The sequence below is a fragment of the Schistocerca gregaria genome, chromosome 2, assembly GCF_023897955.1.
Source record: "Schistocerca gregaria isolate iqSchGreg1 chromosome 2, iqSchGreg1.2, whole genome shotgun sequence".
Classification (NCBI taxonomy): domain Eukaryota; kingdom Metazoa; phylum Arthropoda; class Insecta; order Orthoptera; family Acrididae; genus Schistocerca; species Schistocerca gregaria.
The window spans coordinates 889,293,938-889,366,026 of NC_064921.1; positions in this window are offsets into that span (position 1 = coordinate 889,293,938).

Consider the following 72,089-nt stretch of genomic DNA (forward strand, 5'->3'; position numbering starts at 1 on the left):
CTGATACACATTCATTCGGCGTGGTTTTAACAGCCAAAGGCGCAAAGCAGAACATATCTCTAAGCACAGAAGCTTCCCGCCATCCATTCCTCCAAAGAAGAAAGAAGGAGAGGATCACATTGCGGTCAAGCTGTCGGTCGATGTTATGGGGAGACCACGGGCGATGATTTCTCACACACGTTGTCCGCGCCACTTTGTTCGCAATCGCAAGGTCGAAATGATGTGTGTTGAGGAGTTTATAGTGGGGGAAGAGTTGCTTTATTTAATATTAAGACGCACAACTTTTACAGTTCCATTGCTTCTTTTTTTTCTATTAAAGTTGTTTTAGTGCTTTTGAATTCCTGTCACCTCTCAGTACGTCTAAACATACACTCCTGGAAATGGAAAAAAGAACACATTGACACCGGTGTGTCAGACCCACCATACTTGCTCCGGACACTGCGAGAGGGCTGTACAAGCAATGATCACACGCACGGCACAGCGGACACACCAGGAACCGCGGTGTTGGCCGTCGAATGGCGCTAGCTGCGCAGCATTTGTGCACCGCCGCCGTCAGTGTCAGCCAGTTTGCCGTGGCATACGGAGCTCCATCGCAGTCTTTAACACTGGTAGCATGCCGCGACAGCGTGGACGTGAACCGTATGTGCAGTTGACGGACTTTGAGCGAGGGCGTATAGTGGGCATGCGGGAGGCCGGGTGGACGTACCGCCGAATTGCTCAACACGTGGGGCGTGAGGTCTCCACAGTACATCGATGTTGTCGCCAGTGGTCGGCGGAAGGTGCACGTGCCCGTCGACCTGGGACCGGATCGCAGCGACGCATGGATGCACGCCAAGACCGTAGGATCCTACGCAGTGCCGTAGGGGACCGCACGGCCACTTCCCAGCAAATTAGGGACACTGTTGCTCCTGGGGTATCGGCGAGGACCATTCGCAACCGTCTCCATGAAGCTGGGCTACGGTCCCGCACACCGTTAGGCCGTCTTCCGCTCACGCCCCAACATCGTGCAGCCCGCCTCCAGTGGTGTCGCGACAGGCTTGAATGGAGGGACGAATGGAGACGTGTCGTCTTCAGCGATGAGAGTCGCTTCTGCCTTGGTACCAATGATGGTCGTATGCGTGTTTGGCGCCGTGCAGGTGAGCGCCACAATCAGGACTGCATACGACCGAGGCACACAGCGCCAACACCCGGCATCATGGTGTGGGGAGCGGTCTCCTACACTGGCCGTACACCTCTGGTGATCGTCGAGGGGACACTGAATAGTACACGGTACATCCAAACCGTCATCCAACCATCGTTCTACCATTCCTAGACCGGCAAGGAACTTGCTGTTCCAACAGGACAATGCACGTCCGCATGTATCCCGTGCCACCCAACGTGCTCTAGAAGGTGTAAGTCAACTACCCTGGCCAGCAAGATCTCCGGATCTGTCCCCCATTGAGCATGTTTGGGACTGGATGAAGCGTCGTCTCACGCGGTCTGCACGTCCAGCACGAACGCTGGTCCAACTGAGGCGCCAGGTGGAAATGGCATGGCAAGCCGTTCCACAGGACTACATCCAGCATCTCTACGATCGTCTCCATGGGAGAATAGCATCCTGCATTGCTGCGAAAGGTGGATATACACTGTACTAGTGCCGACATTGTGCATGCTCTGTTGCCTGTGTCTATGTGCCTGTGGTTCTGTCAGTGTGATCATGTGATGTATCTGACCCCAGGAATGTGTCAATAAAGTTTCCCCTTCCTGGAACAATGATTTCACGGTGTTCTTATTTCAATTTCCGGGAGTGTAGTAATAGTTGCTCGTTAATAACACTATGGTATCAGAGTAACAAATTCTGTTGTTACCTGGCCACATTGCATGATCTGCTACTGCCGATTTATCAGAGTTTCCCACACAACTGCTTTTGTGTCATTTAAGCCGTATTTTAACGCTTATTTTAGTATTTACCATGTTCAGAATATGCAAAGGACTTTGTGTACTCCTGCTGTGGCGAGCTGCAGGCGTAGGTCTGTTGCATTGTTTAAATAAAGAGACACACTTTTCTCTGTTAAAGAATTGTGACAATACTGTGTCCTCTTAGCATCCAACTGATGCAATTTGTGAGAAAGGAAAACTTTCCCTTTAACATGTCTGATAACGGCAAAACTCGAGCTGTTTGCTGATCTTGGTTTTGAAGCGACGAAGTCTTTATAGCCCCTCATAATGTACTCATCATTAAGAGACGAAACAAGGAAGGAAATACATGTGTTGTAAGGCCACGCTGTGCGAAAAATCTCACCTGTAACGGAACGGTATTAACATTATTGTATTGCATATGACATTTTTTATCTCTGTGTATAATAAATATTTACATAATTCAAAAGGATGTACCTTTAACATCAAGCTACATATGATACTTGTATTCCAGTACCAACTGTCAGTTAACCGCTCTAACGGTCTCCACCACCTGGCTAAATTAGCCACTTGGGTGCCATCTACTTGAAGACAGCTGTAACTAGTTGCAAGTGTCCATGTGAATGTTCTCTGTGCAAGAACAGTACAGCACATCAAAGACAGACAATTAGCAGGGGAACAGGACGAGGGCAGAGAACTGCATTGCGAGACAATCTGTGCTCAGAGAGGCTTGGCTGTGAGCAGACTAAAATGAGCTCCTTTACCAATGAGAATTCAGAAGTGTGTTGCATTTGAATTACAACCATAATAGTCATATAACTGATTTGTATTAGCGGATAAATAAATATCAAACATTTGCTTAATGTTATGAGAATTGGTTAGAAGGAAGCTCTCGAAGTTTCAGTTACTTTGTTTTCGATGGTGTACTCGCAACCCAAAGCTAAGGAATTTAGTGTTTTGTACAGACTCTCTCGTGTCTTGCATTTAGTTAGAACAATAGAAAATTATCTAAAACTATTTTTGCGAATTTTTATCCCAGGACCACTCCCGTGGTAGATTACTTTTTATCATAGTGCAAAATTCGTATAGTACATAATTGCCAGTTAACACTTACTACAATAAATCTGGAGTGACAATAACATAGCATATATCACCTGGAAGTAATTAACTTTCCACAAATTGAAGCACAGTGTAATGTGTAATTTTGTGATAATGCTACACCGACCGTGTAGTGAAATGATTCAGTGGAGCCACGTGCTTTCAGTGTTAATAATCGAACCAGTTTAATTATAGTCTTTGCTCGTGATGACTGGTATAATATTACTTAAATGATCAGTGAGTTTCATTGTTATATGAGTGATTGCTTTCTCAGAAGTCACTAACAACCCACAAAAGTGAGCTAATGTACAGTAGAAGACCATATTACTGAACTATTATTTTGTTGTTATTATTAAACAGTGCATTGTAGTTTGTGGTATATTATCCGTGAGAGTATGAGTGTAGTATCATTTTGGGTCCCATTATTCTGCTAGGACCCTCGTAGACACACATGTCGTAATTGCTTCAGTGACGACACGTATCAACTCTCCTTTTTATCGTGGGCAAGCTAGGGCATTAATTAATAGTCCCGCAAATTATATTCAATAATGTAGTAGCCGGTAGATCACTTTTTCCCGTTCGGAGAGTCATTAACGCATCCTCTGCGCTTCTGGCTACTGTGCGTAACGATGCTCGTGAATGTCCGATAGTCGCGCTCAATTAAAACTTAATTCCTAAGTGGGATATAAAACGAGCAGTTCATTACAAACCATTCACTAAACTTTAATTCTTAATTACGACGCGTTTCGGATGCTGTGCGGCAGTTTGTAAGCATTCAGTGTGTAACGATGAACGCATAGATACGGTACAGCAGAAATTCCGATGCTGTTGCTTTCCTGGGAGGAATATAATGGCGGTAAAAATCAAAAGTGTCACTTTATGATGGATCAAGGTCTTCAGAATTCATAGTAATGAGGGTTAAAGTTTAGTGACATTATGTTGCGTTAATTTTTTTACGGTTCAAAAGAACAGTCACAGAACCGCCTCACAAAACAAAGTTTTTTGGCCAAATTATCAAGTACAGTGGACCCTTGGTTTTCGCGCTCTCATTAATTCGGTTTACAGCTTCAAATCAAGATCGTGACATTTTGTTTGTACAGTAACGCTCACTGCATTTGATAGTCCGGACGTAATGGCCGCAGCAAACTGTGACGAGAATCATTAAACTAAAGAGGCACCCGGCATACACAGATCCTGTCGATGTGTCAGTGGTTAAACTGACATGCAGCGTATTGTATTTGCCCCATTTGTTGAGAGTGTAAAGTGACGTCAAAGAGAATGAAGGCCCATGGACAAAAAGTTAGACTCACTGCGTAATATGGGCAACCGAGAAATGCTGAAAAAATATTGTTATTGTATTTTGTGGTGAAGGATTTGCAAGAATTATACGATATTCAGACGTATTCGTTGCAGACGAAAATGACGCTGCAAAATGACAATGACGTTGGATTCGATATGATTTAAAGAAATTTACTTCGTTTGTTTGGCTGTAAAAATTGGAAAGAGTGAGGATAGTTTAGCTGCCGAAATTGGCGCTCAGTTTGAAGGTATTATGATGCATACAGAGGCAACATTGTAGCTGGACAAAATAACGGTTTATGTGAAATGCCAGGCAGAACCGACCTCGACCAAACTGTTGCTGATGAAACGCATACTTAATCGTTCTACACACGAACGAAATGCAGATCTGGGTCAATAGAAACATAATGCTTATTTCAAATTAAAAAATCATTTTTTTTAATATCTAGTCAACGTTATATGAAAAAATGTATAATTTGTGTCTTTACTTGAAAATAAATTGAATAGAACGTGTTTGTTTACAACATTTAACCCACACCAGTTTTGTTTCAAACTTTCCGGATTTTCCGGATTGTCGATTATACAGATGATCTACGGTCCGAACTAGTCAGGATAAACGAGGTTCCGCCGTACATTCCAAATATAAATCCGTTATATGCGTCTCATACGTAGTATCTACAGATTCACCTAGAGTGACATTCCGAGAGAATCGAACCGGTCTGGACCACAAATATATATTAAAGATTCATTTTAATTTCCACCTTTAACTAATTTAATGTAAAGAAAACTTAAGGTGTGAAATTTTTATAGTCTTGATCGCATGTATGTACAGTGGATTACTAGCTTTGGCAGGGCTAAGCTACCATCTTCAGGTCTTCAGTGCACGGGTTATGAAGTCATACCGTGCCATAAACAGCACTTTTTTTTTAACATCGTAACGGACCCGTGATGAAAACAAAGTAAAACATTAACAAAATGTAACTGTGGTCTCATAACACAGAGCCACACAGGTGAGGTCAATCAAGAAGTGCCTCATGTGTCTGAGTTGACCTCAGAATGTAGTCAGCCGTGCGCAGTAGCCACCCGGTCTCGGAGCCTTGCCATGGTTCGCGCGTCTCCCCCCTTCGGAGGTTCGAGTCCTCCCTTGGGCATGGGTGTGTGTATTGTCCTTAGCATAAGTCAGTTTAAGTTATCTTAAGTGGTATGTAAGCCTAGGGATCGATTAGCTAAGCTGTTTGGTCCCATAGGAACTTACCGCAAAGTCCCCCAAAAAAATCCCAGTATGTAGCCCTGTCGAAACTAGTAATCCAAAGGACCTACGTGTGATCAACACAATAAAATATTCATATCTGAAGCTTTCTTAACAGTGAATTCATGATCTCTCTCCGGCTGAGAATGTCAGGTATTTATAATTTTCAACTTATTTAATTTCAGTTATAGTTTCCTCCAGCATACAACCAGCATCATACACAAACTGGAGACACTCATCAACATAATAAGAGAGGACAATGCAATTGCTCATCCACACCCTTTGAAATATGCAGTCAGCATAGTCTTCAATTTGTACAAGGTGATGGCTGTAAACTGGAAGATGCTACGTAAACAACTTAAAGTTTCGATCTACGCGCAAATTGAATAAGCTATATAACAATGGCCACAGACTGCTGTGAGTAATATATTTCCTTTATTGTTGTTTAAATACACCGTTGGTGTCATAGAAATCAAGTAACAAATCACAGAAATAACATAGTTTCCAATCTTGTGGTAATTATACATCTCTGCTTAATCCTCTATAACCTGTTTTGCATGTTCTCATTTGCCCCTGCCATTTTCCTCTCTACTAATCTAGCACTAGTTTTACTCTTCCTAAATGCCACAGCATGGATTCCATTAACACTATCCCTTCTTTTCGTAAATGTTTCCTGTTTCATGGGCTTCTTCTGTTTACTACCGTACTTCTTCCTTTCGCACGTTCTCTGGGGACAAATAGCATGTTTGAAATGTACAAAATGGACAAAGAAACCTATGTACAGGGCTAAGAACTTTATTTAATTGGAAGAACTTTAACAAATGAAATTCACCCTTGAAAGAAGTGGCCTAAAATTTTATAAAAGTGATACTTGGGCATTTCTAATTAGTCATAGCCGTTAACAGTCTGGAGCAATAGAAGAGACAGGGGATATGCAACGATCCTTTAGCGCAAGTGAAAGAGAGTCATGGAGCGTGGAAGTGCTCAACAAACTCTAATACCAGATGCTAGGAGAGAGGGGTCGTGTATCACACGAAACGCACGTTTAAGGAAGAATCAGACAAGATATTACTTCCTCCCACATCGGCCTTGCGAAATGATCGTGACAAGAATATCAAAGGTCATGCGGACGTTTATCGACAGTCATTCTTCCAAAGAAGCATTCGCAAATGGAACAGGGAAAGGGGAAATGAGAATGGATGCAAAAGTACCCCCTCTCACATACCGTAGGTTGGCATGTGGAGTGTGGATCTATATGTAGAATACAGTCTTCGATTACTCCCAGAAGTGAAGCTGATTCCAGAATGAGGGAGAGGGGTCAGGGTAAGAGTGACAGCAAATTATTTCAAGACAACCAATAATTCCCTCAGATCTACGAAATGGGTCGCTACATAAGTTTTAAATTATTTGTTGCTGAAGAAATTAATTCAGGACACGATTCCCGAGTGGTCGAAAATTGTGGTGTGTATACTTAAACCATTGATTACCCAAGGCCCATACTTTCTCGTTCAAAATTTTTCTTCACACTGATCGTTGACAGATGATGACGAACAAGAATCGTTGTCAAGTCTCACCTTGCAAGCTTAAGTGTACTTATTCACACTCCACGCCATTTCATACACGCATAGTTTCACCAATCTTTCCGTGCACAGTAGCCGGTTATGTCACTCCTCCGACGCTACAGCAAGGACAGAGCTCACAAGTAACTTTGATCTACAACCATCGGATGATCGTGGGAGAACTTCCAGTGCAAAGAATCGTTTCTTTATTGACACATTCCACCACTTTATCTATGTTTAGGCAGCGGTCTGATCTTGGCCTCTATTCCGTCTGCCAATGAACATCCATTAGTTGAGCTATAAACATGCACAACGTTCGGTTCATTGTCATTTCTTACCCCGATTTTTCATGCACGGCAGAGGTTCGAGTCCTCCCTCAGGCATGGGTGTGTGTGTTTGTCCTTAGGGCAATTTAGGTTAAGTAGTGTGTAAGCTTAGGGACTGATGACCTTAGCAGTTAAGTCCCATAAGATTTCACACACATTTCAACATTTTTCTTACCCGGATTTTAGTTCATTTTCTTATAATTTACGGAAATAGTGTAGTTCGTCAGAGGAAGATGATAGCAGGCCTGTTGCATGTAGACTTGAAAAGCACTATCAGAAAACAGATCGAAGATTTATATGAGTATAATTTGAACTGTGATATGGAAACCGGATACCGAAGATAAAAAAAAATTACTGCAAAATAGCATTTCAAAATAGTACGCGTAGCGGCAGAGTAGATTTGATTTACCTTAGGTTTTAAGTAGATAACAATAAATGATAATAAATTTCACCATTCATTGAGTAGGAAGCAAATAACCCAAAAACAAAGAACCACAGCAAAAAAGGTCACTATGAAAAATCTGGTGAAATTACAGCCATAATTAATGCGCAATAGTTATGGGAGCGACAAGTTTTTTGATTAGTGTACAATGGAAACGTCTTTTTAAGAGCACAAAGGCATCAGGCCTCAAGCGCGTGTCATGTAAAGTTTTACATAAAAACAGAAAAGAAACATATTCAGCATGCCTCATTTTTTTATTTTTGCAACGGCAGATCGAGTCTGTACAACGCCAGCTGCCATGTTGGCTTGGGTCGCCTCGCTTTAAGAGATCGATGAATGAAAACTTAAGTAGGTGGATGGCGTAATATTCGTGATTAAAGTGTTTAAAATGTTTCGGGCGACCGGTGTTGTTCTTGGAAAAAAATTGTGTAGTTTCCCGGCTTTGAACTGCAGCTCGCGTTTAGAGACGTGTTCATTGTCTTATAATTTACGGAAATAGTGTAGTTCGTCAGAGGAAGATGATAGCAGGCCTGTTGCATGTAGACTTGAAAAGCACTATTAGAAAACAGATCGAATATTTAAATGAGTATAATTTGAACTGTGATATGGAAACCGGATACCGAGGGTAAAAAATCAAAATTACTGCAAAATAGTATTTCAAAATAGTACGCGTAGCGGCAGAGTAGATTTGATTTACCTTAGGTTTTAAGTAGATTACAATAAATGATAATAAATAAGTCCTTGGACTTTGCAAATTTATCCACAACCGATTGTTTGTTGTTCAAATTTCAACAGCAACGTAGTGAGCCGAAGGTAATGTTTTCTTAATTGAGCTCACTGATTTGTCTTTTCAGTAAAGCTATTAAGCAAGAGTTCAATAAAACATTTTAATTACTGAACAGTACGCAGCTTGTGTTAATGGTCATTTATTCATTTTGCCAGCCGTGATTGTGTTTGCAAGTTTATCAAGTTACATGAAGTTAACAGAACAATGAGAGAGCAATGTGATGGATGCGTGGCAGTTCCCTAGACCCTTAAGCAACCAACAACCTTTGAAAAAAAAGGTCAATCACTTGCTTAAGATCTTTCACAAGAAGGGAGAGCGTGCAGAAAGAGTCTAATACACACTAGAGTGTCCATAATTAATGTTCCAGTTACAAGGCGCTATAGAAAGATAACCACTGCTGAGAATGGCGTCAAATTTGAGCAGCACTTTATTGCCACAGGAGGAAAATTGACAAAAGTTTAACCAAAAGATGACGCTGTAAGCGTCAGAATATACACACCAGCGGAAGCACAGCATACAGCTTGGCTCAGTTTGCGTCCGGGATGCCAAACATGATTGTCTCCATAAAGGATCGAGCACTGCTGCTAAAAGCTTTTTACAAGAATGATGACTGTGCGCCAGTAGCCCCACAGAAGTCCCGGAAACTCAAGAGTATGCTAAAGGGCATTGGTCCGATTTGTGCTAAGGGCCTGGGGGCAACCTTTATCAAAGCCGGAAACGTGATGGTACGCATTTCTCCTCCTTACACGAGGCATCATAACAACGTTTCACCAGGCAACGCCGGTCAACTGCTGTTTGTGTATGAGAAATCGGTTGGAAACTTTCCCCATCTCACCACGTTATAGGTGTGAATGCTTTGAAAAGCTCATCATTTGAATATCACAGCATCTTCTTCCTGTCGGTTAAATTTCGGGTCTGTAGCATATCATCTTCGTGGTGCAGCAATTTTAATGACCAGTAATGCCACAACTGTTGGCTGGCGAACTTGTGCAGTCATGCACGTTGAACACTGCATATCGTGTAAAATTGAACTCATACATTAGCTGTCGTTGACCTTCTTTTCTTCTGTGACATACCCCACAATGTCAACAATACTGTGATAAAATTTGACGTAATTTTGAGAAGTGGTCCTCTTTCTACAGCATTTTGAAACTGGAGCTCTGATTATGGACACCTTGTATAACACGAGAATTTCTATAAAGAAACTACAACAGAAAGTCGTCAAATTTGCCTTAGTAATATTGCATAACAGAAATAAACAGGAATCTTTTGAGAGGGGATTTTGGCACTCCGCCACCATCTCTGGGGACAGCGGGACTCGGTAATTACTGCTGAGACTGCGGCGGGGCTTTGAGAGGCCACGTCAGCCTGTGTGGCGGACACAGAAGGCCCGCAGGAGAGAGCCCAGGGGGCGACGCAGACGTCCGCCGCTAATGGAGACGGATGGAGGCGCGCCGGAGGTCCAGCACTGCAGACCGTCGCCAGGCAAGGCGGTCGCCTCGCCTTCTTCTGAGTTTGCGCCATTCCTGCTGCCATCTTAACGACCTGCAGTCCGTGAAATTTTCCGAAGAGTCTCGTGATTACTCGGAGAACTGTCGTACGCAGTTATCACTGTCTTCCTGACGAAGCGTGAGTGCACGACGGCAGAGCGGGAATTTATTGATTGGCACCAAGACGACACACGCTAAAGGCAATTGAAACCACAGTACCAGCAAGGATAGTAAACTGCATTACACTTATCGGGCGTATACAGTATAGCAGGAACAATCCATGACAAAACGTCAAAACATTGTTACAGAAACAACGAAACGAACATGCCAAATTTGAACTGACGCAAAATTCCCAAAGTTGGCGATGTTTTACAGAAGCTCGAAATTTAGGGCGGACTTCAATGCGAGATGCTTAAATACCAGTTTCCACAAAGAAACTTTGTCCCGAAACCTGGCAGAAAGTCCAAAGAGATTCTGGTCGTATGTGAAGTATGTTAGCGGCAAGAAACAATCAATGCCTTCCCTGCGCGATAGCAATGGAGACACTATCGAAGACAGTACTGCCAAAGCAGAGTTACTAAACACACCCTTCCGAAATTCCGTCACAAAAGAAGAAGAAAGTAAATATTCCAGAATTCGAATCGGGAACAGCTGCCCCCATGAGTAACGTAGATTAAATGTCCTCGGAGTAGTGATGTAACTTAAATCACTTAATAAAAGCAAGTCTTCTGATCCAGAGTGTATACCGTTTAGGTTCCTTTCGCAGTATGCTGGTGCATTAGCTCCATACTTAACAATCATATACAGCCGTTCGCTCGACGAAAGATCCGTACCCAAAGACTGGAAATTTGTACAGGTCACACCAATATTCAAAAAGGTAGCAGGAGTAATCCACTAAATTACAGACCCATATCGTTGTCGTCGATATGCAGCAGGATTTTGGAACATGTATTGTGTTCAAACATAATGAATTACCTCGAAAAAACTGTCTATTGACTAACAGTCAACATGGGTTTAGAAAACATCGTTCTTGTGAAACACAACTAGCTCTTTACTCACATGAAGTGTTAAGTGCTATTGACAAGGGATTTCAGATTGATTCCGTATTTCTGGATTTCCGGAAGGCTTTTGACACTATACCACACAAGCGACTTGTGGTGAAATTGCGTGCTTATGGAATACCGTCTCAGTTATGTGACTGGATTTGCGATTTCCTGTCAGAGAGGTCACAGTTCGTAGTAATTGACGGAAAGTCATCTAGTAAAACAGAAGCGATTTCTGGCGTTCCCCAAGGTAGTGTTATAGGCCCTTTCCTGTTCCTTATCTGTATAAACGATTTGGGAGACAATTTGAACCAGCCGTCTTAGATTATTTCCAGATGACGCTGTCCTTTATCGACTAATAAAGTCATCAGAAGCTCAATAACAAATTGCAAACTATTTAGAAAAGATATGTGAATGGTGCGAAAATTGGTAGTTGACCCTAAATAACGAAAAGTGTGAGGTCATCCACATGAGTGCCGCAAGGAATTCGTGAAACTTCGTTTACACGATAAATCAGTCTAATCTAAAAGCCGCAAATTCAACTAAATACGTAGGTATTACAATTACGAACAACTTAAATTGGAAGGAACACACAGAAAATGTTGTGTGGAAGGGTAACCAAAGACTACGTTTTATTGGGAGGACACTTAGAAAATGTAACAGATCTATATTACGCTTGTCCGTCCTCTTTCAGAATACTGCTGCGCGGAGTGGGATCCTTACCAGTTAGGACTGACGGAGTACATGAAAAAGTTCAAAGAAGGACAGAACGTTTTGTATGATCGCGAAATATGGGAGAGAGTGTCACAGAAATGATGCAGGATTTGGGCTGGACATCATTAACAGAAAGGCATTTTTCGTTGCGTTGGAATCTTCTCACGAAATTCCAATCACCAACTTTCTCCTCCGAAAGCGAAAATATTTTGTTGACACCGACCTACATAGGGGAAACGATGACCACAATAAAATAATGGAAATCAGAGCTCGTACGGAAAGATATAGGTGTTCGTTCTTTTCGCGTGCTATACGAGATTGGAATAATAGAGAATTATGAAGGTGGTTCGATGAACCCTCTGCCAGGCACTTAAATGTGATTTCCAGAGTATCAATGTAGGTGTAGATGTAAATGAAACGGGCAACAAACCTGGGGGTTGCAAAGCCGTTGGCATTCAAAACAGCTTACAGTCTATGATTTGAGTAAACAAGAAGCTGCCACTGTTAGAATTCTCTATTGGAGAACACGACTGGTTATATTAATCAAATGTACGTCTTCAGGTGCTTTACTGAAGGCACTATTGACTATTCACTGTACACTGTTGACAACTGTTTCTCTTTTAATGTTACAAATGCGGCGTTTTTGTTAGGTATTTTAATTACTTTTATTATAAATTAGTTTAATAGATACTACATTATTACTTTGACAGTTTTACTGGGTTATTTTTTAGGTTGGCGATGGCCTTGGCGCCCAGTACATTTCCACTGTCGCTCGCACGTTCGTGAGTCAGAAGTTTTAAATACCTGGATATAAATGTTGGGAGTGGCTACATCCAGTTTAAATAGAACCTTTAATCTTTTGATGTAAGTAGACACAGATCTTATCGCTTTATTTGTTCGTTTCTTGGCATGTGTAACTTTCTAAGAAGTTCTTTTATCCCTTTGTATACGTGAAGCATCTGAAGATGCAAATTTGATTTTCGAAACTGGTCGTGTTCTCAAACAAAAAAATCTAACAGTCGCAGCGGTGTTGTTTATCCAAATCATGGAATATTACGGCAGTGGCCCTACATATAAGATAGCTTACAGTCGTCTAGGAGTGTGTAAATACAGCTCATGTACGGTTTTAAAGGTAATCTTACACCGGGAAGTTCAGGTAAAGATGATGGAGGTGCACAGCGATCCTGCACCCTTCTCTTCAAAGTAGAACACAAATGCTCAAAACATTGAGACATGCTGACCGTGACGGCCAGGGCAGGTGTGGAAAAACATCCACGTACTCACAAAACCCGTTCTCGGCGATGAGAACTGTGTGAACAGAGCTCTGCCGTCTTGGAACGCAGCACTACTATTGGTGAACAAGTAATGTATCACGGAGTAGACATGATCAGCCAAACTGGTGAACCGGCCGTTGTGGCCGAGCGCTTCTAGGCGCTTCGGTACGGAACCGCGCTGCTGCTATGATCACAGGTTCGAATCCTGCCTCGAGCATGGATGTGTGCAATGTCCTTGAGTAGGTTTAAGTAGTTTTAAGCCTAGGGGACTGATGACCTCAGGAGTTAAGTCCCATAGTGCTTAGAGCCATTTGAACCATCTGAACGAAACTGGTCACAAAATGTTTTGCAGTAATACATTGGAGGCAAACATGGAATACCACGATATGGCTGCTCAATTCATCATCGAATCCCTCCATGTTTCACTCTAGGTATGTAGACTCGGCCAGAAGTTAGACACCTTCGTACTATGACACTCTTCCATTGTTCTGTAGTAGGTTTTTTTACGTGCTGTTACATCACTGATGGCTTGTTTTCGAATTCCATGTCGCCCTGTATTTCCCATCTTGCGGAGTAACCTTCGTGTTGATTTGATGCTGACATTCAGTTCTGCAGTAACTGTTGTAGCTGTCGCCTTCAATGACCGTCCGTCTACGATCCCTCAACACTCACTTTCGTCCACGTTGTATAATTTTCCGATACGGTGCCGCCTTAAACAACAAACACTTCGGGTAACTTAGTTACATAAGTACCTCTTATACGAGCACCAACAATATGCTTACATTCGAATTCAGTTAGCTACGATATAATGCAATGAAAACTACAAAGAACATTATTCTTACGAAGACTGATACCTGCAACTTCTTGAGGACATTGTATAGGTTCCGTTCGTGGTCAAATACAGCAGCGTAATCTCTAGGCTTGGCTTGAATCTGCATTTATGTTCAGCATGCATTTCTCGCGGTGTTTACATAGTGTAAACCGCTGTATGGTCTTGGGTTATCTTGTTGATGCGACGGACGTTCGGTAAGTAATGCAACACTTTTAATTCTGAAAGCAGGTTTGCTTTATGCAGAATACATTACATTGTATTATTCACCACTCTTTTGGCTACAAATCCCTATTTTTCAACATAATCTTCGTTCAATGGGACGGCCTTAGCCCACCTTAGTGGGAAGGCCCGCATGCCAGTATGGTACCACTCTACTTGTGGACGCCGTAGTCATTGACTTGCTGCATTAATAACCTCATCATCCACGTACTTCTTACTGCGGAGTTCGTACTTCATTGGGCCAAACAGGTGGTAGTCTGAAGGTGGGAGATCCCGGCTGTAGGGTGTATGAGAAAGAACATTCCAATGAAGTTTTGCGAGTTCCTCTCGGATGCGCAGACTTGTGTGAGGCCTTGGGTTGTCATGTAGAATGAGAAATTCGTTTGCATTGTTGTGGCGACGAAACGATGAAGTCGTTTTTCTCAATTTACTGAGTGTAGCACAATATAATACAGAGTTAATCGTTGCAACAGGAAAGAGGACATCAAACAGAATAGCCCATTCAGAGTACCAGAAGACCGTCGCCATCACCGTATCAGCTAAGAGTGCAGCTTTGAACTTTTTCAGAAGAGAAATTATGTGTCGCCACTCCATGTATTGCCGTTTTATTTCCGGTTCGAAGTGACGAACCCACGTTTCATCAACTGTGACGAAGTTCGACAAAAACTTGTCACGTTCAGAATCGTAACGCTCAAGCAACTCCGCACAGAAAGGTCTTGGCTGTTCTTTGTGGTCTTCTGTCAGGCTATGAGGACCCCAGCGAACACACACCTTTGAACTGCTGGACGAGTTGTCAGCACTACCAACAGAGATGTCCTGTTCGAGAGCGAGATGTTTGATAGTGGTCCATCCATCATTTCGAATGAGAGTGTCCGCACTTTCCAACAATGGAGGAGTCACAGCTGTATGCGACCGGCCGGGAAACGGGAGATCGGACAGGTTTGTGAGACCTTGTTGCAATGATGACAGACGCCTCGCCCGACGACTCATCATGCTTCTGTTCAGTGCGACCTCTCCATAAGCGCATATGAATGTTTACAATGCTCAACGACAGCTCTCTGCTTGGAACGCACCTCCGCTACGGACGCCATTTTGAAAGCTGCGTAAAGCGCCGCCACTTTCCTCAACTTCGTGGAACTATAGTGGATGGCTCTGAGCACTATGGGACTTAACATCTGAGATCATCAGTCCCCTAGAACTTAGAACTACTTAAACCTAACTAACCTAAGGACATCACACACATCCATGCCCGAGGCAGGATTCGAACCTGCGATCGTAGCAGTCACTATAGTGGATGAAGAGGGAATCTTTCACGATATCTCACAACAAATCCCACATTCTTTCTAACGAACTTCGACGAGAAAAAATGTATTGTATTACTTACTGAAAGTCCCTTCTAGCTAACGAGAAAGTGGTATTTGCGATAGAGCACAGTCACTGTGCTAAAGACGGCAGAATCATAACGCGTGCTGTCGTAGCGGCCCCTTGTCAGTTAGAGGGCCCGCAGAACAGACTAGCAAGGTGTGCTGCCGACCAGCATAGTCAGACCGGCCGTGTGTTCCAATGCCTACGCCAGCTCTAGCGCAGCAAACAGTCGCCGTTATCTTTCTGTAGAAATTTGTATCGTGTTGGGCGTAACACCACTTTGGAATTGTGTAGCGTAGTATTTTAGTTGTTATTAATTCTTTTCATTGTCTCTTAACTTTTATCTGGCTTTTGCCACCACAGGATTTTTTTTTTTTTAATTTGTGGTAAGGTCTTATGGGGCCAAACTGCGGAGGTCATTTATCGCTAAGCCTACGCACTGCTTAATCTAACTTAAACTAACTTACGCTAAGGACAACACACACACCCATGCCCGAGAGAGGACTCGAACCTCCGACGGGGGCAGCCACGCAGACCGCGACAAGGCGCCGCAGACTATGCGGCTACCCCGCGCGGCCCTTAGGAATTATTGTGTTTCTTGTTATTCTTGAATTTGGAAATTAGTGCACCCCAAGAAGGATATCTATGTTATTATTTCAACAAAAATAACAAATAATTATAATACTAACTTCATTCTGCACTATGCCCCCTTCCGATTGTTACGAATATCAACCAGCTACACTGCTCTTCAAATGGTTTTTGTTTTATAAATCATTCACGATGAGCCCATTTTGTCACACTACCATCATCACGTGCTTTATGTTACGTATTTCAAAAATTTCCCCATATCGATGTATAAATTTAAAGTCCGAAATGGGCTCATCATGGACTATTTGTAAAATAAAAACCATTTTAAGCGCAGTGTAGCTGGCTGATATCTTGTCAATTTGCACGGTGGGCCCAGAGAGCAAACCTTAAGATTGTGTTAGATATTTTTTTCAATAAATCGACGAAAGGCCTTCGTGGAACGCGAAGGTGATTGGTGGGAGCTTTGAACGCCACAATTGTCATCGTTGAACGAAACTTCAAAAACTGCTTTGAAACTGATGAGAGTTTCTGACGCAAAATATGGTTTTTAACAAAATGGCGGCACTCTGAAATTAAAAGTAAAATTTTTCGAGAAAAACGTCGTTATCAAAACGTGCACCAAAAACTGAAACTAAAATATATCGCAGAATCCAAACGCCCACTCACAAATTACGAAGGTATAAAGTATTTTAATGTTTATTTTTGTAGATCCCACCAATGTGAAAAATTTTGGTTCGAAAATACAAGCGTTTAAAGTTTCAACCTATGTTTTTTAATGTTGAAATTGAACATACCGTTAACCGGAAATTCTAGCATCATTCAGCTGATCTTTTTTTTCGCTGATATTGAAACACTCTCATTTTGACGATTATGAGGCTTTCCTCTTGAGAACCGAATGCTTTTTTGCGCCATTGGGATTACTTTTGGAACCTTTTCTATCAGTGCGAATTCGAAATGACAAGTTAACAAGAGGGGAGGCAAACACGTGCTTTCAGGTAGTATACCATAAACGAATCATTTTAGGAAGAGAAATTTTTTGAGAATAGTATTTTAGCTGATACTAATGCCCTTTGTGATACCATCCGAAACTGAAAGGACCTCTATTCCGTCGGTACATGTTATAGAACGGTTGCAATCGAACACACTGATGCGGCAGATCCCCGTGCAGTAAATCGGGCTTTTAACATATTTTAATATTTGTGGATCGCTTTATATGAATGACTCTCACAAATAAACTCTCTAAGAAAAATTTTAAGCCAATAAAAAAATTCGGCTAAAAGAAAATTCTGACCTGGTCCACCCCATTAAAATTGCAACACAAAGAAGGTCGCATGCAACAGATTTGGCACTACGTTCTTGGACATGAGGATTATAAGCATTTCAGCGCCACTGCACATAGTAGGTAGCCAACTAAGTCATGTATAAAAGGGCAGATTATTCTTAAAAAAAAGAAAAAGTTGATAGTCGTCTCACCGTCGGTCTTGGTGCAGACTAGTACAATTGCTGACGTAATGTACGTGATGTGCCTTTAAGGCTGAGCGAACAATGCGTCTGTCCTTCGGGCGCTAGTCACACGAAGCTGGTGACATCGAGCACGTATGGAGTCATGGGATCCCGATCAACTAGAGCTAAAAATCGCGAAACAGTAAGCTGCAGTCTAGATGCACCACAATCGCGCCACTATCGAATCCAGACACGTCTTTCTACATGACACGTAACATGATTTTCACCCAAACAATAAACACCCAAACGTGATTTGTGAATGACAAGAGGGGGCGAAATCTTTCCTTATAGTCATAATATAGATGGGATATTACTCCTTCATACTTTGTATAGTTGCTCTGAAATGATAATCATTTGCATGTTCCAGCATGTCGGTTTGCCGTTTGTAGCGTATCGTTTTCATTGTGCTCTTAGGGTTAATGTTCAACAGTGTGATTTCATTCTTGCAGTTTCGAAACAATTTCTGAAGTGACCTAACGTCAATAAAATCTGCAATTATTGTTTAGTAAACACGGATTTCCCTGACAAAGGCATCTAGATTCAAACAACGCCGTACTTCTCTTGCGAAATTCGAGTAGGTAATTAGCTACAGCTGCGAGATATTTATAGAAAAAACATTTTTATTTGCCATTAGCTGTATATATTAAATTAATTTATGACCGGTTTCGGTTATTTCAACTATCATCAACCGCAAAAAAATTATAATATCTGTTGGTTTAAAAATGAATATTTCTCATATAAGACACTTTCGTACGCCAAATGTGAAAATGACCAAATGTGTAATGCAGCTGCTTTTGTTGCACCTCTCATGACCTCGATCTCGTTTTGATTAATATATTTACCTCTGTTGAATAAAGGCATACAAATACTCATTGTGTCGTTTATGTTGTGGTACATATTGATACACAGTTCGTGGTAGAACTAAGGTAAATAAATAATTATAGCATATTTAAAAAATAGTTTCTGTCGCTCCACCTCTGTGTCAGATTATAGGTTGGAGGTATGATGTTCAGTGTGGAGTTACGGATTTGAATGCTGAATGTGTTTTCATTTGAGTAATTTGGCTGACTACATGACCAGATTCAAAAGGATGTAGGTTGCAGTAGGTACTGGGAGATGAAGAAGCTTGCACAGGATAGAGTAGCATGGAGAGCTGCATCAAACCAGTCTCAGGACTGAAGACAACAACAAAAACATGACCAGCTGCTACTCTGAGATGAAGAGGTTGGTACAGGCTAGGAGGTCGTGGCGATCCGAGTCGAATCAGCCAGATACGCAGACGAGTTAGGCCCCCCCCCCCCCAGAAAACAAAGAGCTGGCGGTTAATATCCCAGGACCAAATAAAAGATTAACAGTAACTTTTCATCGGATATTGGTCGGATAAGGCACTACCAATACAGACGAATCCTTATGTTGACAATAATGAGACACATGTATCACATCGCACAATAAATGCCTAGACGACTGAAAACTGTTTACAGTTAATCTACATCTATACTTAACAAAGGGAAGGAAGGTTAGTGTTTAACGTGCCATCGACATTAACTTATCAGAGATGGAGCACACGTTCGGAGTGTTTTAAGGACGTGGAAGAAAATCGGCCGAACCCTTTTCAAAGGAACCATCCTAGCATTTGTCTGGAACGATAGAGGCAAATCTCGGAAAACCTAAACCTGTATGGTCGGATGCTGATTTGCATCTCGTCCTCCGACTGTTTAACCAGTCCAGCGAGCTAAACACTTTACAACCTCGCTCGGTGTGTGCGGCGGAGCGTACTTCCGACGCCTCCCTTCCATGTTCCATTCGCCAGTGGAACGTATCAAGGAAGATTATTCATAAACGTACTTTAATTTTTGTAATTTTGGCGTTGCGGTCATTTCGCTAGACATATCTGGGAGAAAGGAAGATCATACCCGAATGACTCTTCATGGAACCTAATGGTCTAGGAATTTCAACAGCACATCTCTCCGTGATGCACAACGCGTCTCTCCTAGCGTCAGCCACTAGAATTTGTTGAATATCCCCATACGTCCTTGCGTTTATTAAACGCTACCACGATGAAACTTGTGCTCTTTTAGATCTCGTCCATCTCTTCTATCGCTTCAACCTGTTAAGGGACGCAGACTAATGAACAGTGCTCTCGAATCGGCCTTACAGGCGTTTTGTAAACCATTTGTTTCATAGATGTTACATTGCCTTAAGAATTTATGAATGGGAAACTGGCAGCTGGCATTCCTACTATTAGCTTTATGTTGTCATTCTAGTTAAGGTCGTTTTGGGTGGTTACTCCTGAGTATATTAGGGATGTTACTGTTTCACGCAATAGCGTTATCGAAATGCAAAGGTCTCTCTTCCTATTTTACAGCATCACATCGACTCCGTTCAGAGAATGTAGGATCACGTTCTTGCTACATTCACAGACGTTGGAGGATACAGATGATTGCGGAAAACAAAGTGAAAACTAAATGATGTAGCTTATCCCTTACAGCCTGCGTAAAGACTTAGCAACTCGCAACGCAGTGCAAAGTGGATGGAACTTTGTAACATTTGCCTCGTTTTCTCTCTCATTTGTGTCTCAATCAAGGAAAAATCGTCGTTTTTATGTTTCAGTGCGCCTCTTTTATGTGTGCGGTCATTACACGATATATACAAAGAAAGTTGCAGAGTTGTCTCAATCTTCGTGAAATACGTGTCCTCCGAATGTACCTACCGAGGTGAGGAAGACTTATAATTTGTTCTAAAGATCTAACATACGTTCCCATGTCATCTCCCAAATAGTATTGTATGACCAAAGGGTTACAGTTCAAACCATACATCTCTGACTTATTTCTGTCATAGTCTTCAGCTTCATGGATTTTCGAACACAGGAAGACTAAGTAGCAGAGCAAAAGAGATTATTTGCTTCACTGAAGAGACCTTCTTGTGACCACTGAAAGTGCTAGACGAGTAGTCGACCTTTCGAGGATACAGAGACACACAGGTTGTAAGTAGGCTGTTTAGGTTTTTTATATTGGTAACTCCGCGTAGCGCTCTGTATGAAAATGACTGACTGCACACAGCACAGCGTTACCAATATAAAAAACCTAAACAGCCTACTTACAAGGCCAAGGAGATTAATCTAAGATTCTGTCAGCCCAGAATGCCTGGCGAATAACTGCATTTGTCTAGTCAGAGTTATTGCCGAAATAATCTGTCTTATAAAACTTCATCTGCCATGAACATTTCATGATTCCGCACAGAGTGGGGTAGTTTCTCGGATTTCAACATCCTTTCATATAGAAGGTTCTAAGGAGATTGCGTTAACTGTTTACATAGATTTGATACATCCTTGACCCTACAGACATAGTGAGAGAAACATGGAGGAGAACGAAATTCATACCAGATTTTATGCCTAGGCGCCACTGCAGAGAGATAAGGAGCGAAGGTTTACTCAAGGGGCGGTCTGAATGTGCTTAGCAAGCAGCACTTGGGTCAGCAATTCCAAGGGAGCGGACGTAGCTATATGCTGCACTGCACGATACGGATGAAGAAATGTACTGAGGATGCGGAACACGGCCACTCCGCCCGTGTCCGGAACTCTCTAGTAGAGAAATGTTGCTACGTAGTCACGACTATCGCGTCTGGAATTACATGCTAGCATTTACCGTACGAGGAGGCACCTTCGCAGCGGAAATGCAGACACCAGTGCTGGTAATATGCAACAGCACTAAACGAGGAGACGAAGGCGTCAGTTTTGAATTTAGATGGCACCTATAGTCACGGAGCGAATGCCCAATCTCATGCACTGAATCCAAATCAGCATCGTAGGAAATACAAAAACAAGCGTTAACGCCCGCCTTCAGGAGTACAAGTCCAATTGTCGCCTGATAAACTGTAGCAGTGCTGGGAACATAGAACCACCATATTAGATTCTCCGATACTATGGTTGTATCAAGCTCCAGTCATTACTATGCAAGGATGTACAGAGAGTCCATATAACTGAAGAAGTGGAAAAAGGAAGACTTAAATCAGACAAGTTGTGGGGCTTAGTACTAAATAAATCACACACCGCAAACTACAAGCTCAATAACACACATCGGCATCACTCTGCGAAATTCGGCAGCAGTCTGAACGAACAGATCTTTGCGTGGATACTTCTAGGCAGTTCGGCTTCCTGAGCTTGTTTCTATTTATATTTTTTAGCCTCTGATGACGTTTCCAGCATTTGAAGACAGAACGCTGGGCTGAGGAATGTGGCATGGATCATAAAAGAAGTCACCAACCACCATATTGTACATCTTCTGTTGGATACTGTGACTACAGTTGTTATAGTATGTTGTGTGGAGTAGCGATAACACCATCAGCTGTATTTATTGGTTTATTCAGATGCAACTGGTTTCTGCGTTACAGTACATCACCTTCTACAACTCTGTGCCTTTGGCTGATCACGTAGAAATCGGGAATCATCAGCATACTTTGAGAAGAAAGAAAGTCCAACCAAAGTCGTCGTCTGCAGACATTGTTATCGTCTGTGGTACATATGGCGGCATTGTATAAACTCAGGTTTTGATAGGAAGTCCTGTCTTTGAATAGGACAAACGAACTGACTCGGTAATAGCCGAATCACGGCGGAATGTTCGCCAGAATCTCGAAGAATGGTAAATTGCTTTATCACAACCACTCAACATATCCTGGCAGTATACTGCAAGATTCCATACTGCAGTTCACACCCCAAACGCCATACGTGCTCCTCTGATTTGTCACACACATAGGGTGTTCGAAAATTCCCGTGACAAACTTCTAGGACTCGTAGAGGGCAGTGACTACACAATATTTTGAATAGGAGCACACGTCCCGAAAAGTACGGTTTCTGTTCTACAAAAGTTTGAATTCAAATGTTTAACTCATTCACTTCTACTTCAGGAATTGAATCAGGCTCTATGCAGTACAATTATTGGGTTATAATTCGAAAGGAAATATAACGAAACATCCATTTATCATCTAAGCACATCTGTCTTTATTAACACTTCAGCGCCGCGCGGAGTGGCCGAGCGGTTAGAGGTACCATGTCACTGATTGCGCAGATCCTTTCCCCCGGAGGTTCGAGTTCTCCCTCGAGCACGGGTGTGTGTGTGTTGTTCTTAGCATAAGTTAATTTAAGTAGTGCGTAAGTCTCAGCAGTGTGGTCCAATAGGAATTTACACACATTTGAAACATTTCTGAACACTTAAGTATTACGTGTTTACATTATTTCAAAACAAAAGAAGATTCCAGTGTATGTACGTACAGAACAGTATTGATGCAGTGCAAGAGCGGTTAGATCTGGCGACCATCAACTTTGTCACAGGCATTGTACCTAACACCTGGTCTCTTTTCAGTTTCTAGTGCAGGGGCCAAAACTCGTGCCAGCAGATCTTCCTCCGTCTACACCGGGTTCTTCTAAATTGAACTCTGCATACGGTCTCACAAGAAGTAGCCCGTAGCAATTAAATCCGGCGACCTTTACGAATTGTTACCTAATAATTGTGTTGTGTCATACCTAATTCAATTCCTAAAGCAGAAGAGGATGACCTAAAAATCTGAACTGAAACCATCGTAGAACGGAAACGTTACGTTTCCAGACATGGGTTCCTGTTCAAAATAATCCTAGACGTTTGTAACGGGAATTTCCGAACACCCTGTATACCACGTCGGGCACACAATGGGAAGACATATACGTTCATACGACAACAGTCTTCATGTCTTGACATAGCACGAGTTTCATACATAGCCTTAAGATGATATTCAGAGGAGGGTGTTTGCTTTCATTTCACAACGAATTATAATGGTACAGTCAGGCCCGTGTGAGTCACACATCATATAAATTCTGATGGATATTAGTTCAGAATGGATTCTCTGTTTAATGATTGAATACCCGTTATGTGCTGAAGATACCCACAAAGTTAAAAATGTTGAAATAGTTTTTTATTCCCACTTTTATTGACAATTGGTGTTATTAGAATGAGACGAATTGGATTTCTCTTTGCTGAGGCTATTATTTCAGTATTTGGCTCAATGCAAAACAATACATTCTTACAAAATAGATTTTTCTCATTGAAAAGAAACGTTTCTTTTTAGTTTCACATATCAACAGTCACCAACAAAAGAATTTTTTTTCAGTTTGCAACTGTGCTCTATATGAAACGTGGCAAGCCCTTTGATTAACAACTTTTCATCTTTGGTCACCCTTAATTATGCGAATGAAGTGGAGTTGAACGAGCTTAATGGGATACATGTTATCAGACTGATGGTATGTTTTTATATCATTTCCTTTTTCTGTAATCTAACTTGGTGCTGCCAGGGGAGAGGGGGAGGGGATTTGTGGCAAGCCTAGGCACATCAGCCTCCAGCCTCCCCTGAAACAGGGAGAGGAAATAGCAGGTGGTGAACCATCCACCTGCTCACGGGATGGAAGTTGGGATGATAGTTGCTTTGGCACGTGAAGAGTAGGAACACAGGGCGTTGTCCATTTATATGACAATTTACAGGTGTTGTTGTTCTGGTCTTCAATCCTGAGACTTATTTGATGCAGCTCTCCAAGCTACTGTATCCCATGCAAGCTTCATCATCGCACAGTACCTACTGCAGCCTGCAGTTATATGATCTACCCGTCTAATCTTCAGCATTCTTCTGTAGCACCACATTTCGAAAGCTTCTATTCTCTTCTTTCCGTGTTTCACTTCCATATATGGCTACACTCCACACAAATACTTTCAGAAACGACTTCCTGACTCTTACATCTATTTTCGATGTTAACAAATTTCTCTTCTTCAGAAACGCTTTCCTTGCCATTGCCAGTCTACATTTTATATCCTCTCTACTTCGTCCATCATCATTTATTTTGCTCCCCAAATAACAAAACTCCTTTACTACTTTAAGTGTCTCATTTCCTAATCTAATTCCCTCAGCATCACCCGACTTAATTCGACTACATTCCATTATCCTCGTTTTGCTTTTGTTGATGTTCATCTTATATCCTCCTTTCAAGACACTATCCACTCCGTTCAACTGCTCTTCTAAGTCCTTTGCTGTCTCTGACAGTATTACAATGTCATCGACGAATGTCAAAGTTTTTATTTCTTCTCCATGGATTTTAATACCTACTCCGAATTTCTCTTTTGTTTCCTTCACTGCTTGCTCAATATACAGATTGAATAACATCGGGGAGAGGCTACAACCCAGTCTCACTCCCTTCCCAACCACTGCTTCCCTTTCATGTCCCTCGACTCTTATAACTGCCATCTTGTTTCTGTACAAATCGTAAATAGCCTTTTGATCTCTGTATTTTACCCCTGACCGTGCGACTGCTACGGTCGCAGGTTCGAATCCTGCCTCGGGCATGGATGTGTGTGATGTACTTAGGTTAGTTAGGTTTAAGTAGTTCTAAGTTCTAGGGGACTGATGACCACAGCAGTTGAGTCCCATAGTGCTCAGAGCCATTTGAACCATTTTTTATTTTACCCCTGCCACCTTCAGAATTTGAAAGAGAGTATTCCAGTCAACATTGTCAAAAGCTTTCTCTAAGTCTACAAATGCTAGAAACGTAGCTTTGCCTTTCCTTAATCTTTCTTCTAAGATAAGTCGTGAAGTCAGTATTGCCTCACGTATTCCAACATTTCTACGAAATCCAAACTGATCTTCCCCGAGGTCGGCTTCTATCAGTTTTTCCATTCGTCTGTAAAGATTTCGCGTTAGTTTGCAGGTAGTCGACATAAAGATCTTCATTCCAAAAGACGGTACTCTGTTAGTGGAAGGTAGGCGTTAGGAGCTTGGTAAGTGACATAATTGAGCAGATAAATATTTCCTGGCTTTCCTAAAAATACTCGTAAGCAGCTCTGGCCGACTTTAGTGATGGGCGCTGGAGGAGAGTTGGCTACTAGTTTTTCACACTTTTGTAGGACCTGTAAGGCCAGCTGGTGACAGAAAGAGCACCGATTGGAATGTTAGTTGTGACACCCTAGGACGTAACTCTCGGCAGGAAGGTTTTTTTTACAGAAGATAGAGGAGTAAATGTGATTCATTGGCTTGTTGGCGTTTCGGCGAGCGAAATCATGCCTGCGAAACAATTATGCCCTTGGGCGGCGCCGGTAACTTTCAAGGGGATTAGTGGATGCAGATTGTTAGCGGCAAGGCAGCAGCAAGCCACTTCTCAGAGATGCGAAGAGTCGTTGGGGAGTTATGGACACGAAAGGTGGTTATAGGGATGCGAATGAGAGGGAATTATTACGAGATGCAGAGACTAATGAAGCAGAAGTGATGGTCGCGAGACAGTGGCCAGACTGTGACTGCACTCTGAAGTCTCGGAGTTGCTGCGTCTCCACTCGGTTAACACGATAGTGAAGATTGTGGTAGGCATCGCCTGCAGCTCCGACGTATAAAGGAAACCTAGCGTATTGCAGTTCAGCTGCAAGGTAGCTATCACTGACTCTTGTGTCAGCACTGCCTCAGATCTGTCAGGCCTTCGGGTGTAGGATCGAATCAAACTGTCACCGTGATCATCATAGGCTGACTACTGCGCCTATTTCAAAGAATTAGATAGCGGAATTTTTTGCACTTCAACCTCCTCCAGCAACTCTACTAACACAGAGCATTATAATGAACTCAAAATGTAAATGCTACTACGGTTTATTATAATATTCACATGAATATCAATGTAGCAAACGATAATTGTGATGAAAAGTACGTTACGAGGATGATACCTACTGTAATGTTATACAGTATTAACGTTTAAAGAAATTGTTTGAGATAATAAGCTCAAAATGTAAGTAACGCTACGATTAATTATCAAAAACATACAAATATCAATGCAGTAAAACACAGTTTTGATGAAAAGAACGTTAAAAGATACTTACAAATATTTCCTACTATATGTTATTTATGTATGTTCCCTACTGTATGTTACCTACTATATGTTACATATACATTACTATGTGTTATACATAGTAGATAACGTTCTTTTCATCGTAACTCTGTTTTACTGCATTGATAGTCTTTTGTATTTGATAACAAACCATTGCGTCACATATATTTTGAGTTCATTATCACAACCAGTTCTTTTAAACGATAATGCTATGTCAGTTTTCCACCTTTGGATTAACTGCTAGGGCCAATCAATTAAAGCGTTAGTAATACCATTGCACACATTAAGTTTAGCGTTAGATCTTGATTTTTTAACTTTTCTCTCACACACGCGTTGTGTTTTGCAAGTAAAATCACGAAAGCTGCTCTATTCAGAGACTATGAATTATAAGCACCAATACTCTGCCAGTGTTGGTTGCAAATGGTGGCATAGATTCAATCTTACAGCAGTAAACAGTATTTTTGAAAACGTTTAGTGTTTATGTTGTTACTCATTACACGTAGGGCTGTCGATAGCGAAATCATTCTTATTTCATGAGAATTTTCTTTTAATGTACGCGACGTCTGTTATTTCGTTTTGTTTATACTCTCTGCTGTTTACTTTGTAGGTTCATGACTATGCGAGTGATGTATAAATATCGTAGTCAAACGTACTTTCTTTCTGTGTGGATGAGAGCATTGAAATCAGGGTTTTGCATTACTGACTATTGATCGGAGTGCTGTGTAAATTTCACGTTCTAGTACACTTGTGAGAGAATTCTCGGAATTAGTTAATAATTATAACAAGCTACTCTTTTAAAAGTTAAGATTGCAAGAAATTGCAGAAACATCGAATCAGAGGAATGTAACTGAGATTCGAATTACTGCAGCTTAGATTGGAGGTCCTCAATTTGACCAGTTTAATCGCCAACCTTTGTGCAAACATGTTGAGAGAAAGTGGACAGATTTCCGCACGAGAGGTAATGTTGTAATAATTATTCGATAAAAGTCACAGTAAATCTACTTCATGAAGTAGAAGCAGTAAATCTGCGCTGTTTTTGGGGGAACGGAACTGTTCAGTGCTGCTCTAAATCCCTCGTAGCTTCCAGCGTGATCGTCCTTAACGGTCGACTCGGATGGGAGGCCAAAAGATAGCGAAAAATCGCCATGAATGGGCATTAATTTGAAGGATACACATGCAGCCATCAATTGTATATTAATCCAGAAACAGCTTTCAGTAAAGAATTTTACGCCAGAAATATAGGTAATGGGTCGTAAAATGTATGTGTAGTGCTTCACAAGTAATATCAGTATAGAATTGTGTAGCTATCATAATTGTGTGAAAATAAATAACTGCCATACAAAAACACATATAAAACCTAACAAGCTGTCGTTAGATCACGGCCTTACCTACCAGAATACATCATCATCGATGCTGTACACGTACTTATGTAGCCGGCAGATACGAGGGACTACTGGTGTATATAATGACTTCACTAAACATACACGACAGGTAAGCTAACAGACAAACTACAGTATGTCTTAGGGTAAGAAATAATAAGAATTTAGAATTAGGCGTTTCATTACGTAAGGATCATGTAATTAACTCGATTGAATTATGAATAAATACAATTGATAACGGGCAAGATCTGTAGAACGGTGTAGATGTGCATACACTAGTAGCGTAAGTAGGTAACATACTACATACCAGACATTATTACAACTCTAATCAACAGAATTAGGACATTTTCTTAGTGCCTTTTGCATAGATTGCGAAGTCCGATTCAATCGCTGAGCTATACCTCCAGTAATACTAGTCATAGAAACAGTATTAAAGCAAGACGATCAATGACGTTGAATAGTGCTCATATTGGCGTACGAATGAGCACTGTAACTCAGTAAGATTAGTTTTAGATTAATATTATGTTCCATGATCAGTGTCCCGGCAGTGTAGAAGCGACAGCTCTGTGTAATAGTGGATACGAAAGGAGATAGCGGAGGGCCAGTTTGGACAACATTACAGCGTGGAACTTGTAACGATTTGGAGAATTTCATGTAAACTGAAGGTGGTGGGGGCCAGGAATCTATTACTGACGTCAGTTGCATCGGGAAAGTACGCCGTATCAGCGGCGACAAGTGAAAAATGAGGACTGAACCGGGATTTGAACCCGGGATCTCCTGCTTACTAGCAGGTGTTTCAATCACTGCGCCATCCGAAACCCGCCACACACTCCAACCAAGAGCCACCAAACCGCACTCCATGTCCTTTTCCTCCATGCTCGCTACTCTGAAATTCCCGCAGGATGTCAGACACACTTGTGCATCTCGACTGAAGATGGATCCATTGCCCATCTAGGCGTAGGCGAATCAGTTATATGAATGCGTGGTGTTTTTTTCCCTTTTAGAAGTGTAAAAGTGCGAGATGTGTGCACCAGTTGAGTGAAGAGACCTACCAACAACGCAGCAACAACAACTTTATCTCATATGTGAAGTCGTGTCCGTGCGCAGCACATATTTTTAACAAAGTTTCCGGTAGTGAACGAGGAAGGCGGACGGAGAGCCGAGTGGAACAAACAAACGCTGGCAGTCGGTAGCATGCAGCAGGCAGCAGGTGAGGCAAAAACGTGGCGCTGCTCTGTGGGACCAGGTGTGGCTCGCACGTAACGCGTGATTCAGTGCCTCGGGCGGCCCCACAACACTTTTGCCAGCGCCGCTCTAAGCTCTTCCTCGGCGCATAAAGCTGTCTCGCGAACGCGCCCGGGACGTCCTATAGGTTCGTTCGAAACTCTCGTGCTATGCTGTGAATAATTCTGGCGAATTCTTCGTTATTTCAGCTGATCTTATGTGGTTCACTACCGTTCAACCAGCACCCCCTGGAAAGAAAGTCTGTGCGCCCATCTGTGACGTCACGCACGTAGTCCGAGTCCGCTTGGAGGCCGGCTAGTGATGTGACTTATTGCTCAGTACGTCTGCATAGTTTCGAAACGGAGTAGTACGTTTATTTGCATCGGAATCTTCCTAAGCAGATACTATGTGCAAATTATTGTTTTTTTTCTCTTCTTAAGCTTATCGTAATTTAAGATACGGTTTTCATCACACTCGTTTCGCTTTTATTTGCAGAGTCTTAAGTATATTGCAATTAAAAGAAGTTTTTTGGCAGGAGACTTAAGCATAAAGTGGTCATCATCTTTTAAAATGCACCGTTTTTTCTTTCATTCATAACGGAGATTGGAAGCTGAAAAAATGTAGTGTGGAACAAGCGAAACTACAGTTCCATTTCTTTTGCGGAATTTAAGAAAGTTGTGACGTCACGAATGCTTTCTTTATTTAGGGGGTGCTGGTTCAACTGATCGTATACGGTATATTACGGCCGAAATTAGTCCGAAAAAACGAAAGAATAATGCACTGCCCATTGCTGTAGGAACAAAGTTAGGACACAATTAAAAAAAACTGCCTAACAACCCAATCTCCCAAATACCCCAAAAATCGCCTAAAGATATAAGGAAGAAATAGTTTAGTAAATGTATCGTCAGAGGAGATGAAGTGCAAAAGTAATTCGGGTCTTATGTTCAGTAATCTTTTGGTAATACGTTGCACATCGAATAAAAGCCTCTATTTACGCGTAGTCAACACGGACTCAGAGAATATCGTTCTTGTGAAATAAAACTGGCTCTCTGTTCACACGAATAATGAGTGCTATCCACAGGGGATTTCATACTGATTCATTATTCTCAGGTTTGAAGAAGACTTTTGACAAAGTTCCTCACAAGCGAATTCTAATCGAATTGCGTTCTTATGGAGTAGCGCACAGTTGAGACACTGGAATCGTGATTTGCTGTTAGAAATGTCAGAGGTCGTATTAATTTACGGGAAGTCATCGAATAAAACAGATGTGATATCAGGCGTTCCTCAAGGAAGTATCATAGGCGCTCTGACGTTCCTAAACTACACAGAAGACAATCTGAGCAGCTCGCTTAGATTGTTTGCAGCTGACTCTGTCGTTTGCTGTTTGGTAATGTCATCCGAAAATTAAAACCAATTTCAACGTGATTTACACAACTTATCCCTAGGACACAAAAAATGGCAACTGACTCAAAATACAAAATTTGAGATGACCCACATGAGTACTAAACGGAATCCACTAAATTTCGATTTTGCGATAAATCACACAAATCCAGAGACAGTTCATCTAAGTAGCTAGCGACTTAAATTACGAACAACTTAACTTGGAACAGTCATATAGAAGACTGCGGTTTTTTTTTTTTTTTTTTGCTTAAAACAAAGAAGATGGCCGGCCAGGGTGGCCGAGCGGTTCTAGGCGCTACAGTCTGGAACCGCGCGACCGCTACGGTCAAAGGTACGAATCCTGCATCGGGCATGGATGTGTGTGATGTCCTTAGGTTAGTTAGGTTTAAGTAGTTCTAAGTACTAGGGGATTGATGACCTCCGATGTTAAGTCCCATAGTGCTCAGAGTCATTTGAATCATTTGAACCATAGAAGATGAAATGGATAAATGCTGAGAGGAGACTGGTTCAAATGGCTCTAAGCACTATGGGAATTAACATCTGAGGTCATCAGTGCCCTAGAACTTAGAACTACTTAAACCTAACTAACCTAAGGACATCACACACATCCATGCCCGAGGCAGGATTCGAACCTGCGACTGTAGCAGCAGCGTGGTTATGGACTGAACCGCTCGGTCACAGCGGCCGGCACTGAAACTGCCTACACTATACTTGCCCGTCCTCTTGTACAGTACTTTTGCGTGGATGAGATCCTTATCAGATAGGAATGAAGGAGGACATCGAAAAAGTTCAAAGAGGGGAAGCTCGTTTTGTATTATCACGCTACAGGGGAGAGAATTTCAAGTATGTGGTACGAGGATTGAGGTGGCTATCATTAAAATAAAGCCAATCTTCGTTGCGACGAGATCTTCTAACCAAATTTCAATCACCAGCTTTCCACTCCGAATGCGAAAATATTTTGTTCACGCCCGTCTACATAGGGCAAAATGATCATCATAAAAAACCAAGAGAAATCAGGACTCTCACGGAAACATTCAACTGTTCGTGTTTACTGCGTACTGTTCGTCAGTCTAACGATGAAGAAGGAGTCTGAAGGTGATTCGATGTAGCATCAGCGAGGCACTTGGTGTGAATTGCAGATTGGTCTTGTAGACGTAAATACTGATTGGAACATGATCTTTGAAATTCTTAATGTAGCTCGCACGTAGTGTTGTTGTTTAAAGCGCAAACGAAGAAATGATTATCGTTTGCATCGGATCATGGTATTGAGGAGTTGAATTGGAGAAGGCAAGAAGCTCCGCACGTTTATATGGTCGGACTGGCTGTGTCAGCGTGATGAGATAGGGCAGGCCTTAACGAGCTGTTAATTTGTGGCAGGATACACGCAGGCAATTTGCTCTTCAAACGATACCGTGTAATTACGGGCTGGCAGATAGTCAGGGAAGGAATTCGCCTAGAGAATGCAATTAGCACGCAAATTCTGCTGCACATCTTCTGTCAATATGGCTTTGCGGAATGTGCAAATAGAGATACGGTCTGATAACGAAAGGAAAATCATAAGCAACTCGACATAGAGGACACGGCGCTGTCTTTTTTTATGTTGGTTGCAAATTGTCTGCTAGAGGAACGCTCGACTGAGACAAAACTGACGACCTGGTATTGGAATGAAATTTCACTTCAAAGCGTCAAGAGAAATCAATGAACATATTCCCTTTCCTTGCCTTCATTTTATTTCCAACTATTGTTATTCAATTCTCTACATACTCGTGTAGCTAACACAATTCATTTCGGTTGTGTGCACGTCCGCGTCTAAAATTTTATTTCCTGAATTGAGTTACGGTCCCGTATGTTGTCTGTTTGAAAGAACTTTGTTGATGCCGCAGGAGATGTAGAAACAACGCAGTGAGTGTCTATTAAAGTCTGCATGTGTCGTTAAAACACAGCAACGCAGATACAAACGGAGGCGATTGTAGATCTCTTGCTTTGGATGAAACGTGAATAGATCCCACAAAAATGAATCACAGACGTAAAATCAAAATTATAAACCTGAATAATTTTTGCCTCGAGCAAGATGTGCAAGTGAAGTGGTGCTGCGTGACGGTATATTTATAACGATGAGAGTTTACTAATGCCCACTGGAAAATTTGTAGGTTGTAGTGCGATTCAACTCTACTGCGATGCTGTTGAAAAACATAAGGCAAGAAAGATTAGTAATGATTTATAAACAATTTTTTTGAATAAATATGAATGTAAGCTAGGAATTGTGTGTAATAGTTAAGATCAGTTAGCAGTTGCAAATTTTCTCATTACTGTTTACGGACCGAGTAAAGTGGAGCAGTGGTTAACACACTGCACTCACATTCGGGAGGACGACGGTTCAAATTCTATCCAGACATCCAGATTTAGGTTTTCTGTGATTTCCCTAAATCGCTCCAGGCAAATTCCGGGATGGTTCCTTCGAAAGGGCACGGCCTATTTTCTGCCTACTTTTCGAAAATTCGAGCTTGTGCTCCGTCTGTAATCACCTTATTGTTAACGGGACATTAAATTCTAATCTTCCTTCCTTTTTTGTAAACGGTGGAAATAACGCATAAATAAATTATCATTATGTAGACAAAGACCATAACCTGTAAAATTAATGTTCACCCAATTTTAAATGTGCTCACAGTAAGATAGTTGTTAAGCGATAATGAACATAATTCTTGATAGTAAAACGAGTAGCTAACAATTTAACTATAGACAAATTTAGAAGTAAGCCTAATCTGCTAGTTAACTCTGTTACATATTAAAAGTTAATTTTGAACATAATACGTTTCCAGAGAAATTTCTCTCCAATCTAACAACATTTTTACCTAGGAAATGCCGGAAAAGACATGAAAAAGGACGTTGTGGTTAATATTTGACTACATAATATTTATTTCACCTGCGTGCCTGTGTTCGAGAGCTGAGATATGGGTGCATGTGTGCATGTATTGGACAAAAAGTGTGATTTAATTAAATACTTTAAAGAAACAATAAGTTTAAATATCTGCCTCTGATGTAAGTAGTCAGCATGTTATCGTAAAAGTGCAGTAGTTATCACTGAAAAATGAAAAAAAAGAAATAAATTACACAAGTCAGGTCATCGCGATATATTTGTTGGGGCATAAAAGCAAGCTAGACTCTCTGTACTTTGTTATAACTTTGATGTAGTGGTTTCCAAAGCAGTTGACCGACCTTCCATTATTACCCTTTGCCAATGAATTCTACAGTTTTCATTAAAGAACGATATAAACTTTTTACATAACGCCTGCTCCTCCGAATAAGGACACAGGCGTAATAGCGCTCCGTCCTTGGCGAATTAACGGCTTTCTTGTGAGTCTCTGGTGGTTTTTAATACTATTTCGTTTTATAGCCTGGACGGAAGAGGGTTATTGCAGATATGAAAAACTAGTTCTAGGAGCAGACGTGCTCGTAAGGGGCAGATATTAGTCGTAAACCTACTTGAAATGAGGGTTAGACAGCCATCAGGCAGTACCGCTGAGTGCTCATGCAGTGAACACGTCTTAAGCTGATGATATTTGAGTTTAAGAAGATGGAGCTTCTCTTCACCGCGACATATCACACCCATATGGATGCAGCACAGCAAGTAGCAGGTACGGCTCTATACAATCAGACAATGAAGTCACAAAACGTGGCGTTTTGTCTTTGTTGTATGTTTTATTTTTGAAAAATGCCTTTTTCTTCGAAAGAAACAGATGCAAAACATTTAAATTTTACGCGTGCTGAGTGACCCTATGAAGTGTCTTAGCCCACACATACGAGGATTGTCCAGAAAGTAAGTTCCGAGCGGTTGCGAAATGAAAACCCGATGTGTTGGGTAGCGACTCTAGTATGACCGTCGATAGCATCAAGACACCCTTTTCAGTTGGGAGCACACTGTTAGCGAGTAAAGGTGCCTAGAACAACGATGTCTCCCGCCAAGAGAGAGGGCCCACTGAGAGGCTACGCCTTAATGAATGCAGCCCACCTAACACAACTGCCACGCACTTCCTTCTTCACGGCAATTCTCAGCCGCACTCCTCAGGGGCAGTGAAGATGCTCCTGCAGCCTTTTCGATAGGAAGTGTTAGATCACCCACAACACAGCCCTAAGTGGCAAGTCCTGAGTATCAGCTCTGTTCACTTGAAACTGTGAATAGGAAGACAACGCTTGGGTGCAGGCGACGAGCTATAGACCAGTGTAGAGAATTATCGGAAAGCACAGGCGGCTACCTTCTATGACGATGATGTTGGAAATTTGGTATAACTTTCAGACAAATGTCTAACTCGGAGCGACGACTATGTTGAGAAGTATCTGGAAAGTGTAGCTAACTCTTGCGAATAAAATGTTTTTATTTTTCGCTGTGGCTTCCATTTAGCTACCAATCGGAACTTACTTTCTGCACAACCCTCGTATGTTAAGAATTAGTGCGGGTTGTCGCAAATGGAAATATCCTAGGGGCAATATTTATGCAGAACGTTTGTTCCAAGGACTTCATGCCTGTAAAAGTTTTCCTTGTGCTATTCGTAGAGTGTTTTGTCTTGGGAGAAGGTAAACAAGGTATTGCGTGACGATCTGATGCACAGAAGGAAGAACTTCCTTCCATTCTTTCTGATGCATGGTTAATCAGCACAAGAGACAAAAAATTAGTCCCACTGACGAGAAATCACTCGAATACCGTATAACACCGCCTCTGTCCTTGACGTCTGCAGCTCGTGGTCGTGCGGTAGCGTTCTCGCTTCCCGCGCCCGGCTTCCCGTGTTCGATTCCCGGCGGGGTCAGGGATTTTCTCTGCCTCGTGATGACTGGGTGTTGTGTGATGTCCTTAGGTTAGTTAAGTTTAAGTAGTTCAAAGTTCTAGGGGACTGATAACCATAGATGTTGTCCCATAGTGCTCAGAGCCATTTTTCTTCTGTCCTTGATACAAATTCTGAGAGGAAGAGTCTACGCAAGTGTATTCAGTTATGTTACATCCAGCTGATGACACTCGTTGACGATTAGATCCCAAAGAGCTAGTAAACTGAGCGGATGTTGATAGCGAAGAGTTACCCACTACCTGAAAAAAACATTTTTTGTAGGATATCGATTAGGAGATTTAACTGGCCAGTTGATGTGAGATAGGCCGCCTGAGCTTTACTTAAATGAGGAGCGTATGTGTGTAGTCCTGTGGACAAGGCTAATTTCATCCTGGAAGAGAACAGGTGGCCGCCGAGAACGGAAAATAGTTCATATTCTTGGTAAATTGAATGACTGGATGACTGGGCTCACATCTCGTTTCTGGTCTAGATTATAGCCCCCCCCCCCCCCCCCCCCACGCTGCGGGTTAAACGCGTCATCAGGCCATCGGTGCATTCGCTGCCATCCTTAATTTGAGAAGAGGGAACACTGCGATTAATGCGACCACACCACATGACTGCACTCAATTACCGTCCAGTATCTGTGCTGCACGGCCCATTGAACACTGTCCGTACAGCTGTGACCAATGTTCTCTTGGGAGGTACCCGAGTCCAAATGACCGTTTATGCAGTTCCCTTTCAGAATACTGTGAAAGATGTGCGTTTCATTCTCATTTAGAATTTAGTTTGAATTAAATAACCATCACTTATTCATCAAATTTATTTTTTGAGGAATGTTTACCGTAGAAAAGTACTTGAAGCAAACAAGGCACCGCTTTTAACTGTTTGAAATAAAACTTCGTTCAGTGACATAAGCAATTCCTGAAGAGTTGAACCAGACTGTTATTGACAAGGTGTTGCTCATCAATCCACAAAATCTTCCATGTATCTCCGAAGGTCAAAAGAGGTCACTCGAAGCAACGTCAAAAATTAATTTTGTAACCAGTAACTTATGGACTGTTCTACGTCTCATTGCGGAACTGCTCTCGAAACGTAAGCTGCAGTGGAAGCTTTCAATAACAGCCGATGAAGACGAGTCACGACTAGTGCATACATTTTGCTAAGGATCCCATTAGATTCTTAGATCTCCCAAAACACACCAAGGTTCTTTGAAGCACTGCAAATTTGAAAGAAAATAACTGTCAAATGATCCGGACACATGTAACTCACGTGAAACGCTTTCATCAAAGTGCCCAAATTTGTGGTCTCCTGCTGTAATTAAATTCATCCAGTTGTCCCATATAGAATATGCGTCTATGATAGTGACTCTTCCCGTCTGCACTCATGACCTCTCTGGTGCATATCCTGACGACACTGAACACATTGGGTACATCTTCAAAGACTCTAAGTACCACAGTGCATTTCATGCTTCCGCTATCGGGGAAACAATGGAAATTAACGGCTCATGGACTCTATATAATGAGACGTCTCGCCAATAACTGGAGTTACGAAACATATGCCACAGGGGTTGTCATGTACGCCGAACTGCTCAGGGGGATAAAAGTAATTAAATATAACGCAGCTGTGAGTCGGGTGGACGGTTAACTGAAGTGTGAAATAAAGAATACAACATGGGCCTCAACTCCACAAACAAAATTTCGTAGTTTGATTGCCAAGTATTTTAGGTCAAGTTACGCGTTTTCGCAGGTGGCTCGTCACAGACTAATTGCTTATAGGTTGACTTCTTCGCCAATTTACCTTTATATCTGTATACCTGTACTGCAATGAGATTAGCTGCACAACAGTGCATATAAGTCAACGGTATAAACTGTTTCGAAACAAATTTATCCCGTTCACCTACGATTCATGGTGTTCATTAAAGTCATGTTCACGCGTTCTATCTCGTATTCCTTTTTCCGGCTATGCACTGTGTTTTGTGATGTGCGGTTTGGTGTTTTTATATTGCTGTATGTTATGTAGTTAGGTTGGTACTTCAACGCAAATAAAGGTAATTGGGATAACAAAATGAATAAACCATACTTACAGTATTACTCTGTAACTAGCGGCAGGAGACCATGGGTCCGTTATACCAAGACACTCAGGAAAATTCCTGCAGAACCCTCATAATTTTTTGGTGGGTTTCGTGTTCATCCCGTATTATTCATTACGAGGAGTTGTTCCTATTTATATGACTATTATAATCAATTAATTATTTTTCGTATCATTATTAATATAAATGCTGTGTTTTCCTGGTATTCATTCTGCATATGTCCCTGATGGTTGTGCCATTTCAGTGCTTGAAAGGTCTTGGACCAATAGATTAAAGGCTGTGTACATAGTAGATACATCGAAATAATCGTACGTTTCCGAACTAAAGTTTTCCTGAAGGTTGCTTCGACATTTAAAATCAGTTTACCTCAGATGCATTCAATTCAACGAAGGTAATACATTTATAATGTTTCCTTTATACAATTATTGCTTCGAATGGGCTTCTAGTGAAACTGTGAACAAGGCGTTTAATGGATTTTACATTTAAGTATTGTTTGTGGTTTTAATTTTTCTGAAAATGCTCTTCAGAAAGCAGCGAGTTAAAAGACTTATGCAAGATGTTCCACACACGTAGACACCCAAAGCACCCACACTATTTGAGAAAAACGGGGGCAAAATATTGAAAAAATTCAACAAACGTTGTAATGGAAAAGCGCTAGTATTTTTCTGGATGTTTCATAAGCGAAGCGTTTTGTGTGCTTAGACATTGAGTAACAACGTTTTTCTCGTTGGTCAATATACGCGATTCAAGAACAACTTTAATAATATCTGCCATGAAACTTTCCGTGTGAGTAAACGAGAAATATTTTAAATGCGAGAGCCTAACAATTAATCTAAACGACTAAACGCAATGCCCATATGTCAGTAGTGCTGAAAGTGCGCTTCACTGCCAGACTTGGTTCTCACATTGAACACATTCTTGTGTTTGCAAAACCGTTCAAGACAGTCATAAACGTGTGATTTAACATCGTATTTCCCGTTTTAAGAATTCTCGAATTTCGTTAAAAGAAAGGTACATATCCCGCTTGAAAATGTTCTGGAGCATTTAACGGACAATAAATATTTTCCTCTCTGTGTTCTTTCATGTTTAGAAACGTTAAACTGATATTTTGAATCGTTTTAGAAATATTAAGGATATTTACTTTATATGGACGTGTTGTATGTGAGAAATAAAATAGTGTAGTTCAAGGCACAAATGAAAAACTGGCTGTGCATAAAAATGACCCAAGTTATCCATGATTTGTTGTTTGCTAGTTACTACTGATTTAGGTCAAGCGAAAAAATGAGATTTGCCACACGTTACAAATTAATTGTGGAAAAACTCACTTACACAATACATTCCGTAGTTTTCATGCTGTGGCTGCAGAATTCGGAAATCACAGTTGCTACTTGCGGAAGTAGGACACATTTTCAATCGCTTCGCTTCCCGTGACATGACGCTACGTTTCATGCTGTCACAGGAACAAACGCCAGTAGATTTACGGAGTACGTCATCCGGTTTATGCGATTTGAATAGAGATTCACGTCGCACAATGTTTAAACGGTCTCATAATTACAGCGGAAATACGTGTTACGTTGGCCATTAACCCAGTGGTACAGATACCTCCGACATAGGATTAATGACGGATGTAGCGTCAGTATATATTGGACAGCTGCAATTGTACACTTCGAAACGTTAAGAAGTCAGTGTTGCCATCGATGTACTATTTCAGGTTTCTCGGAGGTATCAGCTCGCACTGGATACAAAATTGCTTACAGCTTTTAACAGCTGATTCCAATAAGAAAACCCTTCCCCCTCGGAAAAATTAACCGATTTCTAAATATCATATAATCTTTAGCGACACCAAGTACGTTCGCGTCGTTCGGTTACTTGTAGCCTAATGCCTTGAAATACACGACTAACAATACTGTGGAATCACAAAATACATAGAATTTTCTGAAGTGCTTACACAATTTAATGTGATATGGTAAAGTCAGCACTGAGAAGGTACAATTTATGTGAATGAAAATGGTTGGTATAATTTTTTTATTATTTTGTGCTACCAATCCACAAAGAATTTCAAAATGCAATAACTTCTTCGACCAGTCGGTCAACATCACACATTTCTGTTGATAACACAATGGCAATGTTACGACATTGCTTGTAGCCTGTGCTTTTTCATAATTTATTGACCTCTGATTGGTGGAAACTGGTTGCTGCATTTTTAAAAGATTTTGTGATTGCCCTAGGAAGAAATAAAAGAAGGTAATATGCACTGAGATTATTTTTTCCAATTTCACAGTTGCTGCTTAGTACATACAACAAAAGCACTGTGACACATACGTGTACTTGCGACCAGTTCAGACTGATGAACGGCAGCGGGAATGACAACATAAAGAGGGATACTTTAATGAAAAGTCTAGCAAACATAATTTTGTTTCTTGATATTTAGTGACAAAAGTAAACATAACTTACCTGAGTGAGCATCACATAACTAAAAAGTGTGGTAGTTTGCCACGTACAGAACGAAGGTCATAAAGTTTCTGATGCCTCAGATGTCCGTAGACAGAGACGCCGATGTTTGTCTAGCCTAATCGTAGTCAAACTGCTAGAAGAGATCATATGCCCCATGATAATAGTATGCTGAGGCCATGAACCTCGATCAAAATTGTTCAAATGGCTCTGAGCACTATGGGACTCAACTGCTGTGGTCATTAGTCCCCTAGAATTTAGAACTAGTTAAACCTAACTAACCTAAGGGCATCACACTCATCCATGCCCGAGGCAGGATTCGAACCTGCGACCGTAGCAGTCGCACGGTTCCGGACTGCACGCCTAGAACCGCGAGACCACCGCAGCCGGCAACCTCGATCACGCATCACGATGTTCTCTCGAGCATTTCCCATCTCCATTGACATCATTCAAATTGTTTAGCACAAAAAAGAACAGACATTCTGCTTACTTAAAAATTTATGGTTATTGACGTTAACATAGTCATTATTGATCCCAAATTCCTTCGATACCACTCTCAAATAACGATTTTGTGGCAGACTCTTTGATATGTTATAAACTTCTTCATGATGGAACCTAAAATATTGCATCTTCCACAGTTTCCTTCCACCGCTACATCTACGTTTGCATAAATATTCAGGTAACCATTGGGAAGCTCATGGCAGGGGGTACTTAGCACTATCGGACATGTTAAGGATTCTTCCCGAGCGCGGGAAGAATGACTGCTTTATTCTTTGTGAGTGTTTTTGTTGTTCTGATCATGTCTATAGGAGCGATTAGTAGGAGGGTGAAGCGTATTCCTAGATTCTTCAATTAATATTGAGTCTTCGAATTCTGTGAATAGACACCTGTAGTTTGACACGGGTCCCTTCTTTCCTGCTGCAGAATGTAGCGGTCATCAGCTGCTGTAGTTGACCGTCTGCTACCACATCCTCTTCTTCGTGTAGCAGCGCCTGTGGTTCGTAACGCTCCCCACGCACGTAAAACATCGCCACACTTCATTTTCCTGCCAGTTTCCAGATTATTTCTCCCGATATGAAATCAACCAAATACAATACAATTCATAATGCTGCTCTAGCAGTTTAGTGTTTTTTGTTGCGAGGGATCTATTTCTGCTAGATTGCCATCTTGAGTCTGCGGAAGTTAAATAAAATTTTTATTTTATTTTATTAGAACGTTGATTATCATATTTTCAAATATACAAATTTTGTGATTACATCTATGCATCATCAGTGGCCGCTGTCAATAAGTAGTCTATTTCAGCGTGGTGTAGATGCAGGAATCTTAGCCCATAAGTTGTTTTGTGGTTTACTGCATTTATCGTAGTTTTTAAAATTTGACGTTCTATTATCAGATTTTTCAGATTGACAGTTGTGACAATTGCTATGGTGTGTTGACGTTATCATTTTGAGTGGTATGTATGAGATCTTTGTAATCGATGTGTCTATAGGTTGTTTTTTGTGTGTCTATCCATTAGTAATTCAATAAAATTTTGTATGAAATGTTTATGTTTCAGTTCCGTTTCTTCGTTTAAAATGTCATCACGGCATAGTACTGTGTGTATGTAGAGTCCTTTCTCTTCAATTATGTTCCTTATTAAACCTTTAGGTAATACGTGTAAAACTTTTAATTGCTAACTCAGTGCGTTCTACCATGTGGTTATCTTCTTCAAGTGGCTGAAGAATGTAGACGGACTATTTCCGCTAATATTCGTGTTCTCTGTATATCTTAGACTGATGTTGCGCCACTACAATCCATCTTCGTACTTCAACCACTTAAATAACGAGAACCACAACGCGGAACGAATGGAGTTGGCAATAAAGAGATTTACCCATATTACCTAAGGGTTTAATAGTGAACGTACTTGAAGAAACAGAGATTTACATACACACAATACAGCGTCATAATGGCAATTTAAATGAGCAAAAGGATTTAAAACATGAACATTTGACACAAAATTTTATTGCATCCATGACTAAAGACAAAGGACGGGCACAAACGACTACTTATAGAGACATCATTTACAAAGATCATACATACAACCCAAAATAACACCAACACGCCATGCCAACTGTAACCATATAGCATCTTAGGCCAACTAACACAACTGTCAGTCCGTCAAACCTGACGATAAAACGTGCATATTATAAAAATTGCGAGAAAGGAAGATTAACAACAGCAGAAAACCACAAAACTGCTTATGTCGTAAGAGTCCTAAATGTACACCACGTTATAGTACAATGCAGAGGGACAGCAACCACTGATGAGATATGCGCTCAAGTACAAAATTTGAACATCTGAAAACCCAATAAACAACGTAATAATAGAACAGAAATAACATGTAAGTTTTGCAGATGGCCCGAATATGTAAAGCTAGCTGAAACGGATCCATCTCAATAAGAACACTAAACTACTATAGCAGAAGTCTGGTTTTTAATGCAGAATGTGTCTAAAAGGTATCTTCAATATTGCGGACAGATTAGATCGTAAATCATCTAAATTTTGTCTGCAGTCCATGTTACAACGATGAACACCACCGCAATTGCTCTCTGATTGATACACACACACACACACACTAACATGCGCGCGGAAGCGCACGCACTGTCCTTTCCAGTTTCTTCACCTGCCTCGTGTTGCGGGAGCCATACCCGTGCGGCGCTGCAGTTAAGCTGAGCTCACATCATGTGGCCTCCAACTTTCTGTACAAAACTGGGAGGCGTTTGACAACATGCTCCCAGAGTTACATTCATTTGCACCAGGTAGTTAATACACCTGGAAAGGCGACGCCGATTTTGATCCGTTAACGGCATATGCCCCCTGTGGGATAATAATAATAACGAGCGTATGGCATTGGTGGCCGGGAGACCCCTCGCGGGGCGGTTCGGCCGCCGCTCCACCAGTTCTTTAACGCCACTACGGCGACTTGCGACTGAATGAGGATGAAATGATGATAACAGACACCCAGCACCCAGTCATCTCGAGGCAGAGAAAATCCCTGACCCCACCGGGAATGGAACCCGGGACACCATGTGCGGGAAGCGAGAACGCTACCGCAAGACCACGAGCCGCGGACGTCTGTGGGATAATAGAAGAACTTATGACCGTTTCAATGTCGTCCGCCAACAGATAGCGTAGTGGAATAACTACCTGCTCCCCATCTGTGTCTACCTTTAATAGGGAATGCTCAGAGTCAGCACGCCCAGTGTGGCGCAAAGGTGTGAAGCAAATTGGCAACCATGGCACAAAAACTGCAGTCGTGCTCCTACAGCCAGAGCACATTTGAAAGGGGTCAGATTACGAGTTGTGGGATGGTCCTTTCGGAAAAGCTGGAGGTACTGTGTCAGTTGTCCAACATTGTTGTTACGAGTGGCCATGTTATGAGTGGTCATGTGAATATTGTCATACCCACAGACGATCTTCTGGACGTCTACGCAGCACAGATGCCGGTCACGATCGTCGTATTGTAAGGGCAGCGCAGATAAGACTGCTTGTGAGCCCAGACATGTCAACACGAACTGTTGCGAACCGGTTATTAGCACAGGGACTACGGGCACGCACGCCTCTAGATCGTCAAGCCACAGCATGGAAGTGCACGGTTCGACTGGTACCGCCAGAGCATCGCTTCAAGTTACACTGGTGCGCTGTGGTCTTCAGCGATGAAAGCAGCTTCTGCGAGCACACATGTGTTGTGTTGTTCGTTTGCGCCGTGTACAGATCTTGGTGCTTGGGACGACACCTGGTGCCTCACAAACACTTGTGCTACTGATCTGTAAATACACTACTGACCATTAAAATTGCTACACCACAAAGATGACGTGCTACAGACGCGAAATTTAACAGACAGGAAGAAGATGCTGTGATATGCAAATGAATAGCTTTTCAGAGCATTCACACAATATTGGCGCCGGTGGCGACACCTACAACGTGGAGACATGAGGAAAGTTTCCAACCGATTTCTCATACACAAACAGCAGTTGACCGGCGTTGCCGGGTGAAACGTTGTCGTGTAAGGAGGAGAAATGCGTACCCTCACGTTTTCGACTTTGATTCTGGCCTATCGCGATTGCCGTTCATCGTATTGCGACATTGCTGATTGCGTCGGTCGAGATCCAATGACTGTTAGCAGAATATGGAATCGGTGGGTTCGGGAGGGTAATAAGGAACGCCGTGCTACATCCCAAAGGCCTCGTAGCACTAGCTGTCGAGATGACAGGCATCTTATCCGCATGGCTGTAACGGATCGTGCAGCCACGTTTCCATCCCTGAGTCAATAGATGGGGACGTTTGCAAGACAACAACCATCTGCACAAACCGTTCAACGACGTTTGCAGAAGCTTGGACTATCAGCTCGGAGATCATGGCTGCGGTTACCCTTGACGCTGCATCACAGGAAGGAGCGCTTTCGATGGTGTACTCAATGACGAACCTGGGTGCACGAATGGCAAAACGTCATTTTTTTCGGATGAATCCAGGTTCTGTTTACAGCATCAAGATGGTTGCATCCGTGTTCGGAGACATCGCGGTGAACGCATATTGGAAGCGTGTATTCGTCGTAGCCATACTGGCGTATCTCCCGGCGTGATGGTATGGGGTGCCATTGGTTACACGTCTCGGTCACCTCTTGTTCGCATTGACGGCACTTTGAGCAGTGGACGTTACGTTTGAGATGTGTTACGAGCCATGGCTCTACCCTTCATTCGATCCCTGCGAAACGCTACATTTCAGCAGGATAATGCACGACCAAATGTTGCAGGTCCTGAACGGGACTTTCTGGTTACAGAAAATGTTCGACTGCTGCCCTGGTCAGGGCATTCTCCAGATCTCTCACCATTAAAAGAAGCCTGCTCAATGGTGGCCGAGGAACTGGCTCGTCACAATACGCCAGTCACTACAGTTGATGAACTGTGGTATCGTGTTGAAGCTGCATGGGCAGCTGTACCTGTACACGCCATCCAACCTGTTTGACTCAATGCCCAGACGTAACAAGGGCGTTATTATGGCCAGAGTTGGTTGTTCTGGGTACTGATTCCTCAGGATGGATGCAGCCAAATTGCTTGAAAATGTAATCACATGTCAGATGGAGTATAATGTATTTGTCCAATGAATACCAATTTACCTTTTGCATTTCTTCGTGGTGTAGCAATGTTAATGGCCAGTAGTGTATAATTATTTCATGTATTCCTATGATCTGTCGCAACTGTAAATCTTGAGTGACTCGGAAGCGTCTAGTACTAATTTTTCTTCCGGCAGTGTATGCTACGTTACTGTGTGTACGTAGTCCTTAAGTTTTGTAGAGCAGCTTTAATAAGTTGAAGTTGCGAGTGGGCTCTGCGCTGACGGAGAACTGAATCGGCGAGTGCGCCGCCTGCGGCAGCCGGCTGAATGCGTGGCGTCGGCTTTGACGCGGCGCCGGCGGCGGGCCGGTCGCGCAGCGCACAAAGGTGCGCCCTTTTCGTCGCAGACCGAGTTACACGGCCGGCTGCAGGCGGCCTCGGCGAGGACGCGCCCACCGCGCCTCTCAAAGCGTCACTGCTGAAACATTCAGAAAGGCCGCCATCACGTGCCCTGGCCAAACACAAAGGCAAATTCTCTGTTTGCCCCGGACCCGAAAAGGCGCCGTGCTCACGGACGCGTTTCCGAAGTGTCGAGTCTACTTCATTCAAGCCGGACTCCTGCCACAGGCACTTACTACTTAGTTTCACAACTTGTGTGTGTGTGTGTGTGTGTGTGTGTGTGTGTGTGTGTGAAGCTGTTCCCGAATGAAACACCCCTCTCACAGTGGCTAATATAGAGATAGTCTAGCGTTTTAAAACGACCTACTGGCACGGCCTTGACTGAAGGGTAGTGTTTGTGACTAGTAACCAAAGCGCCCTCGTTTCCGAATAAAAAGGTGTCGTTGTCATCAGTACAAACGCTGATTTGCAGCATCTCTCCAAGCTGGTATATCTGTGCGATCGTCAAACTTTGTTCCACTACCGGCGACGCTGCCTCCATTACATGATTAAACATTCCACGAAGCCTCAGGATTTGTCCTATCAATGGATCCCATTTATTTTTTAGTTGTGACATAAAACTAGTTTCTACCCAATTCGATTCAGTACCTCGACATTAGTTATTCGATCTACTCTTCTTGTAACCTCCCAACTAATATATTCTGTAACCTACCAATAATACAAATATATATAGCAATCACATTCAGTGTAACCTAGCAACAGTTTATTATTCCGTAACCTCTCAACAACAGCGTGACTAACCTCCCAACAAGTAAATTTCGTAACCTACTAATAATAAAATATGACTGCCAGCCGGGGTGGCCGAGCGGTTCTAGGCGCTACAGTCTGGAACCGCGCGACTGCTACGGTCGCAGGTTCGAATTCTACCTCGGGCATGGATGTGTGTGAAGTCCTTAGGTTAGTTAGGTTTAAGTAGTTCTAAGTTCTAGGGGACTGATGACCTCAGATGTAAAGTTCCATAGTGCTCAGAGCCATTTGAACCATTTTAGTTACTAAGTCTACAGTCACAAAGTATATACATTGAAAGTTGTCTGTTTGGTTTTTATATTGGTAACGCCACGTAGCGCTCTGTATGAAAATCACTGGCTGTGCTGTGTGCAGACTGTGGCTTGGTGGCATTGTTGTAATATTCGCTATTGTAGTCTTGGGCTGTTAACAGCGCGTAGCGTTGCGCAGTTGGAGGTGAGCCGCCAGCAGTGGTGGATGTGGGGAAGTGAGTTGCGGATTTTTGAGAGCGGATAATCTGAACGTGTTTCCATCAGAAACAGTACATTTGTAAGAATGGATGTCATGAACTGCAATATATATATATATATATATATATATATATATATATATATATATATATATATATATATATATATATATATATATATATATTATGACTTTTGAACGCTATTAAGGTAAATACATTGTTTGTTCTTTATCAAAATCTTTCATTTGATAACTATATCTATCAGTAGTTAGTGCCTTCAGTAGTTTGAATCTTTTATTTAGCTGGCAGTAGTGGCGCTCGCTGTATTGCAGTAGTTCGAGTAACGAAAATTTTTGTAAGTGATTTGTGGAAGGTATAGGTTAATTTTAGTCAGGGTTATTCTTTTGTAGGGATTATTGAAAGTCAGATTGCGTTGCGCTATAAAAATATTGTGTGTCAGTTTAGTGTTGATCAGAATAGGTAAAGAGCGAAATGTCTGAGTACGTTCAGTTTTGCTCAGCTGTTTGAAAATCAAATAATGTAAGACATTTATCAGCACAGTAATTCAATAATTTTTCTTATCAACAATATTGATAAGTGTAGAACATATTAATGAAATAGAGTGCACACGCACTGAGTTCAGAACATATTAAGAAATGACAAAATGTATTCGCAATGATTACAAAATATATTAACGAATGACCATGGACCTCTTACAATCTAATCTTCAGCATTTCAAAAGCTTAGTATCTATATCGATACTTCTAATCGTCCACGTCTCATTTCTTTTCAAAACAATTTCCCTTACATACGAGATCGTAAAACTTAAAATTATATTCTATTCTAAAAAGTTATTCTCTATAGAAGTAATTTTTTTGATACCGCCTGTCCGCATTTTATATCTTCTGTAATTCGACCACTTGCCTTGAGGCCTAAAAATACCATAACACATCTACTACTTTTAGTGTTTCATTTGCTAAACGTAATTTCCCCAATTTCATCTGCTTTAATTCGACTACACTCCGTCACCCTTCTCATAATTTTATAGAAATTCGTATTACAAATGTTTTTGAAGACACTGTCCATTCCATTCAAGTGGTCTTCAAAATTCTTTGCTGCCTCTGACAGAATTACAATGTCCCCGGAAAGCCTAAAAGATTTTATTTCTTCTCCTTATTGAATTTCTCTTAGGTGTCCTATAGTGCTCTTTCAACGTAGATCTTGAATAAAATGAGCTATAGGCAGCAACAGTCGCATCCCCTTCAGACATCTGCGTCTCTTTTATTTCCTCGTGTTCCATAGCTTGATATAGGTCATTTAAATTCATACCTCTCAAACGCTGCTACAAAACATTGTTATACTGCAAGGAGTTTCGAATATTTCGTAATCATTTGGCAGACGTTAAAGCTTAAAATTATGTATGCCACATGTTTCTAAAATGTTCAAATGTGTGTAAAATCTTATGGCACTTAACTGCTAAGGTCATCAATCCCTATGCATACACACTACTTAACCTAAATTATCTTAAGGACAAACGCACACACCCATGCCCGAGGGAGGGCTCGAACCTCCGCCGGGAGCAGCCGCACGTATGCCACATGTTTATTATTACAAAATATGTGAACTGTGTTTGGGGTTTGGGTGATGTTCCATAGAGCACGACCACTTGTTTCCACATCTTTAACTACATATATAACATGTTTTGCATTAATGGACAGGAGATATATATTATTTTAAGCTTTAAAAAGTGTGCTAGACGAGGAAGAAATACTCGAAACTCGTTGTCGTATAGTAAGTTTTTGTAGAGCATTTTGGCGATAAAAAAAATGGAAATTTGTGAAAACGTCTTGTAGGACCAAACTGCTGAGGTCATCGGTCCCTCAGCTTACACACTCCTTCTATAACTTCAACTAACTTATGCTAAGGACGAAACACACACCCACGCCCGAGGGAGGAGCCGTGTGGACCGTGACAAGACGCCTCAGACGCGCGGCTACCTTACTCGGCTTTTTATTTTTTTTTTTTTGTGGTATGCATAAAAAATCTAGTGCAACTGATAATTATTCGTAACTAACCCTTCATCTGCTCACTACCACTGTTAATTTTACCTCTTGGCCACGCCTGCAATAAAGAACAAACATCTGCAGCCGAGATCGTTAAATGCTCGCTGAAGTGGAGACGGTTGACGTGGGCCTCGCTTGGTATAGCTGTGCTAGCGCGAAAAACGTACAACAGTAATTGGGGTACAGGGAGCAAACAAGAGGTTATGTAGAAGAACTGTGTATATCTTCAGACAGTGTGCTAATGCCCCAGATACCACGTAACGTTTCCCCAAAGTGCTCTTGGAGTGAAGTCGTATGACAATGTGAACTATGATATGCCGTCAGGTTGGGACTTGAATCTCGACTGTTTCGTTATTGCTATTCGAGAAAAGGAACCAAAAGCTACACTTATCAATGTCGCTTGTACGAAACTCCTCCGCCGGTTCAATAGTAATTTCATCGAAAAATAACAAACCGAATGGTATGAAGAATAACGAAAGTGCTTTAGTCCAGTCGACTGAAACAGTGTGGATGACGCAAATAATACCGCCATAAGAAGTTTAGATCATAAGAAATGAAGAAAGGCAAACCTACATTTACAACATTTGTTGATTTAGAGAAGACATTTAACAGCGTTGCACACACTCTTCCAAATTGTAAAGGAAGTTGACAAAGACTTCAGCGAGCGAGACATTGATATACGAGTCGCACAGAAGCAGAATACAGTTCCAGTTGTCGAAGGACTTGAAACGGAGGCGGTAGTTTGTATTTGATCACATTTTCTTTCCTCGGCACATCAACACAACGTTCGCAGACCCATGGGTTTCATGATAATACAGATTAAAATCCGCAGCACTGGTAGGATCCCGAGAGTTTGCAAATGAGTGAGAACTTTTTGGTCGGAAGCTACAAGTGCTCTGAGTTGCATTACGGGCTCAGACGGCGTGCACGGATTAAATACAAGTGCCGGCAAATCCGATTGTCGGCTGAGCCGACCCTGCGACCCTCCAGCTGCCGATATCTTCCGCCTTGCCGAAGGTCTTCTCCTTTCCAAACAGAAGGCAGCCGTGGACAAATGACGACCAGTCTCCACGAACGTTGGATTGCAACTGCTAACAGTATCTGATGTCTCAGGGCTTCTATTGCACATTAACTTCCGCATCTTCTCTGCATTCCAGGGTTCTGTATGTGACACCGTTATTTCTCGCATAATTATACTTATTTATATGCGTTGAGTTAATAATTTTCTTCGAGATAGTAAGTCAGAATCACTAGGTAGTAGTGGTTTGATCCCTATGAGGCGTAGCGCCGTATACCGATCCTGCCTTGGAGGCGGTTAAGTGGGAGACGTATTTCAGAGCTGGATAGTGACAGATGGTGACGCGAGACTGGACGCGCACGGAGTTTATGTATCAGCCAATAGAGGACAGTATTGGATAGGGGACTGATTTAGCTTCGATTATGCCCGCTAGAGTGCACTAAAGTAATAGAATGTTTTTATGAACTGTTCTAGTCTTTTTCATAAAGTGTTATTATGCCTTTTTGTGTAGGTAAAATGTTATAAATGTGTTTCAGCAATATGAATGATGCGTGAGTGTGATTTAAGCTTAATATGAATGTAATTGTTTAACGAGTTATGTAATGGGATTTAGTGTGGGAACATTTCGAAGAAGCATGGATGTGGACAAAGGGGATTTTTGTAGAATAGATTTGTGAAGTAAGTTTGTTGTAAAAGGAAAGTTAATTAAGGTATAAATAACAATAGCAAATAACTTTATGCATAAACAAAACTTCAGCATATTAGATAATTACGTCAATAAAAAGTGCAGTCGTTAGTTTTACTATTTTGCGATTGGTTATGGATGAAAAGCGCGGACTGACGCGGGAGAATGTTGTTTTGCTATTGGCTGTTGAGTAAACTGATCAATGGTAAAGCAATATTCCTCGCGAGCCTCTCTCTGCAGGTAGAGAAGACTTAGAGTATTCTAGGGAGGAGTCGAAGCCTAGCCATGAAAGAGGTCAACATGTGCAGTGGTAGTTCCGATTGAAATCATACATCAAAAGTGTTGTAAAGTGACGGCACAATTATTCCGATGGGTGTGTAGAAATTTCGGAATTTTTAAGTGAATTTTGTGACGAGAAAAGACATAAATTCCGCGTGGCATATTGAGCAAGGCGGTGGCTAACAACTGTGACTAGATTAGGCGCCAACTGACTGAATATTTGGCGAGCATTCTCAATCAAAAACAATCCGTATTTTTGTAGCTATTACGTTTTCGGGAAACGCAACACTATAAACTTGCTAACGTGAGTGAAAGGGATTGTGAGCGACTGTGTTAAGACTAGCACGGGCTTGGCAGTGTTACTTGTTCACCTAAGTTTCACAATAAATTAATTAAGGAAAAAATTTCCAACCTTTCATTTCGTGTGAAAACTTTCTCCCCAAACGTAGATTAGTGACTTTAATTGCAGCCTGGTTCACGTCGAAGTACAGTAGGCTTCGCCCGGCTTCCCTACTGATGATCTGCTAGACAATGTTCACAGGTAGGTGCAGGTTCCTCGTAAAGGGACGGAAGGAACCGCGCCGCCGCACCTATTCTGAAGTGAATCTGTTAAATTTGGTTTTATTTATTTATTTCATTTACTAGGACACAATTTCATCTGAGTGTAGCATTTGCAAATTAGTAATGAATAAAGTTATTAGAAATGTCAGCTGCAAGAATCTAAATCGGGTATAATTAAGCATTGGCTAGTTGACCAGTGTAGACGGAAATGTGTTTACCGTGTGGGTGCCCAACTTTATAGGAATCATGTTCAGAGTATGCACTGACGCAATCGCGTTGTTAGCAGTGTTGGTATCATGACTTGCCGGTAGACGCCGGTACTGGTTCGGCGACGTAGGATTGAAACGGAAGCATCAGTGTGCATTACAGTCGCAGAGAGTGGACATGGGTCTGGACAAGATGAGTAGGGATTTGCTCATAAAGTCGTTTTATCAAAAAAAAACTGCGATAGTGTTGCTGGTCTTCTCGAATATCGGGCTTAAAGAACATGATTCGCAAGTTCACATTAACTGGCGGTTTGGAAATTACGTGACTGCCTGATACTTCATACAGTGAACAGATTTTTTGTTTTAATTCGGGTATTGAAACTATTAAAATGAAAATGAATGACATGTCCAGTGGTCCGCTGTAGCTGTATTTGTTCAGGTCAGTTACAAACTCCCACTACCGGTATCACAACTTTCTGAGTTGCATCTTCTGGCGCAAATATAAATGCTGTATCAAAGGTTAAAGAATGCCGTAGTGTAACAATTGGCGTAGTTGATAAAAATAAACCATCATAAAATGATGAGATCATCGTCAATGATGAAAGTCATGTTTGTTTCCCGATTAAAATATGCACTGTCGGCCTATGTTAAGAACCAGATCTATGTCACAGATATTACTCAGGGAAGTACTGGGCCCTGTAGTGGTAAAAGCCGACACGCTCATGTGTATCTACCAGCAACATTGCAACTGACAACGTAGAGACGAGCGCCCCGTGTGTTGTCGAAGCGTGTGCTATTGCTGCCGTCCAGGTATTTGGGAATTTCCCCTGGGAGAGGCCGATAGTCAGTTGCACCACAAACTGTTGAAGTTAGTGTTGCAACGGGTGAGATTGGTGGCCTCAATGTGCAATCTGCAAATAGTGCACGACAGCTGAACATTCCATGATCCACTGTTGTTTCGGGCGGTAGAGCAGTCTAAAGGGAGATTTCAGGCTGTCGTGGATGTACATGGTCGTCACATTGGGCAACGTTTGTATCCTGGAACTTAAGCACAGAACTCACTTAACATATGTTACCCTCTCACGTGAAAACTAAAATTTGTTTCTTTCAATGGTTGATCAGTTATTTCCATTCTGCATGTTCTTAAAAAATGTTTCCGCAAAGTTTCATTGCCCTACGATCACTCGTTTCTCAAGGGGAGTCCTCTAAAGTCGCTAAAGTTTAATTCTAGCCATCCTGTACGTAACATTTATTATCACAAAATGTCGATCTCATTCCTAACAATCAATGTTATTGTCTCTTCTTCTCGCTGGCTGTCCGTGAAGGAATAGCGTTTTGTTTCTTTATTTTTACCTCTGTACAAAGAGTATCAGCATTATTCCTCTGTTCATACTCCTGTGTGTGAACATGAAAGCATTATAAATTGAGCAGAATATATTACTCTTGTGGGTGATGGAATCCGCAGTCCGCCAACTCAGGTCTGCCTATCTTTGGCACACTAGCGCGTGTACAGAGAGATTAACCTTAACAGTACGACAGTTGCCTTTGTCAGACTGGTCCCACTAGGTTTTCGAGGGAGCGGTGGGAGTCTTTGGAGTACTCTTCCCTGACAAAGGGGCAGGCTAACGGTAGACTGTTGTGAACGATACTCTGCGCGCTACTTTGGGAAAGGCAGTCGTCTTTGCATATCACTCTGCAGAAGTCCAGCTAAGGTACTAGAATGTTGTTTAAGTGAGTTTTCAGCGCTAGCATGTAGTTAGAGGTTCTAGTCGTTGAAATGAGAATAATATTGCTGGAATAATCAAAATTCACAGTATTTTCGTGAGTCATACAACTTAAAAAGATGTGCATTTATGTGGATCTCAGATCTACATGGCCAATTTAGGGATCATGTTAAACGAGCTTGTCACTGTTAAGTGTTTCAACTAACGTGTTTGAAAAATTTCGTGCTTGTGTAGTTTTGATTGAAAAGTTTCGCCTTTTTTTTATTGTTAGGTTCAGTCAAGTGCGCCACATGTCCATATGACAATACGTAGGTCCTTGTAATGTTGTTTAATGAATAGAAGTAAACTTTCTTAGTCCATCTAATACCTACATGCATCGTAAATTTCGCTGAGTTTTGTGTCTTAAATTATTTAACGTTTTGGGGACATTTTGCACCTCTCCTGCTTCTGTGCCATATGTTTTGCAATGCTTGCGTGGTACTGAACTGTCACATCCCCTTCCTCAATCCCTTGACGCAGTAGATACTCTTACTATCAGGCGAGTACAGAAAGTGTATAAAACTCTGCTCAGTCTCTGTGCCCAGCTCGAAGCTCCAGACCGATCTCCTCTCACTTCCCTAGCTCCCCCTCCCCCCCCCCCCTCTCCCCAACGCCATGTGCTTGCATAGGAGCAGGAATGACAACTGCCACCAAATAACATTAATTACCACACAAAATGAAGTGACTGTGAGAGATTTTACCGTTTTTGTTGAAACTCTCATCTGAGCCAATCACACTGAAACAGCTGTTTGGTACTCGGTATTTTTCGGTGAACAACTGCAATAAGTTAAAGTAATTCCACCGAGAGAATCAGAATCGGCATTGATATTTAAAACGACTGTCATTTATTCTTCCGTCTCTGTTGCACATTTTTCATTACGTTACACGTTTCGATCACCCTAGATCATTTTCAGATCTAAGTGAAGTACTAGTAGTCTAATATGAGGTGCTGACACAGACGAGTTGCTGATGCAACTACGTAGATCTGAAGATGATCCAGAGTGATCGAAACATGCCTTGCAATTAAAACAGTGCAACTGAGACTGAAGAATATATGAGGTTCTGAAAATTAAAATTATGTGTTGGACCGGGGTTCCTATTCAGGTATCTCTCTTTCGCAAATAGCGTGTAACCAATTAATCTGTGCGTATACCCGTCTTAGACTGAAACAACCTTTCCCACCATATCTTAAAACCTCAAATGGGATGTTTCGGTTATAGCAGAATTTGGAAAGTACTGAAGCAACCAAGTGGTTAGTCAGAACTTGACGTTAATTCATGAGGATGGCACGAATTTTAATTTGTCACCCAAATTCAGTCCGTTATTCTTTTTTTGGGTCATTGTATGAATGTCACGAAAATTTACATATTTTTGACATGAAACTTGAGATATTGCATTCAGTACAACTGTAGCAGCCTTAGTGCAGTAGTGGAGAACAGAATATCTCTCTGGACATCAACAGGGCTAAAGTAACACTACGTAATTTAGGAGCACTAACTTACAGCATGTTTTAAATATTTCGATTGCTAGTCATCGTATTTGCTGTTAGGAGATAGAAAAAATGAGAACCTTGGGAATATGAAGGCTCTCTGGAAATAGGATCATACTCCAAAAGTTATTATTATGAAGGGGAGGTACGTTCTAGGGTCAAAAAATACAGATGTGTGTATTTTCGTGAAAATAATTGAATTTTTAATGGGTAGTTTAAAACAAGGCCAAAACGTCTTGTTCATTTGATATACTATAGCCATGGTTAAGAATACTGTGATACGTATATGTCCTATTTAAGGGGCTGATTCCCTGGAAACGTTTCACAACTAATTAAGGAGAATAATCTAAATATATAGCCTCTATGCAAGCATAGCTGTCGATGTGCATAATGTGTACCGTATGGATTTTGTGACCATTGTCGGAATTAATATGGAAAAGATTAAGGTATGTTAATCTATTTATTTCAGAAATTAAAGAAATGCAGGAAAATGGAAGTTTTGGGAGTGTTGTTCAGTTTTTAATTAAATTACAGAATCCAATAGCTGGAATAAAACAGTAACTTTAAGGATATACTCCTTCTTCTTGTAATCCGCTTAATCCAGAAGTAAATGTTTATGTTTTAAGTTATCTGAACATTTCGTACAGTTGCTTCAGATGTAGCCAGTACTTAATTATTTGGTAAGAGGGCAGTAAAATTTACCGAAATAAAAGATGTTACAAACTAATTCCCATAGTCGATATAGGTTTGATCATCCAGGTAATCATTTGAAAATACGTTCTGTATACCAAATAACTCCTAGTGTTACAAGGCCAAAAAAGATATACAGGACGCCGGCCGCTGTGGCCGAGCGGTTCTAGGCGCTTCAGTCCGGAACCGCACTGCTGCTGTTGTCGCAGGTTCGAATCCTGCCTCGGGCATGGACGTGTTTGATGTCCTTAGGTTAGTTAGGTTTAAGTAGCTCTAAGTCTAGGGGACTGATGACCTCAGATGTTAAGGTCCAGAATGCTTAGAGCCAGAGCCATATACATGGCGTCGGGATGAACTGAACACAACATATTTTTATGCTCGGTAGTGACTGTGAGGGCGATATGTGATTAGCCCACCTTCAGAATGCCCGGACCATCAACTTTCGAGTTAGTATCTCATTTTTCTAGTATTTATGCATAACAGGTGGCACAGTGTTATGACCATTGAGAATGATGGGAAGAACGTGTTACTAATCACGCATTTGAACAATACCGTACCGCCACTATTTCCTTTTGGAGTACGTGGAATTAATTTCGTTATCGCTTAACGGTAGAGCATCATTCAAACCAACGAGGACAAAAAAGCTTTTCCCATCCGCCCAAATTGGAAAACCGATTTCTCAAATAGAATTAATTCGATTCGGGAAGTAGAGGGGGGGAAATTAATGTAAATTGAAGATGAAAAATGGGCCGTATAATTGGTTCGCTGTTGAATTCGCTTAGAAGTTCCCTCATTTCGCGTCGGTAGCCACTGGCTGGAGCATCCATCTACTACTCAGCAATTTAGCGTGCTTGGCTTATCAATTTCCTATGGCACGTTCACGTTCCGCGACGATGAATTCATTCGGCTCTTTCACGCCCTAGCGGCTCGCCGCTGTCCCCGGCGGTATTTTATTTGCTAGCTGCGTCCGCCCGCCACGCCTGTTGTGCAAGTCGCTCTACATGGAAAATATTTACTCTCACGCGGCTGATTAATAGTCCGCCTCTCGTAAATAAATCCATTGTTACTGAACGGTCTTTTTCCTGTTTTGCGCTTCTTTTTCCAGCAAACTGCCAACAAAAAGGGAAAGAACAAAACCCGGGTCTTTTCAACGACATATTTGTCGCTTATGCTGTTTGTTGGGCGGAGTTTCGCTACGCGCTATGGAAAAAATAACGTGCATTATTTTGGAACCAGAAAAGAGCTTGAATTTTCTTGTACAGCCAGTAGTGACAGTTCAAAATATTAAGCATAAACCATAGTTGTAAAAAAGGAATAAAAGGGCACAGCTGTGGAAAAAGCACGAGAAATTGGACAGAAAACTAAGCTGGGGTAGGGGGAATAAGCAGAAGTAAGGCTATCATTTAAACACATTCTATGCGATGTTATTAATGAGGTGATTTTCTTCAACCGATATTGAAACTGTTTCCACCGTGATTACTGATCTAAATGAGGAATGCCCTGAGAAGAAAAATAGGAGCTGCGTAACGTCGTTGGCAGCCTAAACATCCCGGCAAATGAAACTAGAGATCACTATGCATGGCAATTTAAAATGCCATCTATAAAGAGGCACCTTTTCACGGTGTGTAAACCATGATCTTGGTTTGCACAAGGCAGACACCTACCGTATTTACTTAGTATTTGTAGCGTATCACACATCGATCAGACCACTTAAGCCGTGGAGCACCAGCGTATAGAACATAAACGTCACATGCACTTTCTAACATAAGTATTACATTGACGCACCGGATCCAACGTTAAACGAAAAACACGAAATATTGTGCCTTAGAGGTCGATGGTTTGGTTTATTATTCTGTGACCATGAATTTTAAATATTTCAAGTGCGCCAATCTTGTTCGCATCGGTGATTAAGAATACAACAGGCAGATTCTATACGACAATTAATAATAATCTCATTGTGGTAGCCGTGATGCCGGCTAAACAGATCACGTCCGAGGCAGCTCATTCTGATCATGAAACCAACTCGCCGACATTGCCCAAGGATGGCTAATATGCCGCTCGTATTCGAAAATCAATGAGTACAATTCAAGATGTCTGTTTGGCCATACTTATTATTATAAAAAATAGTCTCATATATTCGTACAGAAAGGGGCCAGGACAAGGATAGATGACGAACAAAGTGACAAAAGAAGGTAGCAAGACAGAACAAGAAAATAATTTTACACAGCTTGTTCCAGAGTTCTCAATATTTTAAGCTTGCACCCTACGCAAGTCCAATTTTATCGTGAAAGAAAATATGAACTTTCCACTAAAATAATTCTCAAGACAGTCCCTATAGCTCATAACAGCTGAGCAGATCTACGATTGCGGAATACTGTCTTGTTATCGGCCAACCGATCTAACATAACAACACGGAGATTCTGGCGTGCACTTGTTGATACTGTGATTGAGTTTTTAAGAAAGCTGTTGAGACTGAATTAACAATTTACCTTATAAACAGAGGGCGAGATTTTTTCTTAAATTCTGTTTGGAACCGTACTCTTTCTTGTCGAACAGCACAGTACCAGCATTAGCGTTAATTAATCGCCTGTTGTTAGTAATTCACTCAACTCGACGTTGTGTTGTGTGGTGTCTCTAATTATTGACGCTGTATGCTCTCTTTCTACAAAGGTATAATTCGGTTTCTTGATTGGCTTTGCTCCACCCACCAAACTGCCATTTGCAGAGATCTTTCGTTTTATTTGTGACTTAAAGATAACGGAATGTGCACCTGAGTAGCGGTCGAGCACCTTACCTGGCTGCGTCCAAGTATGGTTTTTGAACATTTAATAACCCGGCAGAAATTTCATGAATCGTCTCGTCTTAAGTCGAAGCATCTGTTTCTATAAAATTCACGAAATCAGTTTCGTGAATTAAGTAGCTATGAGTCAACTTGCATGAAATGAGATATCCCGAAGAAAAAATTTACACCTAGTCCATTATCGCTATCATTAAGAGTATTTGTTCTGCATGTTTCCATTGCCACAATCCTTTTTTTGCCCTCTCCCATTCCAGCCTTCTCTGGGTATAATTTTTTTTTGTTGCTAAAATGGTTCATTTAGCAACATACACTGTAGAGTCTCAACCGTAGACTGAAAAATGCTCACCTACATTGCTGTAAGTGAATCGAATCTGTGCAGTATTACACACATCTTTAACTAAAAATATACTTTCGTAGATTGCTGGAAGTGGATTGTAACAACAGAATAATCTGATGGGTTCGTCTTTTAACTCGAATCCATTAGGAAAAATTTCATTCCTGTCCTCCCTCTAGAAATTGGCACTGGGCCTACGAAATGAGAGATGAATAACCATTAGAACAAGGTTGGGCGTAGTGCAATTTTGTTCCTTCCTGCCCAGCACGCCAGCAGACCGGGAGAGGCGCAGTGGGATGCGCAATCAGGTATAATTAGGAGGGTATTTCCATTTCCAACATTCGCCTGAGAACAAAGGGAACTTTCCTAAAAATCTTGGTAGGAACTGAAAAAATATAACTATTTTGTTTCTGGTGCGATACTGTCTATTGTCCGAAAAAAAGACGCTCTTGCATACTCGCGCCTGTTAAAGCTTTAGTGTATGTAAGTATGTGTGTGTGTGTATGCGTGTGTGGGTGTGTGTGAGCGAGCACACGTTTGTAAGCAACGGATAAATTTACTCTCTATGTGAATGTGATATTAAGAACAAACAGTAAGTTAAAAGCAAACTGTTGGAATGGTTTGTCTGTATGTATATCACGAAGAAGAATCGAGGGTACTTGTGGGGCGTGCACATCTGTAGCGGTGTCTGTTCCTAACGCGTCCGTTTACATGGGACGCTCATCGCTGCTAATGTAATAACCGCTCCAAGTTCACTAACTTCCCACGATGCTCGCTCAGTGTAGCCCGACACAACCGCCGCCCAACGGACTTGCACTTAATAGTTGAAGAGCTTCAGCAGCACTTGGAGATAGAAACTTGGAACGTGATTGCTACAGGAAGGCACTGAAGGGTTCAGACACCATCATGTCAACGAACTGAGAAAACCGTAATTAGAGATCAGGCCAGAGGGCTACCATTTTCATCTACTAAGGCTGAAGTTGGGTGCGTGTACCGCATGAGCACAGGTCTTATTCAGAGCTGGGTAAGTTATTGCTCACACCATCAGTCACTCACTCTAAATTATACTTAAATTCAGTTTAACTATTTACTGGAACATGGTATGCACATTTATAATTCGCTCAACTGCGAGAACTCAAACTGAGTTGAAACTACCAGGTAATTCTACCAAAGAGCGCATATTCAAATGGTTATAATGGTAAGTACAAAACCAGTTTATAGATACAGGAGCCACAAACATAGGAAAGGAAAGAATTATGACAGAAATGAAAAACAAATTTATTGAAATCATAGACTTCTGGTGAACTCTTCTGCGAAATTTAGTGACTACTTTACTGGCCATGAAGTACAGTACTGTTTGGTTTGCATATTTTAATCCTTACATTGGACACCAGTTCAAATGATTTTACAGTTTCTGTATTGCCTGTTGATTTTCCTAATTCCGATGAAGCATTTAACAGTCTCCAACCTCAAATTCTTCTTCTTTATTCTTCTCTGGAAATAAATACTGTGCTCTGGAGTAACTGTTTCAGAAACATTCTCCTAATTTTTTATAATATGTCTTCTATTACACGACTCCATCTTTTGTCCCTGTCTATAGAGTCTGTTTAGTGTCTTTGCTGTCTGGTATCTGTGTGAGTTAGCAGTGGTCCTTCTTCCTACATGTTTTAGTCGATTTCTAAAATACTATAGCGCCCACTTCCTTCACTCACTGCTTTCTCGACACGAAGTTTAGTCAAAACTGCTGAAAGCGGATATTCTTCTCTTTGTTATTCTTAACACTATTTTCACACATTTATTACTTCAGCTTGATTTATACAGCTATATAAAAAGTTACTCGTATGTCACGAGAGTGTATCTTTTATGTTTTTCAGTATGTACCCCTTTCCTTGTGAAAAATTTCGTCTTGGTCTACAAATTCCACGGAGATTGTATTCTTCTCTATTCTTTATTTGTATCAAGTCATATGTCATAATGACCTTTCCGATATCGGTTTCCTCAAGCATCTTAATCAAAAACTGCAACAGTTTGTCGTTATAGGTAGAATTTATGATAGTTGAGATATTTCTACTATTTATTCACTCGTGGCTTCTTCTGCACCATGATGATAATACTTTCCTGGAAACATGCGCTAAACGTTTTTCTTTATTTTTGATACCAGCTGAATTAATTTTACAGTTTCTGTATCTCCTATTGATTTAACTAATTACGAAGTTAGATGCTGATGTTTATATATCTGTTTTTCCAACATTCGCTGCTGTTCTGTTGTTTCAATCTTTGGCTGCCTTAGTATATACGTTTTTCTTTTTCTTTTTTTTTTTTTTTTTTTTTTTTTTTTTTACAAGAAAGGTATCCTATATCTGTCTTTTCTAATTCGTCTAACACAGATAATTCCAATCCACAGAATGTAACATGAAGACGAATTTTTGGTTCGAGCGTCTCTTTCTTCCATCTTTCTTTAATTATATCAATATTTTTCATTCTCTGTGCGCTCTGTTATTTCCGAATAACATTTATTGAGTTACAAAAGCATTTTTGACTCCTCTTTCACTGTGATCATGGCGGCTTATCTTTCCTTAATTATCCATTGCCTTACTATATTCCGAACCTCTTCTACTGAACCACATTATAAACGCTTTTACATAGCAGAAGAACTCACTCTTCTCAGTTTTCGGTATTTTTCATCATTATATGTTACTGTATTCCTTTACGTACCGGTATGGTACACGCAATTATTAAATTATAATCTTAATCCGTCCATACCTGCACGTGTGAGAGTGCTTTTCGATCCAATATTTTGTCGTGATTGACTGGTTATTATTCATTGCAGCTGATATGGTCTACCTTTTTCCTTAAATTACTCATCTCCTTTCGCTTTTGGATGAGAGGGATCGGTACAACCAGAAGAATAACATCACAGACCTTCTTACCGTTTCCGTTTCATTTTACATATTTTCTCCTTCTTTTCTTTTTCTTTTTCGCCTAGACTATCAAATTTTAATTTTGTAACTCAATATTTATTTATGTTCTATCAATAAATAAATTGTGACGTGGGTGTTTAAAAAATCATAAGCTGTAGCTGACATACATTTCGTTTCAATCCTCTGAAGAATGATACAGTCACTCTTTTCCTAATATTAAGTCACTCGCCTCTCCCCCTTTCTAAACAATACAATGGCAAGCCACGATAAGCCATAATAACTATATTACTGTGCCAGAAATAACTGTATTCTTTCTATTTCACTTCACTAATCGCATCTATCATTATAACACAGCTCTGATCCCCGGCTTCTGTTTTTCAGTTTCCTTGCAAAATTCTAACACATGACTTTCCATACGCCGATTTTGTAGAACACCACCTAACCTAAGGCATTCCCCTGATATACCTGTCTGCCATTATCTGCTGGCAAGTAACCATTACAAGATTACATTGTACTCATGGTAATTTTGTTTCTTCGACGCCCGTTGTACCCACTGCGATCTGCATTGCGTTGTGCCCTTGATCAGCGATGATGATTCAGGTTTACGGTGTGAGGTGTCACGACACTAATGCACTGTCGTCGCATTTTCAAGGAATCCGATTTTGAATTCTGACTTTCTCTCCATGCAAATATGTATTTCCCATGGTTTTCCCCAAATGTATCAGCTCGAATGCGAGAATGGTTCTTCTGAAGAAGCACGTCATATTTCTTTTCCCATCCTTGCCCGGAGCTTGTTCTCCCACTCATGTACCACTTCTTAGACGGGGCTCTAAACCCTGAGCACTCTTCCTCCTGGGGGAAAGAATTCAGGTAGTGCCAACCTGCAGACCCACACTTCCTTTTTTTCAGGACTAGAGAAATGAGTGCTTACACTGATAATCTGCGGTCTCCATTGCGGCACGACTTTTTGTAATGGATAAGTTGATTCCATGAGGTCTCCATAGCTATTGGGAAAGATATAAAATCCTGCGTTCAGATTAGTGAAAGGATCCTGCAGGTGCAAATGGAGTTATTAGGCAATTGAGTCGTGATCATGGCAGTGTATTCACCAAATGAAGACTCCATGATTGAATATAGAAAAAACTGAGGAGGTCGCTTAAGAAGATTGTTGTGTTGTTTTGGGGAAGCAGACCAGACAGCGAGGTCATCGGTCTCATCGGAGCCGGTCACGGTGGTCTAGCGGTTTAAGGCGCTCAGTCCGGAACCGCGCGACTTCTACGGTCGCAGGTTCGAATCCTGCCTCGGGCATGGATGTGTGTGATGTCCTTAGGTTAGTTAGGTTTAAGTAGTTCTAAGTTCTAGGGGACTGATGACCACAGCTGTTAAGTCCCATAGTTCTCAGATCAATTTTTTGGTCTCATCGGATTAGGGAAGGACGGGGAAGGAAATCGACCGTGCCCTTTGAAAGGAGCCATCCCGGCATTTGCCTGGAGCGATTTGGGGAAATCACGGAAAACCTAAATCAGGGTGGTCGGAGCTTAAGAAGATAAGTGACGGAAAATATTTTAGTAACTGCGGACTTGAATGCGCGTACTGGGTGGAGAACTTCTGACCCCATTGTTGGTTAGTATGGGGAAACTGTGTTAAATGACGAAGGGATAGTAGACTGACAAATAAGTGCTCCTGTCGTAGCCCATGCGAAGCGTCGCTGTCTCGCTAGCATGGAGCTAAGCAGAAAGAAGTAAAGAGAGGTATTAAGAAAGCAAAAATGAAGCGTTGTCGAAATTCGAAGAGGCTACAGAAAAATACTTCGGTCGCACTAGAGCATAGCGTGGGACATACAGAAGTCGACGAGAGCTAAAAAGAAAAGTAGTGTTAGTGTCACTCTCATAGGTACGAGGGAGTGGGTAAACTACACTGATGTGACAAGTCATGTGATAGCGACATGCCTATCTACCGATGACGGTAGTATCGCGAAGACAAGATATAAAAGGGCAGTGCATTGGTGGAGCAGTCATTTGTACTCAGGTGATTCAGGTGAAAAGCTTTCCGACGTGATTATGGCCGCACGACGAGCATTAACAGACTTCGAAAGCGGAACCCTAGTTGGGGTTAGACGCAAGGGACTTTTCATTTCGTGAGTCGTTTGCGAATTCAACATTCTGCGTTCCGCGGCGTCAGGAATGTGTCAAGGATACCAAATTTCAGGCATTACATTTCATCACACAGTGGCCGACCGAGAGCAGCAGCGTTTGGGTCGAGTTATCAGTGCTAACAAACAAGCGACACTGCGTGAAGTAACAGCAGAAATCAATGTGCGACTTACAACGAATGTATCATTTAGGACAGTGTGGCGAAATATGATGTTTAATGGGGTATGGCAGCTGACGACCGACGCTTGTGCCTTTGCTTGTAGCACGACATCGCCTGCAGCATGTCTCTTGGGCTCGTGACCGTATCGTTTGGAACCTAGACGACTGGAAATCCGTGACCTGGTCAGATGAGTACCTATTTCAGTTAGTAAGAGCTGACGGTAAGTTCTCAATGGGTGCGCAAATTCCATAAAGCCATGGACTCCAGTTGTCAAAGGGCACTGTGCAAGCCGATGGTGGTCCTATAGTAGTGTGGGCCGTGTTCGCACAGAACTGACTGCGTCCTCTGGACTAGGAGGCCATCTCCTGACCTTCATGGGTTTTTATGGATGACAATGCGCCATGTCATTAGGCCACAGCTCTTCGCACTTGGTTTAAAGAACATTCTGGGCATTTCGAGGGAATTATTTGGCCACCCAGATCGCCCGACATGAACACAGTTGGAGGGGAAGTTGTTTCTTCTCCAAGATGGACAGTGTATCAAATATCAGCGTAAGAGAGTCTAAGGACGCAGATCAATCAGTAATAACCATAGCATTGAAACGGTTGAAATGGTACGGAACGTAGAAAGGGTGAACGATAGCCGATGGCCAGAGAAAGCATGGCAGTGAACTGCAGCGGAAAGAAAAAAGCGTGGGTGGCCTAGGAGTTGCTGGGACGAGGATTCCGGGATGCGATGGATACAAGAGTTCTACAAGAAGGAGCCTGAATTCAAATGGCTCTGAGCACTATGGGAGGTCATCAGTCCCCTAGAACTTAGAACTACTTAAATTTAACTAACCTAAGGACATCAAATACATCCATGCCCGAGGCAGGATTCGAAACTGCGACCGTAGCGGTCGCGCGGTTCCAGACTGAAGCGCCTAGAACCGCTCGGCCACTGCGGCCGGCTAAGGAGCCTGAGATGTTCGGAGAAAGTGGAATACGGGAAGTGATAAGCGGCGCCAGTCGTAGAATAGCAGCAATACGATGATGATGGCTGGTTTCATAATACGGATTCTTTCCCTCATGTCACTGGAAACACGCATTTCTTGACTCTCTACTTTCATTGTTTCATTGATGGTAACCGGTCTTAATGGATATTGGGAACCATAAGATTTTCTTTTTCTTTCGGGATCCACGACATTCTCTCCTGTGACAATCTCTTCATCTTAGAGTCTTAGAGGAGCAACTACCTCTAAAGCTATCCACTGTTTGATGGAAAATTTCTTATCTCTGTTTTCCCCTACTCTTTTCGTCGTCTACGACTTCCTGAGCTACTATAGTAGTTCTTTCCTTACATTTTCAGACTCATCCTCCTACCTTTTCCCCTTTTTCTATCCAGCGTTTTCCAGGTATTCGTTTCCTCGCCGATTCTGCGGAGAAATACTCCATTTATCCTTTGTCAGTCCTCTTAATTTTTTCAGCAGCTGTCTCTAACATCACAACTCAACCGATTCGATCACCTTCTTTCGCCGGCCGTGGTGGACTCGCGGTTCTAGGCGCGCAGTCCGGAACCTTGCGACTGCTACGGTCGCAGCTTCGAATCCTGCCTCGGGCGTGGATGTGTGTTAGTTAGGTTAGTTAGATTTGAGTAGTTCTAAGTTCTAGGGGACTAATGACAACAGCAGTTGAGTCCCATAGTGCTCTGACCCATTTTTTTTCACCTTCTTTCCTAGCTTTCACTCAGTCCGTAATACACTTCCGCACTATCTGGTGTTCCACATTATACTCTCAGAATGCACAGTTTGGTGTGTTAGTTGGTTTCTTATATCGTCTTTTCAATACAAGTTATGTTTTATTCCGCTTCGGAGGTAGCAGGATTCCTTCATTTCGTCTACTACATGGTCAACCATTTTAATGGAAAATTTGTCATTAGTCTCTTTTATGGCATAGATCTTTAGTATTGTCTTTCTTCGATTCAGTCTCTATACACGTTCTTTGGTCTTTAGACTTCATTTCATTCAACGGTGACTAAATTTATTCCTCAATTTCACTCAGGCTAACATCATCATCTTCATGTTTTCTCGCTGACTTTGAATTCCACTTCTGTCATTGCACCTTCAATGTACGCTGTATCCAACGTGGAAAGAAACTGCGTCATTCTTATTCCCTTTTCAATTCTTCTGTCTTTTTCTTCCGTTCTTATTGTTCTCTGTTGGTTCTTGTCCGGCACTATTTTTCTGAGAATATGAAACATCTTGCACGTTTGTACGTTCTCAAGCGATCCTGCTTCATCATATATTATACGAAGGCGTCTTGATATTTCTTACTCTTGCGTTCAAATGCACCTACCCTATCGGTACCTTTACCTTTAGTAAATGCAAACTTATCATCTACTAGTGATCATCGGTTTTATAACTCTTTCTTCCGTAGCCATTTTTTCATCATCAGCTAAAGAGTCACTAATAAAAGATTTCGAGAAAAGTAATGAAAAGGAACAAGAGAAACGCCATTTTTGTCAATAACGTGGCTGCATAAGTTATTATAAGATAGTTTTGGTATTTATCTGCTTTTGACATCTGCGATGTTGTACGATATTGTTTCAAAAGTATGCTATGTTGCCAGAGATCCAGAGATGTTACTTGGTAACTTGTATAATTGTTTGGTAGTCACGTACCCCAACTACTTAAGTCTTTCCCAAGGAGTTATTGTTTATCCTTGCTGCCTTGTTGGGTCGCCGGTCTATCAAAGCTACGTAAAGCTCTAACACCATATGTCTTCCATATCAACGACCATTTCTTCTTCCATGACGTCAGCACAAAATTTTTCCCTCTTGCAGCGACGCTGATGCACTCTTTCCACGTAGCCACTCTCTTTATAGTCTCTCTCCTCTATTCAGTCAGTAGTGCACTTGCAATCTCTCAGTGGCTGTATTTTGTAGTCTATCGTGTGCGGTAGACGCCTTTGTAAAGAAATCGTGGTATTGGATGGTGAATCTGCTCTATTGCTAAACCCGCATTCCTCCTCGCATCATACACTGAAATCCAGTGCGTAAACGATAAAAAGAGATTGTTCCGGTGGAAGCACCTACATGTTTTCCCTCGTTAAAGAACTGAAACGGCTATCAAATATTCGTAATTCGCCATAATCGCGGCGCCGCCAATTACGGTAATTGGCCACACGGGCCCGTCCCGGCAGGGCAGAGCAGCGCAGAGCATTCCGCCGGCTCATCAACAGCCGTGGGGCACCGCGGCGCCCTAAATTAGCGCAACTAACGAGGACCCAGCCGCCTGCATCCGCCACGTTGTCGCCGCGCTCTCCGCTCGACTTACTTTTTCATTAAAAAAAAAGGGCTAGGGTGTTGAACAGTACCTACTTTCGCGGCTTGTTACGGTAATGTAAGGCCAGCTTCACTGCATTTTCAATTTTTTTTTGCGTTATTCTACTTCGTTGGTACAATCTGCAGTAACAGTACGTATTTCTCTATCACACTACCTCTTTCCACCGTGGCCTTACTCTCTCTGAACTGCCGAACATCGGCTCAAAGCGCAACTGGCGCTTGGTCTATATAGGAGCGCCTCTTGTGATATCGGAAAATCACCGAAGTGTAAAACTCATATATCTGATCTACCCGCGAATGTACGAGGGCGTTCAATAAATAATGCAAGGCGACACATTTTTCCTCGGAGAATTTCGGTTGAAAAACGCGAAATCTGTGTAGAACATGGTGGAATATTCCTGTTTCAGCCCGTGCAGTTTCATGAAGTTCCGATAGATGGCGGTGCTATATGTAGCCTTCAAAATGGAGTCTGGAACGGAGGTGTGTACCAAGCTGAGAGCTGTCATTGTGTTCCTTTTGGCGTAAAATCAATCTTCGTAGATGTTCATAGCCACTGGCTGGATGTGACGGGGACCTGGCGGTGAAAAAAAGCTCGGTGAGTCGTTGGGCCAGCCGCACACAGGTGTGACCCCTGCACTGTTGGAACGTACGGACACACTCAATCGATTTGATCGACGCATCACAATCGAACACCTCGATACTCAACTGGACGTCTTCGTTGGCTGTGCTGATACATTTGTCCACTAGCTGGGATACCCAAAGGTGCGTGCTCGCTCGGTTCCTCGCTATTTGTGCGAAACTTCTTGCTCGTTACGAGGCTGATCGTGACAATTTTTTGTCGAACGTCGTCACAGGCAATGAAAAAATGTGTTCCTCATTTCGAACCGGAAACAAAACGGCAGTTCATGGAATGGCACCACACCATCTCTCCCCCGAAGAAAATGTTCAAAGCCGCACTCTCAGCTGGTAAAGTCACGGTGGCGGTCTTCCGGAATTCTGAAGCGGCTATTCTGTTTGATTTCTTCCCTCCTGATGCAACTATCAAGTGTAAAACGCTGCCCTCAGGGAACTGAAAAAATGGTTCAAATGGCTCTAAGCACTAAGGGACTGAGGTCATCAGCCCCTAGACTTAGAACTAACTAACCTAAGGACAACACGCACATACATGCCCGAGGCAGGATTCGAACCTGCGACCGTAGCAGCCGCGTGGTTTCGGATTGAAGCTCCTAGAACTTCTCGACCACAGCGGCCGGCTCAGGGGACTGAATAAACAACTTTAGGCTGTTCGTCACCGAAATAACGGAGGCACAAGTCGGCGCATCTGAGGAGAGCTCACAAAAATCATTGGACTGTTCCGCCTCACCCAGCCTACAGCCCGGATCTCGCATCTTCCGACTTCCATCTGTTTGGCCTAATGAAGGATGCACTCCGCAGGGAAAAAGTACGTGGTTGGTGGGGAGGTTATTAATGCAGCAACACTTTGGCTACGACGCCGACCAGGACAGTGGTCAAATGCTGGCATACGGGTCCTCGGGGTAAGGTGGCGTAAGGCTGCTGTACTGAACGGATATTCTGCTGAAAAACACGGTTTTGAACCCAAAAGAGCGGGGGATAATATGTTGTATTGGAATCCTGAATAAAACCAACATGCTTTATGAGGAAAAAAATACATTTCATTATTTATTGAACGCCCCTCGCATAACTACTACTACTACTACTACTACTACTACTATGTGATCAGGTCCAGTGGAGCGCACGATTCTACCAAGTTTCTTCCTCTACTGTATTCTGTCCATTGCTGCTATCCGCCATCCGTCCACATCTATTGATGCTTGGTTTCAGTCTTCAAGGAGGCCATCCATCCAACGCTTCTTGGATCTCCCTGGGGGTCTCTTTCCTCTAGGTGTGAAATCAAGGAGCTTCTGAGGCCATCTCCGAGCCTACATCCCCGCCACATGGCCGGCCCACTGCATTCGTTTGGCTTTGACGGTTCCTGCTATCTTGGGCTGCTGGTATAGTTCCTCAAGCCCTTGGTGGCATCTGATCCTCCATTCCCCTGTATCTGAATCCAGAACCGGACCGAAGATCTTCCAAAGCACTTTTATCTCAAAAACAAGGAGCTTATGGAAGTCCTGTTTCCGGATATTCCATGTCTCACAGCCATATAGAACAACAGGCTGGATTAGGGTTTTGTACAGTCGAATCTTGAATTGTCTGGAGAGATATCTGGACCGAAGCAGTTGCGCTGGGTTGTGGTAAGATCGGTTTCCTGCCGCTCGCATAAAGCAACGGAAATATTTCGTAAGCGGCAAATAATATTTTTAATCATTGTGGCTGAGCCTCAGATGATAATATGCAACTTTCACCTATATGCACTGTGTATTATCCTGGTGACGAGAGACAGACGAATACTCAAAATGGGGAATGACAATAAACACCAAAAAGATTCAATACATAGCAGCGGGTGAAGATGAACGAGAAGATTTGGATGTAGGGTTGTGTAAAATCAAAAATATCTGTACCTTTAAATACTTGGTAGAAAATCCAAGAACCGCACAAGAAATCGCAAGTGAAATTCGGCAAGGGAAAGGAGTTACTGGAAAACTTAACTCTTCGTCATGGATTGACAGAATTACAAAGAAAGCGAAGATCTTGCTGTACAAGTGAGTCGTAAGAGTATCACCGCCACGTATGATGCTGAAATATGAGAGCTAACTAAACTAGATTTTTGCCGAAGAAGTTGTTTCATCTCCAGTCAAGGACCCGTCAGAAATCAAATAAATGGGAAATTATAGTTGAAAAATACCCTTTTCTCGATTTCCATAGAAAGCGAATTGTTGATTTGCTATCGCCATCTCCAAAGATTGAATGACAATCAACTGTCAAAAAGAATCGGTGAATTGACACCAGCTGGGCGACGAAAACGCGAAAGACCACATAGAAGATGGGTGTCATGAATTCAAGAGGCCTTCAGGAAGTTGGTTGAACAGATAGGAACTTACGAAAATGACATCTGCATCCGAGCTGTACTCTTTTCAGTAGCCTAATAGACACAGTCTGTTGAACGGTAAAAAATTCAGCCGCAGCGCTCAAAGAAACATGAAGCGTTACGTTGAAGAGTGGTATCCCCAAGAAACACAATGCTGAGCGAAAAAAAATGGTTATCTCCTTAGCAGCTTATTGGACCATCTTTTGAAAGCAGTTCAGTGGTATTGATTCCTTGAAAAGTTTAAGGAGGTGTGTGACAATAGATGTCTACTCACAGGTCATAGATGCTCCGTAAAATATGGGCTGTTATATCAGGGCGTGGAAATAGCGTCCGGGGGCGAAACAGATCTGTGCCATTGGGTTCAAATCGGGTGATTCTGGTGTCGAAGACAAGAACGACAGTTCACTATTTTGCTCCTTAGACGACTGTTACAGGTTTGGGGCCTAGTCATGCTTACTGTGACTACAGTCAGCGTTGCAGCACGGGGTAGCCGCCCGGTACGAAGCGTCTTGCCACTGTTTGCGCGGCACCAGTCCTCGGAGGTTCGAGTCCTCCATCGGTCATGTGAGTGTGTGTTGTCCTTAGCGTAAGTTAAAGTTACATTAAGTAGTGTGTAAGGCTAGGGACCTCAGCAGTTTGGTCCCATAGGAACTTACCACCACCACAGTCTGCGTCCCTGTGTGTATTCCTCAGATTTCTTATCTGCCATCTTGGTCTCTGTCACTTCGAGTTCACACTAGAGGGCACTGCTCAGCAATTACAAGACGATATCCGTATATTGTAGTATTTTCATCATGTAATACAATTATTTGCTAGTTGTATGTCACGTTATACCAGGACATATGTAAAAAATATTTTTGAGTTGTTCTTGGGCCTATCGGCTGGAACCTATTAGAATTTCGTCTTTGTAACTCGTACCACTGCCACCAGATGGCACTTTACTCTCATTCAATCCGTAACCTCACTAATTTCAAACACAAAAAGGTGTACTTGACTGATGTGTAACAACTTAGCTACCTGTGTATATTCGTACTCAGTTAATGACAACTTATTTTGTAAATTCCATTCAACATCAATGTGTCACATTTTGGGAAGTGTTGCTGCAACTGACTTAATCCGTTTTCGACGCCAAAGTTGCACACTATTGAGCCCCTGGCTCTGCAGCCATCAGTCAGCAGTTTACGATTGTGTTGCCACATGAATATCCTAGGAGCCACTAACAGCAGCCGTATGGGTAAAAGCTACATCGCTACTTCATTACTTTCTTCTGATGCCTTATTCGAAAAATTTTCTGTATCTCTGCTATTCTTGCTCTTAAAGTGCTCATATTTTGAAGATGACTTCCACATCAAGTCGAAGTCAGTCATTAATAAAATATTATTGCGTTTTAGACCGCTGCGTTAACGCAGTTGTGTCACCAGATCATTGTTACTCCTTTGAATCTTGTTGTCCAAATTCATGACACCCTATGGCCCCCTATAAGCCCGTCGATACCACAAATACTTCTACCTCCCGTAACAAGCCACCCTGTTGCCCCCTATAAGCCTGTCGATACCGCAAACACTTCGACCCCCCATGACAAGCACGGCAATGTATATACCACTCCGTCCCCAAATTTCATCTTATATCATGCATAGGTCTTAGATAATAAAGAAAATGAAGCAAATAACTGGATTATATGGTGTTCACAAGGACATATATTTTTTGTATTAGAGAATATTTTCTAGTTTTTCTCATTTTGCTTTAGCGTGTACCGTAAGTTATTACTGTGCGTTGTGTATCCAATTTACGAATATAATTCGATTCAGAGCATAGAAATTCACTTCTTCAGCAAGCTTGTGTACTGTGTACAGCGTTTACTCTGTAGAAAACAGTCTCAAGTGAATTCGCGTTTACGTGGCCGTTGTGTGGCGGAAAATTTGTTAGAATGTTCCATTCACCTTTATTCTCTGCTGCTATTGTTACGAAAACTGACATGTTACTGTTT